The following is a 72,089-nucleotide window of genomic DNA, read 5'->3' on the forward strand; positions in this document are numbered from 1 at the left end:
AGAATTTCATTTTTTAAATGTTTGCAAATGTCACAGTTTAGGGTAATGCATTTTTTCCCCTTCTTTTTACAGCCACACTGTGGCATATGGAAGTTCCCAGGCTAGGGGTTGAATCGGAGCTGCAGGTGAGGCCTAAGCCATGGCAATGCAGGATCCAAGCTGCATCTGTGACCTAAGCAGCAGCTTGCGGCAACACTGGACCTCTGAGCGAGGCCCGGGATTGAACCCATTTCCTCGTGGACACTGTGTTGGGTTCTTAACCCACAGAGCCACAATAGGAACTCCAGTTTAGGGTAACGTCTTAGATGGTATATCTTTTTTCTAACCAAGCTAGACTTCCATTTGTACTTGCTCTATTTGTCCCTCTGGCCCAAATCCACTGCATTTGTTATACCCCTTTAGACTCTACTCCATGGACACAGTCACAGAAAGAGGAAGCAGGTCATCATGAAATTTACCAAGAAAATTTTTATTTCAAGCTAGCTTTCCTGGTACATTGCCGTGAAAGTCCTTAGACAGCCTCTTCTACACTCCTGATGTTTTTCTTCTTCAGCAACTTTACCTCTGCTACTGGACTTAACATTCATAGCAGGCAGATATTTGTGCTGTAGAAAAGAAAGTTTCGTGAAGTTTTAAGTTTGAATTTTAAACTAAAATGAATACACCCTTTAAGGAAAAATAAAAAGTTTATCTAAATCTTAAGAACTTCCTTAAAATTATTACCATTGCTTTTACAAGAAAAAGTTTACTTACTAAATTGATAGCAACATCATGGTCACTCTGCTACGTGGACATAAGACCTGAAGACCCAGCCAAGTTTAGCTTTATAGTATTTGTAACACAAATTCTAGCTTCTCAAAGGAAAAGTATAAATGGGAAATTTATTTCTTGTACAGCACCCCCAAATCTCTTTTATTAAGAATGAAAATGAAAGATTATAGAAATAAGAGTAATAATCACTATAACTGTGTTATTACTAATATTAGTATTAATATGGTGTTGTAGGTAAAAATTATATGAATTTTTGGCTTTGTGAGAAATGCAGTCCTTATATTCAGAGAGGACCCCACAGACAAATTATCCACAGACTCCAGAGCAGCACAGCATATTTTAATTAGTGTATGATATATATGTTCCATATTTTTCCTGATTTTATCTTTAAAAAAAAATTCTTTTTAGGGCTACACCTGCAGCATATGGTAGTTCTCAGGCTAGGGGTTGAATTGGAGCTGCAGCTGCAGTGACCCTAGAGCTGAGCTATGTCTGCGACCTACACAGAAGCTCACAGCAACGCCAGATTCTTAACCCACTGAGCAGGGCCAGGGATTGAACCCACATCCTCATGGATACTAGTTGGGTTTGTTACCACTGAGCCACAATAGGAACTCAATTTTTCCTGATTTTAAAAGTAATTTAAACTTTACAGTAACCTCAGTAGAAACAGAAATGTACAAGAAGAAAATAAACCCTACTCATAATTTCACTGCCTAGCAAGAGTCACTAATAACATTTCAGTAAATTTTTGTTTTGTGTGTGTGTGTGTGTGTGTGTGTGTGAAATCTAGATTATATTTCAAATACTCTTTTGCAGACTGCTCTTTATCACTTATTATTGTACTATAAGCATTTTTCCATTAAAATTTTAGGGCATGATTTTTAAAGTTGGCTAATACTTTAGATGATAAATGTAGCAAAACTTGTAGACCATTTCCTTGTTTTCAGTTTTCCACTAGCACAGAACAACATGGTGATAAATATTTTTCAGCATTGTTGGTAATTTTCTGTGATCAACTGTCAGGTAAAATTACCGAGTCAAAATATTAGAATCATTCTGTCACAAAATCAAAAGATAATAACTTCATGAATAGTCTAAGTAACTAAGGAACTGAAGAATATCTCTCATAGTGAAATTGTTAATACACTGTTTTGGAGAAAGAGGAGATTGGAATGAGAAGAAATAAAAAGTCACTTGAATGTGAAAATCAAATTAGTAGAATTGTTATTTCATTTCTTTCTAGAATTGTGGGAACAGTTTATAGTTCCACCAAATTAAGTGCCATGCACTATCTTGCCACATTGTTATTGACACAATCATTGAAAAAATAAATGTTTGCCAAATTGATGGCTTCCTCATTCAAAAAGTGTCTTTTTTTATTTTTTATTTTTATTTTACAGCCACACCCATGGCATATGGAAGTTCTTGGGCCAGGGATTGAATCTGAGCCACAGCTGTGACCTACGCCACATCGGATCCTTTAACCCACTTCACCGGGGTAGGGATCAAACCTGCATCTTCATGGTGACCCAAGCCCAGCCGCTGCAGTCGGGATTCTTATCCCACTGCTCCATAGCAGGAACTCCAAACTGAATTTTTAAGTGATTTGATTATGATCAAGTTTAGATATCTTTACGGATTCAATGTCATTTATATTTCATGTTCTATGAATTATCTGTTTAAATCCTTATGCATATAGTATGTGAATCTAGAAATCACATTTGACTCTAGAGTATCTTTTATCAGATCAGATGCTATTACCTATATTTGAAAAAGAAAATAAAACTAGAATATCTTGGTCATATCAATACAGTAATTTCTGAATGAATAAGTGGTGTGTCACATCATGTAGATGTCCAGTGGATCAGATATCCTTATATAAACACTGAATTTATTTAAATACCATCACTTCTAATTAATTTGCCTTACCTTTTTACTCAATTACAGTGTAAGTGCTTTCCATTCCAGCTGTAATGTGTACATTGACATGGCAATGAAATAACCAGGTTCCAACATCTCTTGGATACATTTTCACAGTTTTATAGACCCCAGGAGGAAGATCGTAAACATCAGAGTGATACAGTCCCACATCCTCAACGAAAAGACAAAAGGCAAACAAATAGCTTATGAAATGAATCCGTCATTTATGCACCTCACCATTTGCTAGAATTCCTCATTTCTACATACTTTGCCAGATGACGATTAGAAAGCATTCACTACCATGGCACTTCTTTGAGTGCAACTGAGAGTTTAGAGGAGGAGCAAGCCCCAGAACATTTTGGTGAGACAGGCCACATGAAAACATCTCATTCTAGGAGTTCCCTTTGTGGCGCAGTGATTAACGAATCTGACTAGCAACCATGAGGTTGCGGATTCGATCCCTGCCCTTGCTCAGTGGGTTAAGGATCTGGCGTTGCCGTGAGCTGTGGTGTAGGTCACAGACGCGGCTCAGATCCCACATTGCTGTGGCTGTTGTGTAGGCTGGTGGCTGCAGCTCCGATTCAATCCCTAGCCTGGGACCCTCCATATGCCGCGGAAGCGGCCCTAGAAAAGGCAAAAAGACAAAAAAAAAAAAAAAAAAAAAAAAAAAAAGAAAAGAAAAGAAAAGAAAAAAGAAAACATCTCACTTTAAAAGGATGCCTGTGTCGGTAACCGTGTTCGATACCTTGTCAGGGTCTCATATAGAGCTCTCTAGATTTCAGAGAAAGTCGGTTTCACAAATCCCAATAGTTTTAACTGAAATATTTCCAACTGGGTATGTTGGTGATGTGAAGATGATCATTTCTCGAGATGTAGCTAATCAGGAAAACTCATGGTTACTGGAAGGAGAGGGGCCACGTCTGCCTTCTGGTGTTGGGCCTGAGGGCTGGGGGCTTAATGGCTAATCTCTCTCCTAAGCAGTGAACCTGATGTTTAGGAGATCACCTTGTCTGTAAGCTACTTTGCTTTTGATAAATTAAGCCTGGGACCTGGCTCAGGTGGATTAGGAAGAGAGTAAGAGGGAGATGAATTTCTCTGCATACTAAAATGGGAGGTATTTGGAGGATGAGGGATGTGTTGGAGAGTGCAGCGCAGGAGGGGGCCAGGATAATTTGAAGAGAGAAGAGAAGTCAAGAGAGTCTGGAGAGGAAGAAAGCAGAGAAAGAAGTCTTGAGGGTGAGAGTAAAAAGTAGGAGTGCCAGAGGTTCTCAGCAGTGCATAACGGAGAGATAACTGAAGACAGGAGCATTTAATGTCAAATGGTAACAATGAATGGTAATGTTTTCAAGGTGCAATATAGGAAAAAAAAACCCTCTCATTTACCCCCAAAATTTCACTTGAAGTCTATGACCCACAGGGGCCTTGATTTTGTGCTCACTTAGGTGAATCATAGGAAAAGGGGGTGTGTTCCAATTTGGAGCTGCACAGAGAGCTGAGAAAACACCAGCCATGGGAGGTGAGAGGCAAGAAAGCTGAGCGGCAGCAGGAAATAAGAATTGGAGATGGCTAGAAGAAGTTTAGGCTAAGACTTCCCAGAGACATTGGAAAGTGGAGAGGTGGAAGGCTGAGCTGTCTCCCATTGGAGCCAGAGAGGGGGCTTGAGTCATTGCTGTTTGGGGAAATTAATTTTGCCTCTAATACGGATGACACAGATGCATTTCTAACGTGTCAGAAAATTTAGAGAACAATATGCAACAATTCTGAGCATTGACAATGTCCAAGGAACCAGTAAATGTACCTAGAGCTCTAGCACTGAGGGAAACCATAACTTTGGGGAATAGGAGGTGACTGGCTGGCTTGTCCCAAGATCCAGTTAGTGCCCCCAGAGGGCTGTTCTGCAGTCCCTAGATGTTCCAGAGGGTAAAGCCCAGTGTCTACATCATTACTGGAGTGATTAAATTCCACCTCAAGGGAAGGTGTGCCCATTTGTGATGGGTTTATAGTGAGTGGCTAGAGTTGACAGCTGGTGGTACTAGGCTCTGTGATATGAATAGGATCATCCTTAAGGGAGGCCATGTTGTGAAGAGGTTAAGAGTGAGGGGCCCTGGAGTGAGAGCCAGGGGTTCAAATCCTATGTTTAACACTTTTCTGATTGAAGGAATTTTTTTTTTTTTTGTCTTTTTATGGCCGCACCTTTGGCATATGGAGGTTCCCAGAATAGGGATTGAATCGGAGCTGTAGCCTCTAGCCTACACCATAGCCACAATAACGAGGGATCTGAGCCATGTCTGTAACCTACACCACAGGTCATGGCAATACCCGATCCTTAACCCAATGAGGAAGACCAGGGATTGAACCCACGAACCCGCGTCCTCAGGGATGCTATTCGGGTTTGCTCACCACTGAGCCACGATGGAAACTCCCTCTGGAGGAAAGTTCTTTATCTTGTTAATCCTTCATTTCATTTCCCTATACAATGGTGAAAAAAGAGTACCTATTTCGTAAGAAAGTTGTAAGAGTTTAATGAGAAATCCATGCAAAGCACTAAGCATAGCATCTGGCACATAAGGACTTCAAGATGAGCTATAATGATCACTAGAGCAATGTTGCCATAAATCCCACTTAATCTGACACCTCATGATATGATTATTTATGTAGATGTAGCCCCTGAAAGATAACTCTGATTTCCTTTCATTTCCACACAATACTTGGCATGGTTCTAGAAATATCACAGGCATTTGCTGAACTGAGCTGTCTGAACTGAATAAATACACTGTAGAAAATTATAATCAGATTGAATGTCTTTCACTCTAATTTTTAAAGTTTAATATAAATAGTTATGAACTTAATAACAATCTTATTATCTCAGCTTTCCTTAAAAAAAAATATTGGGGGCATAGATGGAAGCATAGAAAAGTCATGACTGTTGGAACTGGGCAATGGGTAAAGGGGTTCATTATATTATTCTGTTTAGTTTATTATAGAAAATTCCCTGAATAAAAATAGTTTTTAAGCAAAAAAAAAAAAAATAGGTCTAGGAATAGATTTGTTTATTCAAGGGAGAAAGCAACACACGAATAAAGCTTTGTATAAATCACCATGCACACTCATCTAATTTATTTCTATGATAGATCCGGAGCATTAAGGAAACTATGAACTGAATACATCTAGAATTCAGGAAAGCTTTATGTAAAGCTATCGCTGTGTGTAAAAGATAGACGTATCATGCCAAATGGTTGGATTAAAAGATTACGACGTCAAATGCATAAAATATAGTTGGTCCTTAATTGTACATGAATGTTTATATAAGGGATTATAATCAGAAAATAAAGAGAAAGGTCTTTAAGTAAATGATAGTAACTTGGAAATAGAAAGAGGAGGGATAAAATTAAAAATATTTATAACAAATTAGAGAAAGAGTCATCAAAAGTGGTCAGTAAAAAAACAATTGTAAAGACATATGACTGGTTAAGTAACAGAAAGCAATTCAGACAGAAAATATAAAAAGACTAAGAGCTCATAAAATACAAACAGTTGGTAGTAATAATAGTCATAATAATAATGGTACCATAAAACTGGTTCCATATTTTAATTTTATAACAAATGTTAAAGAAATGATAGAATTGGAGAGCCAACATTTGTAACCCGTTATGAAACTGGAGTCAAGTAAGGATACTCTTGTAACCACAAGATGAAAAGTTGTTGTAGAATAAAATACATAAAAATGTCACTTCAGAAATTGCTTATTAATTACCATAGGAAGATGATACTTTTCTTTTCTTGACTGAGCCTGCAGCATATAGAAATTCTCAGGCCATGGATCAAACGTGTGCCACAGTAGTAACAATGCTATATCATTAACCACTAGGCCACCAGGGAACTCCCAGGAAGATCATATTCTTTAAAATAGGAGAATGGTATGCATCGCCTTTGCAAAGTTATCAGACTTAGCCTTAATAATATTAGGGCTTATTGACATCGTGTGCCTCTTCAAGTGATGTATTTGGAGTACACTGTGTTACTATGCAGTGTTCTTGTCAAAGGTAATTGACACGGATCCATTCATGAGAAAACTATCAGAATAATACAGAATATGGAACATTCTACAAAATTGGCCTGGATCCTTCAAACATGAAATATGAGAGATCAAGAAAAAAAGGCAGAGGGTCTCCTGATTTTAGGAGAGATAGGACAATGACAACCAAATGCTAAGCATAAATGATTAGATCTTGGATTTAAAAAAAAAAAAAAAAAAAAAACAGCTACAAAGCGTGTTTGGGGACAACTGGTGATATTTGAATGGATTGTGTGTTAGATTATATTACTGAATTAATGAGGGGTGTGATAATATTGTTACTGAGGCAGAGATCGTCTTTATTCTTAGGATGTACATGCTTTAGTATTTAGGGGTGAAGAGTCATAATATTTGCAATTTACTTTTAAATGGGTGAAAAAAAACAGAGAAAGCAAATGTAGCAAAATGTATGAGCACTAAAGTATTTTTCTTTTATGTTACTGAGAATTTAAAAGTTAAAAAATAAGTTGGAATAGAAAGAGTGAAACTGAAGAAATTATGGATGTCTTATTCACTTCTTGAGTAACATCGGACTAGAGTAAGAAACTCGATTTATGTATTCACAAGCATTTATAAAATGTCTGTTGGATACAAAGAGGTAAATGTATAACTATTAGCTTGCATCAGATATTTTGCAAATTGTGTTCAATCTCAGTTCTGGCTTGGCCATGTCCTTTCCTGTCCTGTTATCTTGCCATGCTGCCTCAATAACTGGATTGCAAGGTATCATAATGATTCAGTGGAGCAGCCCCAGGGCTCTTACCGTGAATTCAAAGCTGTGGCCGTGAAAGTGAACTGTATGGAGGTCAAACTCACCCCCCATGCCAATCAGATACCAATTCACTTCATCCCCAACATGAAATGTTAGGCCTTGGTTAGTTCCAAACATTCTTCCATTAATTGCTGTGGGGGGGAAGTGGACACAGTTTATTATTTTCAACAAGGATTTGAAATAGTAAGTATTTTTAAAACGTCTTATTAGAAAGCCTCATGGGTATTTCCAGAGGCTATGTGGATTTTAAAGCCAGCCTAAGAAGCTCTTAAATATGACCAAGCCATTCATTCATGGCTATGTCTACTGCTAGAGCATTTTCCCTGCCCAAGGAAAAGAGGCCCTGACTTTGCTTTAACATAATTGGGTTGTTATGGAATATTTTATGACCAAGGATATTTAAATATGTCTATATATTTAAAGTATCTTAACAGTATCATAAGAGGCTTAGACTATCAGGAGTGTGTTCCCATTTAACCACCTTAAGTCAGACCTTCATGATCTATAACGAGTATGACTGGAATGGCCATTCGCCTGAAGTCCCCACCTCTAATTCCCTCCAGCTGTGGCTTCCCACAGGTAAGAGCAAGAAAATATTAAAAAAATGTTCATATGTTCTACTTTTGACTTTTCTATTTCGTGTGCATCTTTGGAAATAGATAAAATATGTTATACAGTGGCAAAAATATATAATTAATAACCATATAGCTATGGAGGTTGGGCTCTAACACTTTTAGCTGATGGAGGGGTATAATGGGACAAAACTAGGAGACTCTGCTTTAGATGAGTGCTTCTCAAACTTTAATGTGCACGTGGCCGGGAATCTTGTTAAAATGCGGATTGTGATTCACTAGGTCTCTAAAGCGGAAACTGCATTTCCAAAAAGCTCCCAAGTGATGATGCTCCTGCTGGACCATGGACCACACTTGGAGCACAACTACCAGAGTTGTTCCTAATACACATAACCATTCCTATAATCCCTAGCTCAGTGCTCTTGAAGCCTTTAGTACAGTGATTCTCTTAATAGGATTTTGTCCTCCAGGGGACATCTGGTAATGCCTGAAGACATTTTTTAGTTGTCACAACTTGGGGGGAGGTGCTACTGGCATCTAAGGGGTTAAGGGTATGGATGCTGTTAAATATCCTATAACATACAGGCCAGCCCCTACTGCAAAGAGTTATCAGATCCAAAATGTCAGTAGGGCAAACTTGAGAATCTTTGGTTTAGATCAAGTCCAAATTCTTAAAAATGTATTCAAGGTCTTCCCCACTCTGTTGATTTTTTCTTTCCAGGTGCTGTGTGACTTAGCTCACATTCCATCTCTCTGGAATGTCATTCCCTTCCTTCTCCACAAGACAGACTCCTAGATGTCCTTAAATACTCAACTCAGAGGTCTCCTTCCCTTTGTGAAAACTTTCCTGGTGTCCTAAGTAAGACTCTAAAACACAGCACTATGGGAGTTCCTGTCATGGCTCAGCACTAACAAACCTGACTACCATCTATGAGGATGGGGGTTCTATCACTGGTCTCAATCTGTGGGTTGGGGATCCAGCGTTGCTGTGAGCTGTGGTGTAGGTTGTAGACACAGCTCACATCCTGCATTGCTGTGGCTGTGGTGTAGACAGGCAGCTGTAGCTCTGATTCAACCCCTAGCTTGGGAACTTCCATATGCTACAGGTGCGGCCCTAAAAATACAAAAACAAACAAACAAACAAAAAAAAACACAGCACTGTGTTTATATTTCTGTCACAACATCCCCCCCTAGTTAGCCTTGTATTGTAGCAACATACTGAACAACTTGAAGGAACTGGCCTCATATTACTGCTGTGTTTCTTCTTAGGGCCCATATTGTATATATATATAACCTTCTTCTTTGTCTCACTGAGTAAGATTTGGGATCCAGAAAATAAAGTATGGGGTTCTTAAATTCCATGATTAATAAGAAGTAAATATATACATAGTATATATCTTTTAAAAACCTTCATCTGCTCCCTTTGGGCAGAATAACCTGTAGAATAAAGTTGGTGAGTCAATGAATGAACATTACCGTGCATTTGGTTGCTGAGGTCAAAAACAGGATCATTCCTGTCTACTTGGTTTGGTTCCCGAGAATAGGTATTGATGTTTTCTTCAAAGTACCAGGATAAGTTCTCATTAAAAATCATGAAGTGGAGAACACGGTGTACTATGCTGGGTTTGGTGCCTTTTCGACATATGATCAAAGGACCTACCAGTCCGCTGTTAAGATCCTAAAGAGGCAAAGCAAGTTTATGAACTAGACCCACAACTAAAAATGTTCTCCAGTCAAGGAAAAGAGTGGAAACAAGTTTTAGTTTGAATAAGGTCAGATCCTGAGTGTTTAATAATTAGAATTCTAAGTCTGAGCCTAAGGAGCAAAATGTTTGACATGCTAAATTCTTTGATTTTTTTTTTCTTTGCTTTTCATGGCTGCACTTTTAGCATATCGAAGTTCCCAGGCTAGGGGTCAAATTGGAGCTGTAGCAGTCCACAGCCACAGCAATGTGGGATCCGAGCCACATCTGTGACTTACACTACAGCTCACGGCAACGCCAGATCCTTAACCCACTGAGCAAGGCCAGGGATAGAACCCAAATCCTCATGGATCATAGTCCACTGAGCCACAACAGGAATTTCAACATGCTAAATTCTTGATTGAAGAAAAACTCTCACCTCATAGAAAGCAAACTTACAGTTATTAAAGGGGAAAGATGGGGGAGGGATAAATTAGGATCTGGGGATTAACATACACACATACTACTATATGTTAAATAGGTAAACAACAAGGACCTACTGTATAGCTCAAAGAACTATACTCAATATTTTGTAACAACCTATAAAGGAAAAGAATCTGAAAAAGGATATGTATCTATGTATAACTGATTCACTCTGCTGTGTACCCAAAACTAACACAGTTTAGTAAATCAACAATACTTCAATTAAAAATAAAATAAATGAAAGCAAAACAAAGCAAAGTAAAAAATTGTCATCTTGGTCATGAGCATTGAAGTCTAAAGAAAATAAGAAACTCCTGAAAAGGATTTTAGACACATTCCTCAGCGGATTTAGCTCTATTTTTGAAATTTCAATTACAAAGCAGAACTTCGGTTTAATTACAATTCCCTGGCATTGGAGTTGGTTGACAGACATGTCTAAAGGCCTCAGATTCTCTCCCCTGCAATGCCTCTGCCCCTGCAGGCTCTTTCAGCTGGGAGCCTTGATTTGTTTATATTCATTTTGTTTTTGGGTTGAATGTCTGTGTCTGTTCTTGTTTTTGGCAGAGAGTAGGCCAAAAATAACTAAAAGGCCAAAGAGGGAACTGGTTTTTTTTTTTTTTTGTTGTTGTTGTTGTTTTTTGGTAATGAAAATAAACTGAAACTCCAGAGTTGAGAGTTTTTAAAAGATATATACTATGTACTGGAGTTCCCGTCATGGTGCAGTGGTTAACAAATCCAACTAGGAACCATGAGGTTGCCGGTTCAATCCCTGGCCTTGCTCAGTGGGTTAAGGATCCGGTGTTGCTGTGAGGTGTGGTGTAGGTCGCAGAAGTGGCTCGAATCCCGCATTGCTGTGGCTGTGGTGTAGGCCGGTGGCTACAGCTCCAATTAGACCCCTAGCCTCAGCTCCAATTAGACCCCCAGCTGGGAACCTCCATATGCCATGAGAGCAGCCCAAGAAATCGCAAAAAGACAAAAAAAAAAAAAAAAAAGATATATACTATGTACATATTTATTTCTTATTAATCATAGAATTTAAGAACCCCATACTTTATTTTCTGGATCCCAAATCTTACTCAGTGAGACAAAGAAGAAGAATATATATATTCTATATATACATATATATATAAAATCATTTTGGAAGATATCCTAAATCTAAGTAATCATAATGTAATAGTTCACTTTGCTCTTGAAAAATGCAAACCTGTATAGGATTAAAAGCTAAACAGTATTTAGAAGTTTACATGAAACTAAGATTTTTTTAAAGAAAAATAAACTCCTTTCTTTCATTATTATTTCTAAGAGGAGACAGGATAAAAACAGTGATTTAAAGTTTACCTTAACCACATCCACAGTTGAATAATAAAACCAAGGTATGCACTCAAAGTCCTTTGAAGTGGGACCACTTCTTTCAGGAATCTGCCAAACATATGTTTGGATCTCTCCTAAATTAGGCAAATACAGTGTATTAAAATAGAGTCTTTTAAATCACGCTTCTTTATGGAGAACCAGATAAAGACCAAATACTAAAGCCATACATATATTAGGCAGCACAGTCCTCATTTTCATTTCTGGCTCTACTGCTCCTTGCTTTGTGATCTTAGTCAATGTGTTTACAGTTTCTGGGCTTCTGTTTCTTCATGTGCATAAAACAGGGATTTAGGGATTAGATAACATGGTGCAAAGGAAGCCCCTGATGTTGCATGACCCGGCTCATGGGGCAAGGTTGATGTCATTATCAATGTTGGCTATTATATTCTCAGAATTATTGGATCAAAATTTTAGAGTGATTCTGCCATTGAAAAAATGTCAATCGTTACGTAACTCACTCACTTGCTCAACAAATATGTATCATAGCGAAGAGAAGTCAGGCTTTGAAATGTGGCAGAATTGCCTTGAATCACAACTCTGAACCTTCCAATTTGTGGATCACATATGCCTCCTCCCTGGCCCCAAAATTGTTTGCATTAACCCTACTTAATTTGAACCCTCTTGACTTTTGCAGGAAAGTTCTTTTGATCCCACCCTCACCCCCTCACTGTATCATACTACCTCTCCCCCTCCCAGAGGCTGAAGTTAATTTCCCCAGGCACCGGTCACATAGTATTCCTTCTCCACTAAGCACCCCCATCCTCAGCCTCCCCACTTCTAAATCTTTAACAATCATCTTAGTACTAACCACCTGACTTCTGGCATACCACACAGTGCCAGAGGCACAGCAGGTACTCAGAAATGTTTGTGAAGTGCCCTTAATGTGATCCTTTCCTGACTAATCAGAACAGAATGCTGACTAGCAAACTCGCTGGATAGAAACTCCCCCCATAGGACTGCCTTTTTTAAAATCAAAAGGGAGTATTCCTCATACCATTAAAGTCTATCTTTAGTCTCTCTGCTGCACAAATATTTCCTTTCTGAATTTGGCTCTTTCCTTGATACCCTTAGTCTCCAGACCTACTTATTTTGGTGAGCAACTATGGAGGACATTCTATATGTTCTTTTCAGGTCCCCTTTGACAAACGTTCACCAGGTGTCAACCCTCTCACCGACAGCCGCGGCTGAAGAGAACCACTGACCCCAATCCTCCATCCAAAGACTGAAGCAGAGACAAAAAGGTACATCTCTTTTACCCCAACTCAGGACAGCTAAGGGCCACTCAAGCTTCAGAAGTTCTCAAAGGGCTGGCTGTGACTTCTATTGAGGCTGCATCTCTGTTAAAGCTTTCCCCTACCCATTTCTGCTTCTTTCTTTTGTCCCCCCCATAGCTGTTGATCCCAAGAGCGCTCACTACCTGCACACAAACTACCATATGATCCAGCAAATACAATCCTGGATATATATCCAAAAAATAAAAGACTAATTCAAAAAGATACATGGACCTCAATGTTTTCACAGCAGCATTATTTACAATAGCCAAGATATGGAAGCAACCTCAGTGTCCTTTTACAGATGAATGGATAAAGAAGATGTGTTATAGGAGTTCTTGCTGTGGTGCAACAGGATTGGTGGTGACTTGGGAGCTCAGGGATTCAGGTTCAATCTAGCCTGGCTCAGTGGGTTAATGATCTGGTATTCCTGCAGCTGCAGCTTAGGTCTTGCCTGCAGTTCAGATCTGATCCCTGGCCTGGGAACCCCATATGCCACGAGGCAGTCGAAAATAAAAATAAATAAAAAATAAAAATAAAAAAAGATGGGGAAAGCTTTAAAAAATAAAAAAGTAAAAAAGATGTCTTTTATGTATATACACACACATATATATACACACACATATATGTTGAATATATAATTTCACTATGTATATAATGAGATACTACTCAGCCATAACAAAGAATGAAATTTTGCCATTTGTGACTACATGGATGGACCAGGAGGGTAGTTCACTTAGTGAAATAAGTCAGACAGAGAAAGAAATACTGTATGATATCACATATGTGGAATCTAAAAAATAAAACACACTAGTGAGTATAACAGAAAAGAAACCAACTTATAGATACAGAGAACAAACCAGTGGTTATCAGTGGGGAGGGGTAAGTGGGAAGGGAAAAGACAGGGGTAAGGAATTAAGAGATACAAACTACTATATATAAAATAAGCTATAAGGATATACTGTACAGCACAGGGAATAAAGCTAGCATTTTATAATAACTACAAATGGGGTATAATCTATAAAAATTTTGAATCACTATGTTGTATACTTGAAACAAATATAAGATTGTAAATCAATAATATCTTAGTAAAAAAAAAAACATAGAATAGCATATAGTAGGTATTCCACAAAATAAAACAAAACAAAAAGAGAGCAAAGATTAGCCCTATGGTCTTGCATAAAAGCTTTGGGACTTTTCTTTCTCCCAAGGCAGTTACCTGGCTGTGTTGAAACAACAGTGGAATAGTTAGTTTTTACTCCATGAGCATGAATAGAATATGGTCTTGAGGCGTTATTTTTAAAGACAATATGGAGTTTCTGACCTGGGCTGAGAAATATTAAAGGACCTAGAAAATAGAAAATGTGTGGTTAGTTGCTATTTATTTTTAATTATGAGTCACCTGTCCTCTTTAAGTATTTACACAGTGACTTATTCTTTTCCTTAACATGTAGCCAAAAGAAAGACAAGCACATTTAACGAATGGACCTTTGCTTGTTTGTGAAACTTATTTTTTTTTTTGAGAATTTAAATCATCTAGAATTTTTATAAGCTCCAGCTCTAGAAAATTTACTTCGATGAGCATCAGTTAATGCCTATGAAAACACGTTATTTAGAAATGCTATTTTTAGTTTCAAAACTTTATTTTCTAACTTTATTTTCTTTCTTGGCCAGCCTCATCATTTAAGCCTCTCATTCTTTTTGGAGGATCTGTAAGGCCATTTTACTGACCCAGAGCGATTATTTCTCTCCCAAACTGAAGACCTTTCATTTCGTTCTCTCTCCCTTCCATCCCGGGCTAAGAACGCTGGGAGGGATAGAATACGTTATAAATCTGCTTTCTATTTGGAAGCATAATGAATCTGTGGCTCTAAAAATTCTGAAACAGAGAACATTCTGAGATGAACTAAGCAGTGAGAACTCTCCTTAAGCCTGTGCTATAATTACTAAAATCGGAGCCTGAAAACACCTGGTGGACGCTAGATGCTAGTGAAGGACAGCACCTCTGCCTCCTGCGGCAATTCTACCTTCTCAAACACGGTCCTTGTTTTTCCTTTTCTCCGAAGTGGGGCTTTTTGTATAAATAACAATGGAGTCTAGAGGGTCATATTGTGTTATTTGTCTTAGAACATTTGACCAGAATCCTAGAGAAAACAAATATCCTGCTGCTATTGAAAACGAAGGCCTGTCCCAAAGCAGCAGGGATTAGGGAGTACAGCTCTCCCTCCAGGGCTTGCAAAGCCGGAGAGACCAATGAGAAGCCAAGAAAAGTTCCTCCTCATCCGCTTGTTAATCCATCTTTTTAGGGCATCATGCCAGAAAATGGCCTGCAGTAGACCCAGATATTGGGACTGAAATAAGATTTGGGCTTATGGAAATGCCACGTAACTTCTGGAAATACTAACCAAGGTGTGGAAATGCCATTTGATGTGCGAAAATACCGTGTGACCTACAGAGGTACCTTGTGACTTATGGATATGTTACATGTGGGTGCTTGGGAGTAACTTGTGGCTTTCCTGGCTGATGTGTCCAGAGTGGAGGAAAGGGCTGTCATTTTCTTCACTCCTGGACCGAGGACGAAATTAAATCTTAACACTCAAGTGTTTAAATTAAAGTAGATTTAAACAAAGGTCCCATCTCAATCTACTAGGGTTTCTGGGATTTGTTTTAATTTCAAAGAAATTAACTAAATGCTCTTTCTAGGGTCCCTCCCAGATCCAGAATTTTGGGATTCTGAGTGCAAGAAGCCAGGTAATCTGAAACTGATCATATTAATCGTCCACGGTCTTCTTATGTTCCATTAAACAATATTTGAGTCACTTTTCCTTTCCCAGTAAAAGTGCCTATCAGCAAACAAATTAAAGGTAGAATTATAGGCACCTTCCTCTGTCAACGTGGAAGTTGAAAATATCCTTAATATAGGCAATTATCTCTAGCGGCTGAAGACAAGATGATAAACCCCAAAATCAATCGGTTATTGCATCAATACCTAGTATATCCAGATGTTTTTCATCTTCATTTCTTTCTGTTTGATGCGTGAATGTGATATCATCATATTGACGGTAGACAACTTTCTTGTATTTGGACCCAAGAAATGTCCCAATTCTATCCAAATATATGTCTGTTTCACTTTGAGAAAATGGAATCAAAAGCAAAACAAACAAATAAACAAATAACCCACAAAGTTAGTTAATTTAACAATTAAATTAGACAGATTTTTATATGGAAGGACTTCTCATTGGAATAATGCAATTTATTATTAGAGGTTATTTTAGAGGTTAGTTTACCTTGAAAAATAATTCCACTTTTAAAAATATGTTCATTTTGCTAGGATTTTTGGATATTCATTCTGTACTTTAAAACATGGTTTTGGGGTGAAATTTTAGTTTTGATAGACAAATAAATCATAAGAGTAAATCAGAGAAAGAGATCAAATTTTATACAAGGAGAAAAATCAGTGTCTTCAATGTGAGGTTCTCAGAAGAGTAGCAATAGACAGAAACAAATGAAGATGAAAAAATTCTGACTAATCCCAAATGTTAAATGTAGCTGAACTTAGGTTAATTATACATCAAAGTGATGAGACTAGATGGTAAAACACATGAGAAAGATAAGATACAAGAAGTAAAAAAAAGACACAGGAGGAAACAGCACAGAAGAAGTAAGTTATATAGATATTTGGAAAGAACTGCAGTCATTTGTCACTGAAGACAACACACACACACATTTTGAAATTATTTGTAATTGAATGTATCCTAAATACATGTCACACACATCACATATGCAAGCCCATCACACACAGGCATACCACATACACATACCATACTATGCACAAATAAATACCATCCCCCAAAACACACACACACACACACACACACACACACACACACACACACACACACACGAGACAGAGATGAAAACAGGAGAGACAGAGACAGGGAGACAGAGACAGAGAGGAGGGGGAGGGAGGAAAGCATTGAGGACTACAGAATAAAGCCTGCCCAAGTAGAGACTCAAGTCACCGCCATACTTCTTTCTTTGAAGGCTCTTCAGTTCTTTCTCCCACTTTCTGCTTGGAGAATAATCCCACACAATTTCCTCAGCTGCAATATAAATAATCTTCTCCTCCTGGTACTGAGTTTGATCCGGGTTCGACTTTGAACACTGCCTCACTCGGTATTTATGTTTCATGCCTCCTTGGTAATGCTCTGAGGTTATACAAACCACATCAAAAACTCCTAGAAGTGAGTAAGAAAAAAATGTTTAAGGCTTTGAGTCAAATGTCTTCTTTCTGTGAAGTCATCTATAAGATATAATTCCCCCCAAAGAAACGTTGTAAAATAGTTGATTCATTCTTTCACTAATTTGAGAAATATTTATTGAGTATCTTCTTTATGCCAGGCATATTTCTAGGGATTTCTGGGAAACATCAATGAACAAAATAGTCAAAAATTCTTGCCCTTAGAGTTTGTATTGCAAGGTATTGTGGACCAATAACAATAAACATAGTAAGTACATGACATCTCTCTCATATGATTGTGTCTATTTCCTTTTATGGATTGCAAATAATTACAACCCCTATTTACAAATGAGGATATTAGGTTCAGAGGGAAGGGGAGGTGCCTCTGATCCCTATAACAATTCCCTGATACAAGGTACCTTTACTTATTTGTTTGCTTATTCTTTTTGTGGCTGCATCTAAGCATATGGAAGTTTCCAGGCTAGGAGTCCAATCTGATCTGCAGTTGTAGGCTTACACCACAGCCACAGCAATGCCAGATCTGAGCTGCATCTGTGACCTATGCTGCAGTTTATGGCCACGTTGGATCCTTAATCCAACAAGCGAGGCCAGGGATAGAACCTGCATTCTCATGGATACTAGTTGGATTCTTAACCTGCTGATTTACAATGGGAACTCCACAAAGTACCTTTAAAAACTTTTTTCTTGTCAGCAATAATCAGTCTTCTTGAAGTCAAAACATTTCCCTAGAGAGCAAAGCTAACAAGGAGAGGCATAGAGAGAAGCAGACAGAAGAGACTGCGGTAGGGTAGAACAGGAGGAAGACCTGGGAAATGAATGGGCAGAAGAGAAATAAAGGCAGCACATAATAAATAAAAACAAGTTAAAATGCTTCAAAGCATCTTCACTGCTTTTGAAAAGTATGGGTTGATTCAGAGCCTAGAGGCTGTTAAGAGAAAACTGGGAAAGGCCGAGGGGATTTTTGTGTACAGCAAAATGATATACTAATGTTCCAATAAATTAAATGGAGCTGGGCAAAGGTTTTTAAAATGCTATTTGGATAACCCCCTTTAAAAAAAAAAAAAAAAAAAAAAAGCAGGAGTTCCCATCATGGCACAGTGGTTAAAGAATCCAACTAGGAACCATGAGGTTGTGGGTTGGATCCCTGGCCTTGCTCCGTGGGTTAAGGATCCGGCGTTGCCATGAGCTGTGGTGTAGGTCACAGACGCAGCTCGGATCCCCCATTGCTGTGGCTCTGATGTAGGCCAGTGGCTACAGCTCTGATTAGACCCCTAGCCTGGGAACTTCCATACTTCACAAGAGCAGCCCAAGAAATGGCAAAAAGACAAACAAACAAACAAACAAAAACAAACCCTGTACAAACAGAATATTCAGAGCATATGAAGACATTGTTTTTTCATATTCTGGACGTGTTCAGGCTAATAGAGAAGATCCACAACTTACCTAGGGAATCGGGTGTCATCAAAAGTGTTTGAGAGATGTGGGGAAACAGAGCTATTGTGTCGCCCCTTGCTCCTAAGGAAGTGAAGGTATTTCCTGAAAAATATATCCCGTGTAAGTCCTGGTCTGATCCCACACTAAGAACGTGCCACGAAACGTTGTCTCCTAAGCACATATCCAGTCCAGGCAGATTTCCATACATGTATCCATTTATGGCTGCAAGACATTTGTGACAAAGAAGACTATTTAACTTATTGGTACTTGACATCTCTTGAAACTGAACAAAGGATAAATCATGAAGCAGTTCGTCCATGTAAGATCTTAAGATTATCCAAGTCAGCCCCGTCCTTTTAGATTTCAGGAAATTAAGGCCAGAGAGACTTGTTCAGTGTCATTAAGCTCAGAATGGAACTTCTAGAGCAGAGTTCAAGTTTCCAGATTCTAGACCAATCCTTTTCCCATCACACTTTACAATCTTCAAAAACCAACCAACCAATCAACCAACCAACCCAACAAACATCTCACCCATCCACCCCAATAATTTAGAAATAGAGAAATATATGACTTTTATAGATCACATTTATCAGTCACTAAAATGATGTATGGCACCAAAAAGGCACTGGTAAATAGTTAGTAAATTTAATGTAACATAATCAGCCTCCTAGGCAATATTTTTCATTGTGAAATCATATTTAAAGAAAACATGAAAACCATTGAGGGGAAAATGTAATTCTCTCTTAAACAAGCTGTAATTCTTTAGGCATAATGAAATTAAACAACTGCTTAATACACTCATCTGGTAAACTAAATGTTCTCTTACAGAACATGTAGTTAGAGTCTTGGAAGTCTGGATCCTCTTTATCCACATTTTCAGGCTCTGTGGTAAATGTCCTGATATTTTCATCCAAGAGGTAACTTTTTTTTCATCAAATATAGTGGCAAGCAGGTAAAATTCTTTGTCTATTCCTTTCTATGGATGAGAACAGAAAAAGAAGTAGACATAAAGTACATATAGATGGTCTGCATTTAAAGTTTAGTCAGATGGTTGACTTGCATACCGGATTTCCCAGACAAGGGGTTTGTAGACTGCTGGAAAAATCTGATCAGTTGACTTCCCTGCTTATGAACATTATACACACACGTGTGTGTGTGTGTGTGTGTGTGTGTGTGTATATATATATATATATATATATGTTTTATATAAAGGCAAGAATCCCAGTGAGTGGATTTATCACACAACTAAGAAGTTAGCAGAAACTTCTACAACTGTTTTCATATAAAGCTCTTACTTTAAGGACTTTACATCTTAACGCTGTAAAACTAAACTGTAAAATCATAGAAGTTAATACTGTCTTTTCATAGGATGCTTTGTAACAAGTGAAATAAAATGTTTTCAATTATAAAAAAGTCTGCATTTTTAGAATTTATGAATAAATTAAATATGTATGTATATTTATATTTTTGGATAACATGAAAATTATGAGACTATTTACATGACTTTCATTATATAGATGAATATAAATATATAACCACATTTGAAAATAAAATATACATTCAATTATATATATTTATAGTGGAGAGGTTATAATGTTTTACTACACATGCATTGCAAATGCATAAAAGAACTTGGATATTCACTGAGTAAATTATTGAACACCTATTACATGACAGAGAGGAGGCTGTGGTAACTACAAAAATTAATAAAACCTAGAATATGGTCTCAAGGAACATATAGTCTAGTAACAGGCCACTGAAAATAACTGCATGGATAAGTGCTCTTACAGAAATATTCTCAAGGAACTACGGTAACCTGCAGGAATTTCAACTAACTTTGCTTAGGGAATATTTGAAGCTAAAGAAAGAATCTTCAGATTGAGTTCTTAAAAGTCTCTCTTTTTAGCCAGTAACACAGTGAGGAAGGGCCATTCCAAACTGAGAGAAAAGAAAGTCAAAGTCAAAGAGATGTAAATTAGCTGTCCTTACTCAGGGACTAACAAGCTAATTCAATAAGCCCAGAATGGCCTGTGCAGGATGAAGAGGAAGGGAACATACATCTGCAGGCATCCACAGGACCCAATGTGTTGCCTTCTAAGCCAACAACTTGTGGGATGACTTTTAGGGTGGAGAGTGCTCTAACCATAATTGAAAGGGAGGGGTGTGGAGCTACAGTGAAGCCAGATGAAAGTGGAGACAGCAGTCAGGAGGTGAAAGAAATTTAGAAAGAGATGATGGAACCTAAAATAAAGCAGTGGCATTGGAGAGTTGATGACTAATGTTGGAGGTAAGAAAGGAGGAGTTGTTTTTGGAGTCCCAGGCTTGGTGGTGTCTTTATCTAAGACACAGAATAGAGAAAAGGGGGCTGACTTAGAGAAGTGGACAGGTGGTGCTGTCCAGAGGGAGATGAAGAGTTAAAATAGTGCAGTGGAATTAGATGTGTGGATGGAATGTGCCAGGGTGGATGCTCAAGGGGCAGAGGGAGACACAGTTACAGAGCAAAGGAGAGAATGGAATTGGAAGACACCACATACAAAAGGTGAAGCTGCCTTTTGCCACTTGCCCTTCCCCCACAGCTCTGTCTCAAGCCACCTCTCAGCAAGGCGTAATGGCACGTAGGTCCCCCGACTCACCTGTTTGCCATCCTCACCCAGACTTCCATTTCTGCAGACGAGGAGGGGTCCCACAAGGCCACTGTTGGTGTCCTTTGGAGGGTTCACTGAGGAGTAGTAGAACCAGGTCAGGCAGTTGGGGTCTGTGGCTGTGGGACCCACATCTCTAGGAATGTCCCAGGTATAGACAAATGTTGCGCCAGGATTTATATGTGAGGAGGATGAAGGGAGACCTAGAAGGAAATAAACATTTGTAAAATAGGACTTGGGACCCAAAGTACCCTTGTCTAGACCATGAGATCTCTGAGAGCAAGGACAGTGTCTTGCTCACCTTATAGCTCCCTGGGTGACAGTTGAAAGGGACTGAAGGAGTCTGTCACAGTAAGTACACAGAGCTGTGAGGATGTAGAAGTGGGCTTCACAGCGATTTTAGGGGGAGTCTGACTTTCCTGCTGACATTATATTGCAGTCTGGCTTGCACCCCCCCCTCCCCCGGCTCAGCTCTGGTACTTACTCCCCATGGGTGTTTTGTAGAAGGAGCCCTCGTTGCTCTTGTTGTAACGCAGTCCGTGGGGGTGAATGCTGAGTGGCAGGGAGGCATTGTTATAGAAAGTGACCTGGATGGTCTGTCCTACCTCTGCCCTAAGAACAGGACCTAGAAACGAACAGAGTTAGGAGTTGTCCTTGGTTTTTATAAATGTCATTGTCAGGTGGTATTGCTTGCTTGGGTAAGATTCTTTTAGGAGCAAATTAAAAGGATGATATCGTGAACCAGAAATGTGTCCAGCTACAAGAGGTCTAGATGATTCAGGGTCTTGGAAAGTTCCTTTGAAGAACATGGGTATATTCATCTTATTGGATTTATAAGAACAAAAAATGTAGTTTAAAATCAGGTGTGGAGTTCTCTTGTGGCACAGTAGGTTAAGGATCAGGTGCTCTCACTGCTGCAGCTTGGGTTGCTACTGTGGTGCAGGTTTGCTCCCTCGCCCTGGGAACATTCATGTGCCACAGGCACAGACAAAAGTAAAATTGTGTGAATAGGCATGTACTATGTTCATAAGGCTACCAAATGACAGCTAAAATCTCTAAAACTATGAGTTGGTGAATACTCTTGATTTCATAGACTATGTATAAATGGTGTTTATAATCCTACAAGCCATGAACTAATCTTACCAAGGATTCCAAGGTGCACTGCTCTTGCCTTCTGTGTTTGGAAAGAAGCATCTGTGTATTCACGGTAAACAAGTTTTTTATAAGTTCCTCCAATTCTGGTTGGGCTTTGTTCAAAATAGAGCCGGGATTCACTGTGTGGAGAAAGATACACAAAGAGCTTTTCAATTTACAGTGATCATGTGTCAAGAAAGCAAGAACCTATATGCATCTTTCTTTTAAAGTCCTTGTAATTTTTTTTTTGTCTTTTTTGTCTTTTTGCCATTTCTTGGGCTGCTCCCGCAGCATATGGAGGTTCCCAGGGTAGGGGTCTAATTGGAGCTGTAGCTGCCAGCCTATGTCAGAGCCATAGCAACGCGGGATCCAAGCTGCGTCTGCGGCCTACGCCACAGCTCACTGCAACGTTAACCCACTGAGCAAGGTCAGGGATCGAACTTGCAACCTCATGGTTCCTAGTCGGATTCGTTAACCACTGCGCCACGACGGGAATTCCCTGTAATTTTTATTTATAAAAACAATCCATGCTTATTGCAGAAAATTTGAAAAATAAAGTATAACAAAGAAAATTAAAGTATTAATAATCCCACAATCAATATATAAAACCACTGTCAACATTTTCCACAGATACCTTTTCAGTCTTTTGTCTATCTATGTGTACCTGTCTGTCCACTTAGTAGTTAACCTACATGTTTTCTTTTGGAATAAATATTTTTAAAGTGTTATGTCTGATTTTTTTTCCTTAGGCAGGTAGTAACAAGCATTGCTTTTAAAACAACTGTGCAGAGACGCTAGAATATAGACCTGAGAGGTATCATTCTTAACTTTTTAATTCTATTTTAACAAGATAAAATGCAGTGCCCTGAGAAAAAGTGTTCCTTAGAGGAAGCAATGACTTGCAATGCTGAGACATCACCCAATTTCACAGCCAGGAGAACCATGCAAGCTGAAAGAATCTCTTATTTCATACTTACTTTTAGTCAATAGAAAATGAGAGTTGAGGAGTTCCCATAGTGGCTCAGTGGTTAACGAATCCAACTAGGAACCATGAGGTTGCGGGTTCAGTCCCTGGCCTTGCTCAGTGGGTTGACGATCTGGCGTTGCCGTGGGTTGTGGTGCGGCTCGGATCCTGAGTTGCTATGGCTCTGGCATAGGCCGGTGGCTACAGCTCCGATTAGACACCCAGCCTAGGAACCTCCATATGCCACATGAGCAGCCCAAGAAATGGCAAAAAAGACAAATAAAATAAAATGAGAGTTGAATCTAATTTTTGCTCTAAGCTTAGATAGCCATTACACAATTAATACAAAACTTCCACTACACAGATTGAAGAATTTGTTGATAAGCTTGAAATGTAAGTACAGAAAATCACGATATAACATCCTTAGCTTTCTTAAATTTTCTGTGAGTGAATTGGAAAATAATAAATACTATGGAAAACATTATTTTTGGTGTTTATAAACTTGATATTTTCTGACATAAAATTTTTCATTCAATAGACCAAATGAATTAAAACTCCTGTAATCTGCAAATTGGTAAATATACTTAGCAGTTAGACTATCAGAAACACTTTGTGTGTACTTTTAAATGCTGATGCCACAATAATGTATTTTAGTCAATGTTTTTTGTTATTGAAGAAGCAATTGGTAATATATTATTAAGGGGTTATTGAGTAAAAAATATTTATATGATTTAAGGATGTCACAAGAAATGATTAATTATACGCCCAGATCTTAGTAGGAAAGTATAAATTACTAATGAGGACTAATTCTGGATTTTTGTAAAATGCTTTTGATAACACTATCCACTGTGTTGTTAAATGTTTCATAATTATAAAATAAATCCATTTTAAAATTTTGTGCTAGGAAAAAGATGAGCAATATGTTTTCCTTTGCATTGGCTGCCAAGGCATTTAGAGAAAAATTTCATGTAGCAATGGTCCTTAGGCCAATGGCTCAGTATTTTCCCATTATTTTCCTACCTTTATTTTAATCAGTATATTCTTTATAATAAGATGATTAAATTCTTTTTAGGAGTAGCTAGGTTTCAAATAAGTTCAATTATCTTTATTTAGCCATAAATATTTTAATCTTTATTAAAATCATTACCTTCCAGCTGCTGTTAAATTTTTTTTAGAGAAGAAATCTATACCAGAGGGAGCATAATTCCAAGAAATTTCTTCAGCAGCAATATAATAGTGTACAACTTGTGTCCCATTAGCATCTGTTGAAGGTTTTTGGCAATTCCTTACATTGAAGAAGGCCTCCATACCCTCTGAAAAACAGTAAACCCAAGTAGAGAATGTTATTAAAACATTAAAATATTTTCTTAGTCCATACACATTTTTAAAATTTTAGCCAACAACATTGCAACTTTCCTTTTCTTTGAGAAACATGAGGCATTTTATTTATAGAATCTATGTAAAAAGTTGAAATGTAGAAAGTGAGTACAAAACTCAGGATGCAAAGACGAATGTTAGAGGAATATATATTACTGGAGAATAATAACCAGCATTGGTCCAACTCCTACATGAATATGGCACCTGCCTACCAAAAGAAATTTGAGAGTTTGCTTTTCCCTTACATGTATGTTACTAATAATTACTAATGAGTTAGTTGGTTTATTAGTTTAACTACTTGGCAGGAAGAAAATCAAGGCAGGTACATTTCCACGAAGGCATCAGTCCTGTGTTTTAATTTCAGAGCGCTGTTGGTGAAAGTATAAATTAATACAGATTTTTTGGAAGCCAATTTGGCAGCGTTTGTTAAAATTAAAAACACTTCCATTAAAATTTTCACTTCAGGGGTTCCCACGGTGGCGCAGTAGAAATGAATCTGACTGGGAACCATGGGGTTGCAGGTTCGATCTCTGGCCTCGCTCAGTGGGTTAAGGATCGGGGTTGCCATGAGCTATGGTGTAGGTCGCAGTACTCGGATCTGGAGTAGCTGTGGCTGTGGTGTAGGCTGGCGGCTACAGCTCCAATTGGACCTCTAGCCTAGGAACCTCCATATGCCCCAGGTTTGGACCTAAAAAGCAAAAAGCAAAAAGAAAAAAAAAAGTCACTTCATAGTTAGGAAAAACAAACAGTTGAACATACATAAAAAGATACAAATAAAAGGGTATGAGGTATAACACGGTTAGTGAACCAAAAAGGAAGAAGCAATTTAAACATCAGTAGACAAATTGTTAAATAAATTAGGATATATCTTAAATATGAAAAACTACACAACGGTTTAAAAGAGTAAGTTAGAGGTATAGGAAATGTCATGGAAAAGATTTCAAGACATATTGATCAGTGAAGAAAGCAAGCAGCAGAATAAAAACCCAGTATATAAAAATAATAAACAATTATAAAAGTTATATAATTAAATAAACACATATGCAGTGTAATCTACATATGCAGAACAAAAGACAAAACATAGCCATGCAAGGGTTCCCATTGTGGTTTATTGTGTTAAGAACCCCACATAGTGTCTGTGAAGAGGTGAGTTCTATTTCTGATGTGGTGTTGCTGAAAACTGAAGCATAGGTTGCATATGCAGCTTGGATCCAGTGTTGCTGAGGCTGTGGTGCAGACCTACAGCTACAGCTCTTATTTGACCCCTAGCCTGGGAGCTTCCACATGCCACAGGTGTGGTACAAAAAAAAATTTTTTTAAATCAGATTAAAAAACATAGTTGTGCATTTTTATTTCTACATGTTCATATATATTGTGTGAAAATGCTAGTAAACAGAGGTTCATGTATTCACACCAAACTGAATACAGGGATTATTCTCTAGGGAAGGAGCTGGAATGATGGTGGGGTAGGGTAGGACTGAGAGTATATTCTTAAACCTTTTCTCCAAAGACAAACACAAAATCAGATTTGTGTGTATGTGTGTGTGTGAGCATGCACTAATTTTGGTGGTGTCAACATTCCTCCTGTGGCCAAATTTGAAATTACTAACAATTTACCAGCTGGCTTATTTAACTCAGCTCTGGAGAGCTCCTATGAGGTGGCTCTCACACATCATATTAGACTTTCACTTTTGTTGCCTGGTGCTCCCCCCAACTAATTCTCTCTCTCTCTCCTTCACTCCCTTCCAGACCCCTTCCTCTTCCCTCCCCCTTTTTTTTTTTTTTTTTTGCTTTTTAGGGTCACACCTGTGGCATATGGAGGTTCCCAGACGAGAGGTCAAATTGAAGCTATAGCTGCTAGCCTAAGCCACAGCCACAGCAACGCAGGATTGGAGCCACATCTGAGACCTACACCACAGCTCATGGTAACGCCAGATCCTTAACGCACTGTGCGAGGCCAGGGATCGAAACTGCAACCTCATGATTCCTAGTCGGATGCATTTCTGCTGTGCGACAATGGGAACTCCCTTTTTTCCCCCTCCTTTCCTTTCTTTTTAGCAATTCTGTTCATGTATTCTCGTAATTGCTGGAAAAAAAAGAAAAAAAAAGACTGGAAGTGCATTTTTAAAAAATGGGGTTCATTGGCCAAAGAACTGGAACTTTCAGAAGCTTTCTTGATTGTGTCTAGCGTTGAACCTATTCTTTCTTCAGAGCTGAGGAGGAAAGACCTGGCTTAAAGGCACCATCTGCAAACAAGGTAAATAGAGGAAGTATGGCTGAGTGTACATTTTAATCTGAGAACAATACTTCTTGCCAAGTGAGAACCTTTTTATTTTTTATTTTTTTAAATTTAATTTTATTAATTTTATTTTTTTATTTTATTTTATTTTATTTTTGTCTTTTTGTCATTTCTTGGGCTGCTCCCTTGGCATATGGAGGTTTCCAGGCTAGGGGTCGAGTCGGAGCTGTAGTCACCGGCCTACACCAGAGCCACAGCAATGCAGGATCTGAGCCGAGTCTGCAACCTACACCACAGCTCATGGCAACTCCTGATCCTTAACCCACTGAGCAAGGCCAGGGATCGAACCTGCAACCTCATGGTTCCTAGTCGGATTCGCTAACCACTGAGCCATGACGGGAACTCTGTGAGAACCTTTTTATCATTAATTCTGTCCTTGAGTTACAGTAGCAGTGTGCGGTTCTCTGTGTGGGGACAGCCATGGGAGGGACACAGCACATAGGAAATCTCAATAGATATTTGTTGTTTAGTTGTTTAAATAATTAATTGAAGCATGATGCTAACCAAAGTATGGGACTTAAAAAAATAAGTTTGATCAGAGAGGTAAATCCCATTTTTGTATAAAAAAACTTAAATTCTTCAGTTCTAATAACAGTCACAATTTCTTATTGAAAAATAAAACATTTTTATGATTATATGTAGAGTTTAGTCATATTTAGGAATGGAAGAGCTCAATAACTTCATAACAGGCCTTCCTATTATTAATGAGAAGTGTGATTGAAGAGGGAAATAAACTAAAACAAGGAGGTTTACTGGGTACTAGCTTAGAATTATTTCATCCTACATAATTCCTGCCTTTCCTTTTATACAGTTTTGAGCAAGTGTTTTAACCTCTTGGAACTTGTTTTCTCAATTTAAAAAAATGTAATAGATAAGTGATGAGGTCCTACCATATAGCACAGGGAACTATATCTAGTCTCTTCAGATAGAACATGATGGAAGACAATATAAGAAAGGGAATGCATAGGTATATACGACTAGGTCACTTTGCTGTATAGCATAAATTTGCACAACATTGTAAATCAACTATACTTTAATAAAAAAAAAGGAAAAAGTATAATAATTATGTCCTCATTCTGACACTCTTACAAGACTCACTGGATAACAAGTATAAATTTTTTTTTAAATAAAAACAACACCAACAGAAAACTTCCTACATACTTAAAACGGTTTATTATTACACAGAATCAGAGACCGAGGGTCTATCCCTGACCTTGTCACTGACTTTCCAAAAGGCAATCCTATCACCTCCCTGATGGGCAGTTTTCCCATTTGGAGAATGAGGGATTTGTAATGGGTTGTAACCTTGGAAGTCATTTGACCCTAAATAATGTGAAAGAAATAAATCCTTACCATGTATCTGACAGTTCAGCATCCACTCCCCAGCACCCTGGGCCACCATGAAGGCATCTTCCATTGAGGCAGGGAAGACAGTAATGGTGTCTTTTCTATGATTCCGAGAGATCAGAGTTTGTCCGTGGAGATAGATGGGGTGTGTGTCCACCACACCACCCATGCCGATAAAATGCCACTTGACCCTGTCCTGTGCACACATGGTGAGATTGGGCAGATTTCCATACATGTATCCATTTATTGCTGAAAACAAATGTGTATTAATATTAACCTATCAAGCATGTTAGATCAGGCCATATGGTATAAATCCCATGCATTTCCTCATTACATAAACTTGGCCGTGGGAGTTCCCATCATGGCTCAGCAGTAATGAACCTGACTAGTATTCATGAGGATGTGGGTTCCACCCCTGGCCTTGCTCAGTGGGTTAAGGATCCGGCGTCGCCATGACCTGTGGTGTAGGTCGCAGACGCGGCTCGGATTTGGCGTTGCTGTGGCTGTGGCATAGGCCGGCAGCTGCAGCTCCGATTGGACCCCTAGCCTGGGAACTTCCATATGCCGCAGATGCAGCCCTAAAACGAAAACAAAAACAAAAACTTGGCTGTGTCAACATTGTTCTCATGCATAATCTACAACAGGATTGATTTGTTTTTTCCCCCCAAAAGAAAGTCATAAGCATTGTTTATGATTAAAAGTGAGGAGCATAGAAATTTAGAGGCAAGTAGAGGAAAAGTAGGCTGAAAGACAGAAAGTAGTGAAGAAGGGGAAAAGAATAGAAAGAAGTTAAGTCTGTGGAAGAAGAGAGCAAGGAGAAAGGTGACTGAGATAACAAGAGCATCTTTTCTGAAAAGTCCTATGTAGAAACACATTTTCATAAAAGATATACAGTCAGTTATGCTTTTGTTATTCCATAATATTTTATTACATTCAAATTAAATCTTCGCTATGTTGTTGCCATCTACCTTTGATCAATATCAGACCAGAAAACAAATGCAGTTACCTAACTCTACTTGCTATGAAACTTTGGAAACCAGCAGGATTTATTAGATGACTTGCATATAAACCAGCATCTCTGAGTGAAAAACTGGGACACAGAAACTCATCTAAACAAACTTGAGCAAATGGAAATAACTAAACAGAATCACAGAACTTAGAATTATAGGATATAATGAATGAGGAAGTTCTTTACGATCTTACAGCGCATGCGATTGCTTTCCTGGAAGCCAGGGTCGCTAGCATTAACTTGGCCAGGTTCAGTATATGTATTGATATTCTCATTGATATACCAGCTCTTGTTTTCATCAGTTGTAGAGAACAGCAAAACATAAGACTCATTGATATTTTTTTCCATGTCTCCATCAAGGGTTCCTGAAACAAAATGAACAGTAAAACTTCCTCTTTGCAATAATTCACTTTGCTATAAAATGAACTGATGATTCTGATTTCACTCAAAATACACAAGTAAAATCTTGCAGTGTCACAGACAAAACCCTAAGGAATTGATTATGCAAGGAAGGGAAATAGCCTCTTGTCTTCCTATTTCCTCCCAGCATGCAGATTCAACACTTCCATTGTAGGATAGAGAAAAGGTGGCAGAATTTGAGGTAAAAAAGGCTAAAGCGAAGATTATTATATTGGACTACCATCTAGTGTCCAACCTGCATTATTAGATTTGAAGGGAGGCATTTGACTCAAGATCGCCATCTAGAGCTCAGAGTTCAAGTGGCAGCATTACTTTCTTAACTGGTTGAATCAAGGTCAAGGCAGAAAAAAGCACTCACTCATTTAAGAGTAGAATTCCATTGGCGGTGGGGGTGAGAGAGACTCCACCTATCCTGGATGGCTCTATTGCTACAATGAGATTTTTAAAGTGTTACCTCTTTTACAAGTGATAATCGGTCCAATAAGTCCCGAAGTTACATCTTTTGGAGTGTCTACGTGGGAGTGGTACATCCTTGTCACGCAGTTACTGTCATTGGGACCAGGCCCCTGTTTTTCTTCCACAAACCATTTGTAAGTATACACTGCCCCTGGCTCCAAGTGGTCATCTTCTTTTTGCAGGCCTGTAGTATTATCAGGGTATAGAGCACCTAGAAAACATAACCTGCACTGTGGTTACAGTAACTACTGGACAACACTACTTTGGCTGGGATTCATGTTTTTTCCATTAAGCAATGAATGTTTTTTAATCTGTATTTTTAGAATAAAATGTGCATTTTTCCTCTCCTCTCTCTTGCCTCCTGTTTCCCTAGATTCCCCCTTAATTGGTTTCCACCTAAGTGCCCAGCTTGGCCAGCTTCTAGACTAAATTGGAATAAGGCAGTAGATTAACAGATCATCACCTTTATAAATGGATTCCACAAATATTTATTGTGCACCTACTATGTGCCTGAATCTTAAACACAAGAGATCCAGGCTCCTGATTTGCCCTCCATATTTTCTTTTTTTCTGGCTACACCTACAGCATATAGAAGTTACCAAGCTAGGGGTCAAATTGAAGCCGCAGCTGTAGGTTTATGACACGTTCATCCTCATGGATACTATGTTGGGTTCTTAACCTGCTGAGACACAGTGGGAACTCCTCCTCCATGTTTCTTAACTGCAAATTCAGACTTGGAACCCAGGGCACCATGAGGTATCCGAGTTACCTACGAGCCATCCACTGAAGTCCGAAAGTGACCTTCTGCCTAGCTGTCATTACCCTGAGCTACCACCTTAGTTCTGAATCTGGGGTTTTGCTCTCCTTTTTTTCTTCTTCTCCTGGAATTTCACCTCAGATCTCCATCTCTTGGGGCTGGAGTCTGATAACTATGGATAAATTCCTTCATTCAACAGAAGGCTTTAAAACATGACCATGTTGAACACAAAATCTTATTTATTAGTTTTCTCTTCTCTTCTTTTTTCCAACCACCCTCAGGCAGCTGTGAGTGTAGATGTTTAGGAAAGAAGATACTGTATGGAAGGTATGGCTTCACCTGGACACTGATGTTTTCCAAGGGGCTAGTCCTCATCCACTAGGAAACTGAAAATGAGATGAAGGCTGAACAATATTTCTGCCAACCTAACATTTCACTCATGAGTTTCTCCTACCAAAAAACCTACATTCATTCATTCATTCATTATTTATTTATTTGTGTGAGAGAAAAGTGCGTTTTCTTTTCCCAAAATTGCACAAAGGTGGTCACTCATTTCAGATGAGAAATTGAAAAAGAACTATCTTGGATAAAAAAATTAAAGACACGTACATAAGAGTCTGCATGCACTCCAAACTACCCCTAGTTCATAATGACGAGTTCACAATTACCTTGCTTTTCCTAAGGTTTGGGGCTTCAAGTCTTCATAAGCAAAAGTGCAGGAATATAAGAAAAGGGGGAGTTCCCTTTGTGGCGCAGTGGTTAACGAATCCGACTAGGAACCCTGAGGTTTCGGGTTCGGTCCCTGCCCTTGCTCAGTGGGTTAACGATCCAGCGTTGCCGTGAGCTGTGGTATAGGTTGCAGACGCGGCTCGGATCCCGCGTTGCTGTGGCTCTGGCGTAGGCCGGTGGCTACAGCTCCGATTCGACCCCTAGCCTGGGAACCTCCATAAGCCACAGGAGCGGCCCAAAGAAATAGCAAAAAGACCAAAAAAAAAAAAAAAAAAAGAAGGGAACCCACTTACCTTCATTTTCCTTAGTGTATGTGAGTCCATGAGGATGGAAACTGTACCTTCTTGAAGCAAAATTTTTCACATGTACATAAATGAAGTCTCCAGTTTCTGCTTTAATGATCGGACCTAAAAATCCCAACCAGGATGGTTTTTCAATGATTGTTTGAAATGTATCATCCGTATAGGCAAAATACATAGCCTTTTTATAAATAGATCCTATCCTATCTTGGCTTTGTTGTAGGTATGTTTGGGACTCAAACTCTCTGTGAAAAAACAAACAAACAAGAACTTTAGCACATTTTGACTGGAGAGAAAACAATGTTAAATCCAATGAAACTGGAAGTAAGAAGCTTTACAACATAACTTTATAGAGAAAACTCAGACACTGGAGAAAATCTGAAAGGGGTCAAAAATCATGTAGGAGGTAAGGAGAAAGTTGGAGGGTCTGGTGAAGAAATCAAATGCCAACGTAGCAAGTAATAGATGTGGCATTTGGGTTTAAAAGACTTCCCAACTTCCTTGTACTGAAGCATGAAAAGTTTTTAACTCTGCATTGAGGTTACTTTAGTTCTCAACCATTAGATCAATTCCTACAAATTAGAACTGTTTACACATTTAAATGATTCGTGGATTTGTTGGTGGAATTGGGGGCACATTGGAGGACAAACATAGTAAATCAGAATCCCACTCGTATGGGAGGTTGGAATGAGCAGATGTAAGCTATTACACATGGAGAGGGTAAACAACAGGTCCTATTGCATAGCACAGGGAATTATATTTAATTCCCTATGATAAACCACAATGGAAAAAATATAATAAAATATAAAAATATAATAAAATATAATAAATATATATAACATACATACATACAGTGTAAGTCAACTGTCTTCAATAAAAAGAAAAGAACACAACTCATAACCTTTAGATTTCCTGGTCACAAATATCCGAACAAAGAAATTAAGAAGAGACCTGCAATTTTAGAGTCTCTGCCGTAGACTCCATACCAGAAGGAAAAGTCTTGTTTTACGTCTTGAGTACCACTCAAACAAAATTGATGAATTAAGAGATGATTCCTCAAATATATGTCATGAGGGCAAGAGAGGCAATAATCCCAGGGAGAAGCAATTTCTATTCTTTCTTTTTTCTTTTTTTTAAAGGGCTGCACCTGTGGCATATGGAGGTTCCCAGGCCAGGGGTTGAATTGGAGCCGTAGCCGCCGGCCTATGCCACAGCCATAGCCAGGCCAGATCCAAGCCATGTCTGCGACCTTTACCACAGCTCATGGCAATGCCGGATCCTTAACCCACTGAGCAAGGCCAGGGATCGAACCCTCATCTTCATGGATACCAGTCAAGTTCATTACCATTGAGCCACAATGGGAACTTTTTCAATGCAAAGGTGTTACTTACTGATCTTCTGAAATGGGCTTTCCGTTGAGCATATTTTTACCAGTAGGAGCATAGTTCCAAGTAGTTTCTTTAATGCCTAAGTTATAGTGCCTATCTCTTGTCCAACCTGGAGAACTAATAAAAACCAGAAAGGTCACTGGTAAAAGGATCTTCATTTTCCAACCATGAGCCTGGAGAGGGTGACTGAATGATGTTTGCCTTTCTTTTATAATCCAGACTTTCTTCCTTTATATGTATCTATTTATGTAAATCTGATTTGCATAAGAATTTATCAAATGCTTCATCTACATACATGTCACTTCCATTCCTTATGCATTTAATTTTCATTAGTCAGGCCAGGTGAAATATTGCATAATCCACAGAGAATACTGGTTCTTGACTCAGTGTACACTTCCAATTAAGAGCGTGCTTAAGTTACTAGGTAGATGACCTACCCAGATTTTGCAACATCTTCTAACGATTATTATCTATTTCTAGGTTATAGGAATCATCTCCAGTCTAGTCTACAGACATCCTGTTCTTTCTCAAATCACTGTTAACGAATCAGGTTTGTTTGCCCGATGGCAGGAAGTCAAAAGCTGACACCAAGGCTTGCAGCAGAGTTTTATTCAAAAAGCAACTGAGAGAGAGAGAGAAAACAAGTCTCAAATTTGCCTCCCTGAAAGTGAGGGGCTTGGGATATTTATGAGATAAACAAGCAGGGTTGTCTAAGAGGTGGGGGAAGGTAATTGGAGGTAAGATAAAGATCAAGCAATTGTCATTTTGTTCTCTTGCAGGCGCAAATGAGCAACATGCCTCTTTGTGGGACACATGTTCAGAAAACGGTGCATTGGCATGTCCTTAAGGTGGAGTTTTTGGCCTTCTGTTGTCTAAGATGACTTATCAGACCCTTGAGCAGGCCCAGTTGAGGGGTCCATGGTCTCAGTCCATTTGGACTTGATGAGAGCTGACTCTGAGTTCCTGAAAAAACAGGTCAAGCACACATCTTAACATCTTAAGGCTTGTGTATGTCAGAGATACTATCCACGGCGGGGGGGGGGGGGGGGGGGGGGCAGTGAAGAGAGTCATGTGATACATTGTCTAAACTATGTGAAGCTTGAAGGGTATGCAATTTTGTAAGAACAAAGTGAAGGCAGATTACAATTTTCTAACAACTAGACAAGCTAGTTTTTATCTAATGGGTCTAACTAATAACTATCCTCAGTTTCAATCAGCTGTATCAAAGCCTGGCAATTAACCATACACTATTTTGCATTTTAAAATTTCTATATAGTATGTTCTCTGCCTCTCCTAGATTATAGCTGCAATAAATTAGGGACTACTTATTTTTGTTCTATGTATCTCTCAGAAATATCAAGAAATAATGTTAATTTTTTTCTTTTTTGGAACAAATAAATAGAATGCCTTGGGCAGGGTTGCAAAAGTGAGGAAAGGAGTAGAAGTCTTTATTTGCCAATGATTCCTGTACCGTCATATATTGAGGTTTCTATTGTTAGATATTATTTGAGAGTTTACAGTTTGAAAGCCACAGTGGTTTCAACAGTCAGGGTGACACTCTGATTTAGTTTGAGAAACCCACCGTTAAAAACATTAAGGCAGCGCAAATATGACATGTAATGTTCTTTAGCTTGACTTTTACTCCTCAACTACACATCTTAGAGAACTTTATATATCACTACCTAAAAGGCTACGTCTTTAATTTTAATTGTAGCATTTTTTTTCCTGTTATAAGTGTACTTCATCTATTTTGTAGAACACAAAATAAAAGTATATTTTTTTCTGGCTGTTCATACAGATAAATATGCATATTTAAGGAATGCCCCAAAGGGCACATAACAAAGTACATACAGCTCTGAGGAGAAAGGATCATTATATTTAAAAAAAAAAAAATTATAAGGAAAATGCACTTCCATATTACTTGATTTAAAAAAAATCAACACTGCATTTTTTTCTTTTTTGCATTAAAAATAATGATATAAATCTTTCTTATAAGCAACAGTTGCTAAATTCTACACAGGTCAAAACATTCAGGCTGTCATATCACAAAGTTTATCACATTTGTGAATCCTTGGGTGAGTTTTAAGAGGATGTTGGGAAAACAGCCCTCTGCTTTGGCAGATTGTTATGTCACCAGAAGATGTTAGAAGAAATTCAGAAAAGCTAGACCTGGAGGGACAATAGTGGGTGGAGAAATTGTCCCTAGGCGAGTCCTGAGGAAGGGATTTACATAACAGCAAACAGTGGGAAACTGTTCAAAGGGGTGGAGTAAAGACCCCAGGTCAGACACGATGGGTCTCTTGATAGAGCAGTTAGGGATGGGCTCTTTGGCTTCAGGGAGGACCGCCAGTTGGATTGGAGCCAGTTGAATGCTACAGGCTCACAGAGTTCACTCCGTGTATGCAAGAACTTTATAAACTTCCCTGTCACTGGCTTAGACCAGCTGCTGTAGAAAGATCCAAATAAGAGATGGAGGGGAAGAATGGAGGCTTGTGGGGGGAATAGCAGGGGGAGGGGTGTCTTAAATGGGCTTTTCAAATGTCTCTTTATCCCCAAATTCTGTGACTTCCTTCATCCTCCTGTTAGGAACATTCATTTTACCCTGGAATGTAGATAATAGAAGAGCCATTCAACGGGCATTTTTTTCCCCTCAGTAAGTACCGTAATACATTCAAAGTCTAATGTACTCACATCAAAGAGATCTATCTCCCGTGCCCACTCCACCATTTATTAGCTGTTATTTGGGGTGAGTGGCATAATCACATTGAATTCCAGTCCCTTCCTGTCTGTAACATGAAGGTAATAGTAACTAAACCTCAGAGCTTCTGTGAGGACCACTTCCAGCCTGGCACAGTGTAGGCATTCAAAGAAGGTTAGCATCCTACCCCTCAGACAACAAAAACAGTGTTAGTAAATATTCATTGTTCATTTGTTTTCTTCTCAACAAACGACTAAGATGGGTTTCTATTTGGCTTCTACTTTTTCTAAAGTAATGTTATATTTTATGACTATTGATGAGTAATTCTGACTGAGTCTTCCAATAAGGCAGTCCAATGGGATATAAATGATATGGGGGCAAGAAGGGGTATTAAAGAGGAGGGAATATATCAGCAACTTTCACACCCATTTCTACTCTTTCTATTACTTCTACCAGTAACTGCCATTCATTGAAAGTCAGTCTTCCTTAGCCACTTTCTACACATTAGCTCTAATGATGTCAGCAGATCCTGAAAGGGAAGTTTAGTAAGCTCTTTTTTCTAGATGAGGAAACTGGAACACGGGGGCTTTAAACAACTCACCACAGCAAGGAGGCATCATTGCTAGAATTTAAATGCATACCTTAAGGGCTGGTGGATACTCTTTCTACTAAACGCTCTGCCTTATAATCTAGGTTACTCTGTGGAAAACTATCAACCAGGTTAGAAGAGTTTAAATAAATAGAGCAGCTAGTGGCTGGGACAGAGGGATACACTTGGCATAAAGCCCTGTGTCCCTTTCAGGTTAAGACTATGTCAGTTGCAATTCTTCACAATATGGGTAGACTTCATTGAAGAACCACAAAATAAGGCATAGGAAGGCAAGGAGGGAAGATAGTGGGGACTGATAAGAAAGAGAAAAGCAAGCCCTGACATCCAGAGCTGGCCTGTTGGACATAAACGATGTCAAGAACACCAACATCAGACAACACAACTGTGACCAGGATGGATCAAGACAAAAACAGGACCGCTTCATACTAATGTCTGAACATGCATGAGGAACATGGACATTGTCTAAACCTTTAAAATAACCAAACATTCCCTTCTCCTGGTCATAACTGACTTCTGCTTCTTTACCAATTAAACCTTTAGCTTTAACCTTCCTGCATCATAGACAAGATTTTTGATGACACCCAATCATAGAGTTATCCCTACTTCCTCTCTGAATTCCATCCAAAGCAAAGTGCTCCTTCCTTACACATGCCCTTAAATCACTTTAAGTAAGCCCTGGCCCTATAACAAATCCTTTCTAGCACCTTTTCTTCTTAGATATCCATGATTCTCCTCGATATGGGTTCTCTCACATTGCAACAAGCAATAAACACAATTTATTCAATGACAGGTGTGCTGACAGTTATTTTCCCTAGAAAAAGTCCCACCATGGCTCAGGAAACCTATTGTATGGCTTAAAATACTAATAAAATGACAAAAATTCAAAACTGTATGGTCTCTATCCTGGACCCCTCTGCCTAACTTGAGACTCCAGTGTATATGGTGATCTACTCAACGTCTCCACTTCACTGTTTAACACAGTGCTTCTCAAATATTTATGTGCGGGTGAGTTCTCTGAAAGATCTGCAGATATTTCAAAAATCAGATTCTGACTTTGCAAATTCTGGGGTGGAGACTGAAATTCTGCATCTCTGCAGTGGCTCTTGATAATGACAATTCTTCAGGTTCATGAACCATGCCTGAAGTAGCAAGAATCTAACAGATCCCTCAAACTCAACACACCCAAAGAAGAACTGCTAAGAATTTTAGTTTTAACTCCAGCTTATGAAGAGTTTAGAGGTCATCACTGCCATACTTATAACAAGAAATGCTAGACAAATTGGAAATTAACAACTTATTCTGAACCTCTTGGAGAATGGATTTTGTAGAGTCATCTGATTCTAGAAGATGCCTGCTTACCTGGAGGGGAAGTTCCTGTATAAATGGTTAGCCCTTGAAAGGTAAATTTTAAAGACTTGATGGAGGCTGAGTACAGACTAGTATGAGAGTGGGAAACTCCAGGAGGCCACAGCCTCAGTGGGGAGCCTGCCACCCTTTCATGGGCTTTATCTCCAGGAACCCCACCAGGTTCTCAAGGTGAAAATCTCAGAAAGATCCCTACATGGCTTTGACAGGGGAAAGAGAAAAATAAACCCTGTGAAATAGGCCCAGATACTTCTCTATAACAAAGGCTTGTTCTCCAGAAAGAAAACTTGATCAGAGGCTTGTTCCAGAGGTGTAAGAGAAGGGTTTGGCCCTCATTCTAGACCCTATAGCATTCCTATTCATCTAAGGGATGAGGACTGCTATCACAGAAGAAATACTTGTGAAGGTCAGAGGCCAAAAACAGAGGCTGATTAAAAGACTGAGATTTATTGGGAGATTATAGAATGTTCTTCCTCTTCCACACTTTATCACTGTACTAACAGGGCTCCAGTATTAAAAATAAATGGAGTTCTTGTTATGGTGCAGTGGAAATGAATCCAACTTGTGTCTATGAGGATGCAGTTCAATCCCTTGCCTTGATCCCTGGGTCAGGCATCTTGTGTTGCCATGAGCTGCAGTGCAGGTCACAGAAGTGGCTCCTGTGTTGCTGTGGCTGTGGTGTAGCCCGGCAGCTGCAGCTCTGATTCAACCCCTTGCGTGGAAACCCCCATATGCCTCCGGTGCCGCCCTTAAAAAAAAAAAAAAAAAAAGGATTACAACTGAAAGAACTACAAGACATAGCCTGCTCCCCAGAAGGTATACTTAAGGCAGCTCAAAGTCAAGAGGGCAGACAAAAAAAAAAAAAAAAGAGAAAAAGAAAAAGAAAAAAAAGGAGGACACTAGGAAAGTTCAAAAGCCTCTGGCCCCTAGAACTATAGCAAACATTAAATAAAGCCCAACACCTAACTGGATTATCATAAATCTTTATACAGAAGGCTTATTTATCTCAATACCACCCTCTTTAAACAAAAAATGGCAAGGCATGCCAAAAAACAAGGAAAAAGAGTCTGAAGATATAGAGCAGGCTAGAAAATGACACAAGTGTTGGAATTGTTAGGGAATTTAAGATAACGATGATTAATGTGTCAAGGCTATAATGAAAAAGACAACATGCAAAAGCAGATTAGTAAAGTAAAGAGAGAAAAATTCTAAGAAAAGAGTTCCAGCTGTGGCATAATGGATTGGCAGCATCTCTGGAGTGCTGGGATGCAGGTTTGATCCCACCCAGCCCTGCACAGTGGGTAAAGAGTCCAGGATTGCTGCAGGCAGGTTACAACTGCAGCTAGGATCTGATCCCTGGCCTGGGAACTCCACATGCGGCAAAAATAAATAAATAAATAAATAAATAAAATAAAAAATCTAAAAATCAAAAGAAAATGCTAGAAATCAAAAATATTGTAGCAGAAATGAAGAATGCTTTTGATGCTGCATTAGACTGGACACAGCCAAGGACAGAATAAGCTTAAAGATTAGTCAGTAGGAACTTCCAAAACTGAAATGCTAAGAGAAAAAAAGAGTGAAAATAACCAACTAAACAAACAAACAAAAATGTTGTATACCTAGAATAAGATATATTTTTTAATGGAACAAAAACTAAAAAAAATCGAGAACCAGGAGTTCTCGTCGTGGCTCAGTGGTTAACGAATCCAACTAGGAACCATGAGGTTGCAAGTTCGATCCCTGACCTTGCTCAGTGGGCTGAGGATCCGGTGTTGCCATGAGCTGTGGTGTAGGTCACAGACGTGGCTCAGATCCTGCATTGCTGTGGCTGTGGTGTAGGCTGGCAGCTACAGCTCTGATCAGACCCCTAGCCTGGGAACCTCCATATGCCGTGGGAGCGGCCCTAGAAAAGGCAAAAAGACAAAAAAAAAAAAAAAAAAAAAGAAAAGAAAAGAAAATAGAGAACCAGTCAGTCTGAGAAGTCTAATACTAAGTAATAGGAATTTCTAGAAAAGAGAACAGAGAAAATGGAAGGCAGAAATCTTTACAGTTCAAGAAAATTTCTTGAAACTGAAGAGCGTGAATAGCCAGACAGAAAGAATATACCAAATGAAAATTTAAAACCCCCTACTGAAAAAGGATATTTTATATGCTTCTGGAAATAAAAAAGAATAGGTCACACAGAAAATATAAGGAATCATACTGGCTTTAAGCTTCTGAACAGCTAAAATGGACAAAAACTGTGGAGCAACGCCTTTTAAATTTTGAAAGAAATTATTTCCACGATATAGAAGACTGTCCTGTGAGTCAGTTCTAAAAAAAATCCCTCTTTCAAGAAGCTGCTGGAGAATGCACTCCAGCAAAACTCAAGAATTCTTCCTCCAAGAAGAGGAAGAACTAGGATTCAGCAAACAGGAGATAGAACACAGGAGAGAGGTTGGGGAACCCCCAGAAAGAAGGGACACTGTTCCAGAGTAACACCTGTTTGCCAGGTGCAGAGCAGCCAACAGGGTGACCTGAGGGTGATCATCAGGAACTCTGCTGCCAATGTACTATCCTCTTAAGGTCAGGATAGCAAGCCTGGTGGAGATTTTTATCTGTATTTGGTCTGGCTTAACTGGGTGCTGATTTCCTTTCTGCTATCCCTCTATTCTCCACTGTTTGGATCTGTTTCTGGCACTCACTTTGCTCCTGAGAACTGGGCCATGGGAGCCAAACACTTTCAGGTAATCTTCTCCCAGGAATGTTCATCCAGTAGCGGCATAGTGTCTGATTGATAGCTTGACTTCATTTTCCAAATCTTCTACTGAATTTATTGTTTATGCAATCTTATTTTTAATTCCCAAGAGTTCTTTTTTTGTTCTATGAATGTTCCTTTTTTAAAAAATAATAGCATTCTCGTCTTTTTTCATGAACATACATCATTCTTTTATATTTCTAAAAATGAGTGATTTAGATACGAACGATTTTTTTAAGGTATACTTTCTCCAAGTTGTTGTCCTCTAAATTGGTCTTTATTTAAATTTGTCTTGGAGTTCCCGTCATGGCTCAGTGGTTAACGAATCCGACTAGGAATCATGAGGTTTTGGGTTCGATCCCTGGCCTTGCTCAGTGGGTTAAGGATCCGGCATTGCCGTGAGCTGTGACGTAGGTTGCAGATGTGGCTCGGATCCTGCATTGCTGTGGCTCTGGTGTAGGCTGGTGGCTACAGCTCCGATTCAACCCCTAGCCTGGGAACCTCCATTTGCCTCAGAAGCAGCCCAAGAAATGGCAAAAAAGAAGAAAAAAAAAATTTGTCTTGGTCTCTATATTTCACAGAGGAGGCTTTCGTCAGATGTCTGGGGATCTTTGTTTACCTGCTGATTGCAAATGGAAGAAAGAGCTGATCAGAATTAGAACTGAGTGTGTGTGTGTGTACGCGCACACACACACGTGCAGGGCTTATTGGCTCTGAACTTCACTGCTGGGTGAACAGTGAACAGTGAGCCATTTATTGAGGAACTTGAAATATCACAGTAATAGTTTCCTATTGCTACTATGATAAATAAATACAAACTTAGTGACATAAAGCACACATTTATTATCTTACAGTTAGTTCTGGAGAGCGAAAGTCGTGAAATCAGTTTCACTGGACTAAAATCAAGATTTTGACAGGCCTGGGTTCTTTCTGGAAGCTCTGGGCAAGAATCCATTTCCTTGACTTCTCCAGCTTCTATAGGCTGCCTGCATCCTTGATTGATCCCTTTCCTCCATCCTCAAGGCCAGCACTGTACCTGCTTCTCTCCTTTCTGATTCCCATTTCTATTCTTACATCGTCCTTCTGAATCTGATACCCTTGCCTCCCTTGTAATGACATTGGACTCTCCTGCATAGCCAGGATAATCTCCCCATTTTAAGATCCTTAATTTAGGAGTTCCCGTTGTGGCTCAGTGGTTAACGAATCCGACTAGGAACCATGCAGTTGCAGGTGTGATCCCTGGCCTTGCTCAGTGGGTTAAGGATTCGGCATTGCTGTGAGCTGTGGTGTAGGTTGCAGACTCGGCCCAGATCTGGAGTTGCTGTGGCTCTGGTGTAGGCCGGTGGCGATAGCTCCGATTCGACCCCTAGCCTGGGAACCTCCATATGCCGTGGGAGCAGCCCAAGAAATGGCAAAATGACCCAAAAAAAAAAAAAAACAAAACCCTTAATTTAATCACACCTGCAAAGTCTATTTCGGGGTAACATGGGGGTATCAGGGATTCGGACATGAGCATTGGAGGGGGGGGTTATTATTCAGCTTACCATAGTAAGTGTCTATGTTTTTCCTCTAGAACTGGCCATACTCCCTAGAAAGAGGCTTCAGCTTGGAAAGTAAGATTCTGGCTGCCAGCATTCTGAGATCTGAGTAGGTTAGGAGGGCTTGGGAGTGGGCATACCTTGGCGTTCATCATTCAGGATGTATTGGTCATTTAATCTCTCAGGTTTTGGTGCAGGAGCCTTATCTTTGGTAAACCTGGTTCTTTCCATTTCAGAGACTCTCTCTTTTACCCTTTCCAGAGATTAAACTATCAGATGTCTGGCTCTTCCCAGTGGTATGGAGAGGAGAAGGGATATAGGGACATAACCAATCCTTCTTGTCTTAGACCGCTTCCTTTACCCCCAGTTTGTGAGGTATCTGGTGCTATCTACTTGGGAGTATTTTGAGGATTCTGAAGGGTAAATCTGGTTTTCTCTCTTCCCCCAGTGACAGCTTGGGATTTTCATGTTTCTTGGGTTGTTTTTGTCAGTTACCTCTCATCAGTATGCTTTGTAGCTTCCAAAATTTTATTGCTATTGTCTCCTCCTCTAATTTCCTATTATTTGTTGGTTTATGCCCTTTCAAAAACACTTTATTGAAAATTTAATGTGATTTTAGGCAGGTGTGGAAATTAGATATGTGTGCACTTGTATGCATGTGTATGTTTTCATATTAATCCAGAAAAACCATTTAATTTGAATTGCTTATGTTACTTGGGTCAGGCATGGATTGGCTCTGACCTGGTTATGGCTTGCATAACCACCCCACTTGTCCAATTACACATCCTCACTTAGAAGCTTCACTCATTGCTCTGGTTCCAGGATTGGAATCTTGTCCCTAATTCCCAGCTCATCTCACAAAGCAGGAAGCGGAACTGGCAGGATTCTTTTTTTTTTAAATAAGCAGTGTTTTTCATAATAGTAACCTTGAATTGCCCTTATTCCTTGTAGTTTTCATGGGGTGGAAGTGTTTCGGCCAGAGGCTGAGGTTTTAGAATCTGAGTATAATGACTGAAATGCTCAGTCTCCTAGCATGCGATGAAAGGAGGTGCTGGCCTCTCCTGTACTCTATCCCAGCAATGTCTACCTCTTTCCTTTGCCTGTGTTCTCTCCCCAGATTCCTGACCCCAGCTGTCCCTGTGACTCTGTGACTTTCTCCCATCCATATCCTCTTCTGCTGTATTTGTGGCACTTTCCAAGTCCAGCCATTTCAAATATGCTTTTATTGCACCTGGATTTATATTTAAGTTGCCATTGTTCTAAGAGCTTTAAATGTAGTAACTCAATTTCCACAATAACTCTGTTATTCCTGTTTTACAGATTCAGAAACTGAGGCATAAGGGTTCTTTTGTGGCTCAGCAGGTTAAGAATCTGGCATTGTCACTGCAGCATCTCTGGTCACTGCTGCGGTGCTGGTTCCAGCCCTGGCCCAGGGAGTTCCAAGTGCCATGGATGCGGCCAAAAAAGAAAAAAGAAAGAAAGAGAGAGAGAAACTAAGACACAGATAGATTAAGTAAACTTGACCAGGGTTACTCAGCTAATAGGGCAGAGTTCAGATTTGTATCTGAACCATCTGACTCTAGAGTACATATTTAAACCATGTTTGGGTCACTTTTAAATCTCATCCATGTGCCAAGCAGTGTTTTATATATATAATATAAATTTATATATAAATATATAATCTATAACACAAACTTGCATTTATAATAGACAGATATAAGTTAGTGTACAGATATACAATCATTTAATCCTCATGAAAACTCTAGATCAAGCAAGCAACCAAGAAGGAAAGATATTAAAGATCTGAACAACAAAATTAACAGTTTGACCTAATGGACACATATAGAATCCTACACCCAATATTTGTCAATCATAAGTCTGTTCTCCATGCCCATGAGTTCTTTCTCTTTTCTGCAGATAGGTTCATTTTGTGCCATATATTACATCCCAGATATCAGTGATATCATATGGTAGTTGTCTTTCTCTTTCTGACTTCATTTAGTATGAGACTCTCTAGTTCTATCCATGTTGCTGAAAATGGCATTATTTTGTTCTTTTTTTATGGCTAAGCAGTATTCCATTGTGTATATGTACCACATCTTCTTAATCCATTCATCTTTTGTTGGACATTTAAGAGGTTTCCATGTCTTGGCTATTGTGAATAGTGCTGCAATGAACATAGGGGTGATGTATCTTTTTCAGTGAAAGTTTTGTCCGTATATATGCCCAGGAGTGCGATTGCTAGATCATATGGTATCAATTACATAAATTTTAAATTGAACACCTTCTGAGCACTGTGATGAAATATACACCATCCTGCCCAAGATCCCCAACCACTGACATCATCCGCTCTTGACATACAGTCATCATGGATATTGTCATGGCTCAAAGAGTCAAGATAACTGGAAGTAGATGATCCTACTTCTGATTTATGATAAGAAAGTCAATATTAGTCTAACTCTTTGTCACAATTCCTTCATTATTCACCTCCTGGCATGATGTGGACATTTTATTATTTCATATTATCACAAGCAGCAGAATAAGCAGCCATAAGATACTTTGAGAGAAAGATCACATTGACATAGCTTTTATTACAATATATTGTTGTAATTGTTCTATTTTATTATTAGGTATTGTTGTTAATCTCTTAGTGTGCCTAATTTATAAATTAAGCTTTATCATAGGTTTATGTGTTTGGAAAAAAAACATAGCATGTATAGGGTTCAGTACAACCATGGTTTCAAGCATCCAGTGGGAGTCTTGGATGCAGTCTATCTCCTGCAGACAAAAGGGGACCACTATATTTAAATGCTTATTTTAAGAAAAGAAGAAAAGTTGAAAATTAATAAGCTAAGTATTCAATTTAAGAAGTCGGGAAAGGTACATTGAGAAAGAAGCAAGGAAAATAAGAGAGTAATAATGAATATAAGAGCATGAATGAAAAAATAGAAATCCGCAACTGGATTAGTTGGCAAATTTAATTCTCAATTTCTCTGAGAATTAAAAAATGGGAAGAGTACCTCCTAAAAAGGGTGAGAAAAGGGGTTTTCACACACATAGTTTCATGTCTAGTTCTTTCCTATTTTAAGCTCCTTATATGGATTTTATAGAAAGTGTGGGAGGATACTTGCTTTTTAAATGATACTTATTTTTTCTAATTCTTCAAGTAATACATTTTCAAAAGAAAATTTGGAAATATAGAACAATGTAAAGAAAAGAGATGTAACTCAAGTATTCATCATTAGATGGTAATTATTAACTATTAACATTTAGCTATTTTCCAGGCTTTTTTCTATGTATCTAAACGTTCGTACTCATCTACATGTAATTATATGTTATTTTAAAAACTTGGGTTCAAAGTGCACACAAAGATTTGTATACAGCTATTTTACTTAAAATTGCCTCATCAGCATATACTCTTTAAATACAAATATTTGTGTGGCAGTGTTAATATTTGATTTACTGATAGATATTGTACTGAATTTGACTGTGCCCCTGTTGTCAGACAATGTTTCTATAGTGCAGTCATTCAGCTGACATCTATTCATGGTCCACTCAATGTACAAAACTATACTGAATTTAGAATGGATAAGCAGTGAAGTCCTACTGTACAGAACAAAGAACTATATCGTCTCTTGGGATAGAACGTGATGGCAAAATAGTATGAGAAAAAGAATGTATGTCTATTCATGACTGAATCACTTTGCTGTACAGCAGAAGTTGGCACAACATTTTAAATCAACTATACTTTAATAAAAAATTTAAAAATAAAATTAAAAAAATATTGAATCTCAAGATGATTGAGGCAGTCTTAATGACAAATGGATGGGACTGGACTGTAAGTTCATTTACAAGAGGACTGTGGAGTCTTTGGGAGAACTGAAGAAAAGAGGATGCTGGATATAGCCAGCTTTTGGGCTTGCTAGAGTAATCTGATACTCTTTTTTGTCTTTTTAGGGCTGCACCCATGGCATATGGAGGTTCCCAGGCCAGGGGTAGAATTGGAGTTGCAGCTGCGGGCCTGCATTATAGCCACAGCAATGCCAGATCTGAGCCATATCTGCAACCTACACCACAGTCCACGGCAACACTGATCCTTCACACACTGAGCAAGGCCAGGGATCAAACCTGTGTCCTCATGGATACTAATCAGATTAGTTTTCTGTTGAGCCACGATGGGGACTCCCAGATACTCTTTTTATATTAGCATCCTTCCTCATAATTATTTTCCTGACAGCAATGTCTGAATTGCTTTATTTTTGGCTTTATAATTCAAATTTTCAAGTAAGAAAGGCCACCAATCTCATTTGGACAGTGTTTCCCTTTAGGCTTGTCAGCTAAAGTTCTGTCAGCTGGGTACCAGGCACAGGGGTCATGTGGTACCCAACATGGCTTCCTTTCAAGATGCTAGATTCAGCAAAGGCTGTGTATTGGGCAGCGTCCCTTAAAGGAGGCTATAGGTTGACCAGGCATCAAGGAGAGAGGCATTCTCCAGACTACTGGCTACCACTTCCCAGCTTTGGCACAGCACAGGCATTGGTAGGTAGAGCATTGTTGACAGTGTCCATGGAGGAGGGCAATGGGAAGTGGCAGAAGTGTTAGGGCCCAGTGGGCCCATGATGGAGACAGGTGCTTGGCAAGTAGCCACGGAGAGTAGAAGGGCCTGGCACTAATGTCCAACATTGAAGATCTCCCATGCCCACTTTGTGCTAGGCCCTATGGATGATGGGAAAATATAAGACAAGGATGCTCTACTCCAGGGGGTCATGCTAAGAATAGGTAGAAAGTTTATAAATGTTTTACTTGTTTTTTTTAATAAATAAGGTGGTGGTAACTTCCCATGACACAAGTATCAACTGTTTAATGGTCATGCCCTCCACAGCTCATTTATTTCAAGTTTACCTCTTGTAGCCCACTGCAGTGAGAAAATAATGTCAAGAACTTGTTAAATTATATAAGTTTATATAGAACTTTTTGGCTTATCTATCTCACTATTTTCCTCATTGAACATTGGTTGAAGCGTTATTGTGTAATGTATATAGATAGTCAAGGTTGGGAAACATTTGGAAAAATCATGTGCCTTTTAAGATTGCAAAAACAGGATAATTTTTAATAGTAAAAATATGTGTTCTTTTTTAAAAAGTATTTTAATAGTAAAACATAATAAAGAAAATATACAAGGGAGTTCCCGTCATGGCGCAGTGGTTAACGAATCTGACTAGGAACCATGAGGTTGCGGGTTCGGTCCCTGCCCTTGCTCAGTGGGTTAACGATCCGGCGTTGCTGTGAGCTGTGGTGTAGGTTGCAGACGCGGCTCGGATCCCGTGTTGCTGTGGCTCTGGCGTAGGCCGGTGGCTACAGCTCCGATTCAACCCCTAGCCTGGGAACCTCCATATGCTGAGGGAGCGGCCCAAGAAATAGCAACAACAACAACAACAACAACAACAACAACAACAAAAAGACAAAAAAAAAAAATATATATATATATATATACAAAAGTAGGAAGGGTAATTTATCATCCAAATCAACCACAGCAAACATTTTTGTGTAAATCCATCAAGATTTAGATATTATCCTATATTTTAATTTATTAACTTTTGTTTTAGTTTTTCTTATACTATAAACATAAATTTGTAATCTGCTTTTTTACATAGTACTACTCATAATCTTTAAAATATCATTTTACATAATATTACAACTAATGTACCACTCTTTATTGAATCCTTCCCATAAACAGTTAGGCTTCGGGGGTACTTCTAATTTTCTGGAATATTAAATAATGTTCAAGTATATGTTTGCATAAAGTTTGACCTTGCGTTCTTATTTATTTTCATACCATAGATTACTAAAATTGAATTTATTTGATCAAAGGGAATTAACATTTCTGAAGACCTTGAAATATATATCTTAGGAAAAATTCTAAATGGAAGGACAGCATAATTGGCACTTCCAGTGAGGACAATAAACACCAACTGGAGAAAATACTGTCATTTGAATATTGCCCTCAAGTTTATTGCTCTCAAGTAGATGTAGGTAGATGGCCATATCTTGATAAAGAAAAACAGTCTTGTCCTTATTCAAATGATTCCAGGCTATAAAAAAAAAACAAAACTCAAAGTGAGTAAACTTGACATGATCAATGACCCATAATCTAGGTAGCAACTCAGACTTATAGTTCATCTTCAAAACATGGTAGAATAGGAAAATATCTATTTGAAGCTGCTAGGAAAGGTATTATACACTATATGTTGCCAAGCAGGACACAAAATGTCTCATTCATGATTTCTCTTCATCTGGACTTGCTGGATAAGGTTAGCAGTTTCAACCATAATTAAATTAACATTAATATTTTAATAAATGAAGCAGAGGTAGTTTCAATAGGATGGAGACATATTTCTCTTCTTCAAAACCACTCAGTATAAAGAAGATTATTAATTGAATGTAGCAACATTCAAAATAGAAATTGTTTCAGTGGGATTGGGTTGTGAGCCTTCAACTAATTTATGAACAGGGAAGTTTTCAATAAATAGTAAGACTTCTTTGAGCTTTGCATTATTTCTGTAGAGAAATGTTGAAATATTGCTTATTCAAAACACTTATGTTTTCTTTTTTCTTTCTTTTTTTTTTTTTTTGTCTTTTTAGGGCCTCACTCGCAGCATATAGAGTTTCCCAGGCTAGGGATCTAATCAGAGCTATAGCTGCTGGCCTACGCCACAGCCACAGCAATGCGGGATTCGAGCCATGTCTGCAACCCACACCACAGCTCACGGCAACGCCAGATCCTTAACCCACTGAGTGAGGCCAGGGATCAAACCTGCAACCTCATGGTTCCTAGTCAGATTCGTTTCTGCTGCGCCAACATGGGAACGCCCAAAACACTTACATTTTCATCATACAACATGGAATGTGATTTTACAGTTATTCCATTGATTCAACCCATAGAGACAAGCCAATAGACACATTGGATATTAGGAAAATTGAGATATTCAAGGCTAAGTAAAGATAAGGACACTAAGAATGGAAAGTAAATGATGGAACTCTAAGGATCTTCCAAGGAGACTCACTGAATCCTGGATAGTGGGGGTAAAATGGAGGAGGTACAGGTGCTAGTGGGAGTCTGTTTACCTGGATGATGACTGAATAGGTCCCACACAGTATCTTGAATAACTGAATGACTACTCTGATGAGGCAGACAATCACCTGAAGCCCACTGAGAGCTATGAGAATGGAAAATAAAATGATGTTCCACTCTACTACATGTGCAGGTTCTAGGCACTGACTCCATGTGCTGGAATCTGTAAGGAAACTGAAAGGGAAGAAATGGTCAACATGATGCATCGCCAAGCCTGCAGACTCAATCCAAGGAAGAAGGCTACATACAAGTCTTCATACATTTGGGAAATTAATATATATATGGTTAAAATACATGATATTATTAAACATGAACACATGAAATTATTCAGATGCATATACTGAACATAGGGTATGTAATAGCACTGGGCTAAGCTTATTATGAACACAGTGGCTGCCTCAAATGATTCTAATTCACTTAGGAAGCAAGATGCATATTGAAGAGTTTAATAGGCAAGGCAGCACATGTCAATATCCATAGAGGCAGAGGCTGCCTATTTCCTAAGAGTCCAGAGGTTAGTCTGGGTTGTCAGGAACAAGGCTAAGCTAGCTTTGTATATAAAATCACACAGGTGGTAAATTAACAAAGAGAAATGATGTTAGTTATTCTCAGGTTCTGCCCCGAAGCCCTTTAGAAAAGTTCTCAAATTTGAGCATACATCAAGATTTTCCAGAAGGCTTGTGAAAATGCAAAGTGCTGGGCCCCAACCCGGGGTTTCAGATTTAGAATGTTTGGATGGAGCTGGAGACTTTGCATTTTTAAGTTCCCACGTGATGCTGATGGTCCAGAGTCCACAGTGTGAGGAGTACTGCTTTAGACAACTGCTGTTCTACAGCTCTTAAGATTTAGATTAAGAGCTAGAAACACAAAAGGCCAAAAGTTTTGATTAGTTTAGTTTATTACAGGATTGTGAGAATTAAACCACTTCCAAGATAATTTTAAAACCACACTGCATTGGACTTCCCATGTGGCTTACAACATAAAACCACACTGAATCAACCTAATGACTTTCACTCACTTCTGGATCTGCATGGCCATTAGCATTTCCCTAAGGGTGATATTCTCTGTTCAACTAAGTTAAAATGAAAATCTAGTCTCCTCAACACAGCATTATTTACAATTGCCAAGATATGGAATCAATCTAAGTGTCCATCAACAGATGAATGAATAAAGAAGATGTGGTATATATGTACACACACACACACACACACACACACACACACACACAGAGGAATACTACTTAGGCATAAAAAAGAATGAACATGCATTCTTGCCATCTGCAACACCATGGATGGACTGGGAAGGTATTATGCTAAGTGAAATAAGTCTGACAGAGAAAGACAAGTACTATGACATAATTTATATGTGGAATCTAAAAAATATAACAAACAAGTGACTATAACAAAAAAGAAGCAGACTCACAGACATAGAGAACAAACTAGTGGTTACCGGCAGAGGAGGGGGCAACATATGATTAGGGGATTAAGAGGTACAAGCTATTAATGTATAAAATAAGATACAAGGATATATTGTACAACACTGGGAATACAGACAATATTTTATAATAACTGTAAATGGAGTATAACCTTTAAAATTGTGAATCATTCTATTGTACACAATAAAATAATGTACATCAACTCTAATGAAAAAAAGAAACCCAAACAAAAACAATCAAACCTATTTACAAGATAAAGTTGTTTATAAATATCTTGTCATGGGAGTTCCTGTGGTGGCTCAGAGGTTAACGAATCCAACTAGGAACCATGAGGTTTCGGGTTCAATTCTTGGTCTTGCTCAGTGAGTCAAGGATCCGGCATTGCCATGAGTTGTGGTATAGGTCGCAGATTCGGCTTGGGTCCCGAGTTGCAGTGGCTGTGGCGTAGGCCAGCAGCTATAGCTCCGATTAGATCCCTAGCCTGGGAACTGCCATATGCCATGGGTGTGGCCCTAGAAAAGACCAAAAAAAAAAAAAAGTATATATATATATATATATATATATATATATATATATATATATCTTGTCATTAGCCAGATGCTTTTTCTCAAAACAACAATTAGGCAAATTTGATACTGGCCGAGTGGCCCTGGGCATTGGTGCTTGTAGCGCAAAGGGGTGAACTCTGCATTTTGGTGACCATCACCACCACCACCACCACCACCACCATGACTGCTTTCTTCTCTTTTATTTCTTTCTCCTCCCTCTATTTCTCTCCTCTTCTCTTACTTTAAATCTCTTTCCTCTCTTTTTAAATTTCCTACTCTCTATGCTCTGGGACATTCAGAGACACTTAGGATTTCTTGATATTGCTAATATCTCAAGTGGTAATGAGGGCTGAATATGGAGACAGAACCCCTGGATCTGTAAGGGATTTTACCTCTCTAATTTCTAGAGTCTTATCTGAATGATGGCTTAAAATATCTAATCCTAGGGTCATCATGAATATTCAACGGGAGGCATATAAAAATGCTTTGGAACCTATAAGACACGATGCAGATGTAATTTCTTGCTATCATTTCCCTGGACCCACCCCAGACCCCCTCTCACTCTTAACTCAGTCGTAGCCTCCAAGGAAACTAATCCCTTCCAGATTCATAGCCTAGACTGTTCCCAGAATATGCTTTGCACAGATCATCCAACAATTTAAAGCAAGATGACTTGCAGGATTTCTATTTTTCTCCCAGGCTATGGTATTATTTATTCTTCTTATATAAATAGAATGAATCACAAGTACACTAGCAGAGTCTGGAAAGAACAGAGATGTTTACCCTGATATTCATTTTCTCTGCAACTCTGTGCAAGTTCTATCACAGCATTTTCTTCATTGCGTTATAATTCTAAGCATAGCCATAGCTATGCATCTATTTCCTCACTCAGCTGCGTTCTCTGAGGGCACTACTACTGTGACTTATCCTTTTCTGAAGGGCCACATCTAAGGCCCAAGGCAGTGCCTGGCACATTGCAAAGATCAGCAAATGCTTGTTGAAGGAAACTCACTGGATCCTCACTGGTCACTATGCCAACGACTGGACTTACTGACCACTGGCAGATGGAAGACATCATGTGCTATAGAAAGTCATACAAGGTAATAATGTTAATAAGAAAATTTGGCATGTCAGGAATCCATTAAGTCTAATTTGTGCTTTATTTCTGTTTAACATTCAGTTCTGTGAGGTAGAAGTGATGTTTATTTCCAGTTTACAGAGACTCAGAGATATCCAGATATTCGTCTAAGGCCATAGAGTTTGTAAGCAGGAGATGGGAAACTTGAACCTAGAATTTTTATTTTATGGCAGTACCTGCAGCATATGGAAGTTCTCAGGCCAGGGGTCAAATAGGAGCTGCAGCTGCTGGCCTACACCACAGCCATAGCAACACCAGATTCGAGTCACATCTGCAGCCTACCCTACGGCTTGTGGCAAAGCCAGATCTTTAACTGAAAGAGGCCAGGGATGGAATCCTCATCCTTGTTGGGACTAGTCAGGTACTTAACCTGCTCAACCACAACAGGAACTCCTTGAAACCAGATTTTTAAGCATTGAAGCCCTGTGCTCTGAGGGCCATGCTCATTCTAAGGCTTCCATCTTAGCAGAATGTTCTGTCAGGTCTGGGTGAGTTCCCAGAGGGAAGTGGACCTGTGTAATTTACCTTTGATTCTCTAGCACTTAGGCCACGGCCTGAACTTAGTAGGTGCTTAAAAACTATTTTCTGACTAACTGTAAATATGAATAGCTCAGCTTATTTGCTCAACATGACTTCCTGGAACTACTTGAGCCCCGAGAGCTGGCCATTGCCTGACCACAATAACCAGGAAGCCCTGCCCTGCAGTACAGGAGAAACATGCTCTCATTTGGATATCTCCGTGACAGCCTCAAAATAGTGAATGCGTGTGGCATTAAAAGACTGGAGAAAAAGCATCTAAACAAAAGTCTGTGTGGGAAAAAACTGGTCTGGATATTAGTCAACTGTTAGAAAAATCTGGCAGTAAGGTAGCCACATAGAACCCCAAAATGATTATGGAAAATGAGTATGAGCCTGAAGCCAGCTCATACTCAGCCAGTTTCTGATATCTGCCCTCCTCCCAAATCAGGGAATTATTCCTTACCGTCCTGCTGTGCCTTCAAAGGCGTACTCCCAACCATCGAGGGTACGGCAGTATGGGCCCTGAAGAAGGCCCAAAGCAGATATGACCAGGCAGTATCCAGAGAAAGCAATTCCAAGGGCCGAAAAGATCATCGACATCAGTATCTAAATTAAACATAGAAGGAAGTTAGGGCTGTAGAATGAGACAAGGGGATACTGTGGATAAATGATCAGATAGGTACCTTCACCAATTCATCCAAGCCTGCTGCAGTCTATGTAATATCATGTCCACATCAACATGGAAGCATTTAATCCCAACTCATCTGATTTTAAAAATCAGTTTTTAAATGATTTTTTTCCTTTGACATTCCATAGAGGAAATTAGTGAATTTACAAAATTTCTTCCCCTTTTTTTCTGCAGTTTTGATATCAAAAAACTGACTAACTCATATAAATGCAATGACGGGATGTGGTCAATAATCTATACTTATTTATTAAAGAGATACTATTTTTTGGGTAAGGTAAGTTTTCTAAGAATCATAAGCTATGGTCCTTGCCTTTCTTTTATGAAATGATATATGAATATCTTCACATACAGGACTATGCTTGAAAATATCAGGTGTTTGTTCAGATGGTCATATTTATACTCTAGTGAGGATGGGATTGATGAGGGGAGGGTGTTTTCATTTGAGTAGAGAGAATGAGCAACATTCACAGACAGATTGGCACAAATTGAGTAGTGAGAGAAGGTAGATTATTTTGATCTAAGAGGGGTGTCCTACAGAGGAGTAAAGGGGAGAAACTGACGACAGCCAGATTGGCATGGTGCTAATACTGGGAAGACAGGGTGAACAGAACACAATCCAAACCTTAAATCACATATAAAGTGAGTGTAGCTTGAAAGATCTGGGCAAGAGATGGCCTTAGAACAAGGAGGCTGGACTTCATCCTTCAGGGCAAGTGCCCCCCGAGCCGCCACAACCTTTTATTAAAATTTTTTCAAATCTACAAAATTTGAAAGTGTAGTAATCTTAAACTCAGCCTCACTTTTGTGGCTGTTTTACCATATTTGCTTGCTCTCTCTCTCCCCCTCTTTCTGTATGTTTATATACATCAACACACATGTATTTTTATTTACATTTTTGTTGCTTAACTGTTTGAAAATAGGTTGCAGACATTGTGATATCTCAACCTGTTAACACACCAATACGTATCTCCCAAGAAGAAAGATATTCTATTATTCTGCAATTTTTACTTTTTTCTACGGGATTCAATGAAGGTTTATGCACAAGGTTATATCTCTTTAGTTACTTTTACTATACTAGTCTTGCTGCTTATTTTTTTTTTTCAGAATATTACATTGTTTTTGAAGAATCCCAGCCAGTTGTCCTATAAATGTCCTATATTCAGAGCTTTTCTGATTGTTTCCTTAAAATTGGACTTGGGTAAAACATTTTGGCAAGAATACATGATTGGCGTTGGGCACATTATGGGTCTCTCCTGGCTACTGATGATGCTAAATTTGCTCTCTTGGTTATGGTGGTGCCCTTCAGCTCTATAAATGTAAATTTTCCATATTGCAATTAGAAAATAACTTGTGAGGTAATACTTTGAGACTGTCATATCTTGTTCCCTAAAGACATCTCAACTGATGGATTTAGCATCTATTGAACCTCATATTTATAACCACCAGTTATCACTGTGAGTGGTTGTAATGTGCAGCTTTTCTAATTCTATCATTTCTCCTGCAACTTGTAAGTTATCACTTCCCTGCGTAGAACTTCTATTTCCTGTTTCTCTCCTCTGCCTCTCTTTTTCTGTATCATAGTGGACTCAGGGATTTTCTAATTCAATGTGCTACAACTCATTATGGTTATTCTTCTTTTAGATGCTCAAATGGTCCAGCTGTGGCCAGTGGGAATATTCCTTCAAGTTAATTCCTGTGCCCTCTGATACAGCCTTATCATTCTTTGAACACTTCCTTGCTTCCTAGCAAAAGATGTCCTAAGCTCAGTTTACATTTATGCTGCCCTAGACCTGGATTAGCTCTTTTTCCAACAAGCCATGTAATTAGTTTTTGAGCAAGGAAGTGACATGATTTTGGAAAACTGCTCTGGCAGCAGTGGCACATCAAGCAGAAATTAGCCCCAAAATAAGAATTCCAAATGGAATACTACTCAGCCGTTAAACAAAGAACGAAATAATTGCAGCAACATAGATGCAACTAGAGATTCTCATACTAAGCGAAGTAAGTCAGAAAGAGAAAGACAGGGAGTTCCCATCGTTGTGGCGCAGCGGAAACGAATCCGACTAGGAACCATGAGGTTGGGGGTTGGATCCCTGGCCTTGCTCAGTGGGTTAAGGATCTGGCATTGCCATGAGCTGTGGTGTAGGTCACAGATGTGGCTCGGATCTGGCGTTGCTGTGGCTCTGTCGTAGGCTGGCAGCTGTAGCTCTGATTTGACCCCTAGCCTGGGAACCTCCATATGCCACAGGTGCGGCCCTAAAAAGACAAAAAACAAACAAACAAACAAAAAACAAAGAGAAAGACAAATACTATATGATATCACTTATATGTTGACTCTAAAATATGGCATCGATGAACCTTCTACAAAACAGAAACAGACTCACAGACATAGAGAACAGAATTGTGGTTGCCTACAGGGAGGAGAAGGGAGTGGAGTGGACTGGGAGTTTAGGGTTAGTAGATGTAAACTATTACATTTAGAATGGGTAAGCAATGAGGTCCTACTGTATAGCACAGGGAACTATATCTTGGGATAGAACATGATGGAAGATAGTATGAGAAAAAAAATATATAGGGTCACTATGCTGTAAAGCAGAAGTTGACACATTTAAAATCAGCTATACTTTAATAAAAATACATTTTAAAAAAGAATATGGAAAAAATGCAAGTTATGACAACAAAGACATGTATTGGATGAAAAGACATCGAGGAGGAAATGAGTAGCTGGAGATGGACTAAAAAAAAATCCAGAGTTTGTAATTTGAATAAAAAACAGATACAAATAGAGATGCCAAAAAAGGCAGTCTGGCTTCAGAGACAATTTAATTTAGTTTTAGAAATGTTAGTTTCTGGAATGGATTAGCAATGAGATTCTACTGTGTAGCACTGGGAACTATGTCTAGTCATTTATGATGGAGCATGATATTGTGAGAAAATAGAATGTGTACATGTATGAGTAACTGGGTCACTGTGCTGTACAGTATAAAAAATTGTGTTTGGGAAATAACTATTAAAAATAATAATAATAATAAAAAGAGATTGAAAGAAGAAGAAGAAAAAAAAAAAGAAATGTTAATTGCAAGTGAGAGTGGGATGGCCAAAGAGAAACATGCAATAGCCAGATGATGATAAATTCAAAAGCTGAGACCAGAAAAAGTGAGGACAAAACACCTGTGATTTTTGGAACAAACATTGTATTATAGTTCTTTGTTTAGAATCACTTTATGAATGTAATATTAATATGTCATCTTTATAGAAAATCAGAAAAAAAGTGTTTTAAAAACACAAAGAAGGAAAGAACACTTGTGCCTTTTCCTATTTGATATTGGTGACCTCATTGGCAACTTCACATATGATTAAAAGTTCTTTCAAATTATATTTCTCATAGTGCTTGTAATAGAGTTTTGCCTCATCATATAATAACCAGAGCTATTTTTTTACTATAAATTTGTTTGTTATACTTTGTAAGAAATATTTACCTATTCACCAATGTCATCTTTAGAAAAGGAAGAAGGATGTTTTCAAAAGATTGAGTCCCTTGTTTACCAAATGTACTCCAAAGCAGTTTGCTGAGAAGATTAGTGAAGAAAGTCTTCATTTGGGGAAGTTGCCAACCATGGCATACTATGTATGTATGTACGTTCACACAAACAAATTACAACATAAAGAGTAGATACAATTGCACAATCAAGGTATGCCTCAAAATTAAATGGGAATAAGAATCTCTGTGAGTCACAGTTTCAATTTCTATAAAATGTTGATGCTGCAGATGGTGACAGCACCTACAAAATAGGGCTGTTTCAAAAATTAAAGGGCACAATGGATTTATAAATTATTTGCAAAGTGGAAAGTATAATCAAAATCTCCATTTTTTCAGGAGTTCCCATCGTGGCGCAATGGAAACGAATCTGACTGGGAACCATGAGGTTGCGGGTTTGATCCCTGGCCTTGCTCAGTGGGTTAAGGATTCGGTGTTGCCATGAGCTGTGGTATAGATCGCAGACGCAGCTCGGATGCTGTGTTGCTATGGCTCTGGCGAAGGCCGGCAGCTACAGCTCTGATTAGACCCCCAGCCTGGGAATCTCCATATGCCGCGAGAGCGGCCCAAGAAATGGCAAAAAGACAAAAAAAAAAAAAACAACAAAAAAAACCAAAACCCTCCATTATTTCAAGTGCCCTTTTTTGGCCAATGTTTGTATTCCAGGGATAGCAACCCATAAGACATTGGTAAAAGATGAGACTCCACTGAGGAATGGACAGCAACCAAGAAACTCACGGGGTTTAGGTCATGCTGTTCCAAAATATGGCACCTTGGCATATTAATGTCTTAGGCTGAAAGAGTTTGAGGAAACGACAGAAGTAGGAAAGCCATTCTGATTTCCCCCACCCCCTCATCCTTCTACCCTGAAGCAGGGATCATAAAATTTCCATGTGAAAGGTGCTGTCCCTGTATCAAGAGGAAGGAAGACACTCTAGTCACCAGAGACTGGGAATTTGGGGCCAAGAAATCTATGTAAACAAACCTTGTTAAGCTAAACTTTACCTTCCTGGTTACTTCTTCACCATTTAGTACTTGAAGCCCAAACCCCTCTTACCTGATGATTTTTTATAAATGTATTGTTGTTTCTTTGTCTGAAAGGTATAGATCTGCTCTGATCACAACTTTGGGACTTTGTTCTTTTGTGAAGGCTCTCAGGTACATGGAAAAATTCAATAAAATTTGTATGCTTTTCTCTTGTTAATCTGTCTCTGTCAGTTTCATTTTCAGACAGGGATCCTAAAAAGTTGAGGAAATTTTTCTCCCCTACAGTTTCTGGCACCCATCGTGGGGCACCATCACTTTTGTTCAATCCAGAAACTGCAGTCAGAGATCCTAGACCTCTGACTAAAGTTGCCAAAAGCATTCTTGCCCAGTTAGTTTCTTAGATCTCTGCTTGGGGAGACCAGTTGGGCAAAGGTGGTAAGGTCCTTTCCTTGTCAGATTCAGATTGGCAGGAGAAAAACATTTGTGAGTATTAGTTCTTGGATTGTGACTCTTATTAAAATTTGGTCTGGGGGTACCCACTGGTTATTGATCCTGTTGCTTTCCTGTTCATCTCCTATTTCATGTCCTGAGAACGTGGCTTGGCTTTCTGCCTATCAGGGCATGCAAATGTCAGTTCTTACTTTTGCAGGAAGTCAAATGTCAGATTTCAAGCCCCCCAAATATGGCTATACATAAATGTGGTGGTGCCCAATTTGTAGCTATTATCTTCCCTACATTACCAGCTCTCCCAAGGGGTTGTCTAAGTCCTCTTTCTTTTGGCTACCTTTGGAAGTGGTTTGGGGGCTGCATCTCTTGAACTCTCCTTGGGGGCACCTCTTGTGTCCATGGTTAAGTATTGATTTTGAGATACTCAATAGGTATACCTTTGGTTTAAATATTTGGAACAATTTTTTTTTTTTTTTAAAGAGCTCTATGGAAATTCCCACTGTGGCTCAATGGGTTAAGAAACCAACTAGTATCCATGAGGATAGGGGTTCAATCCCTGGCCTTGTTCAGGATGAGCCACGATGGGAACTCTCTGGTTTTGCATGTTCTTTAAACAAAGAAAAAGAAAAGAAAAAAAAAAAAAAAGAACTCTATGGTCAGAAGTTGGCCAAATTGGAGGTTGACATTCAGAGCTTAATAGGAATTTTTAGGTTAAGGCCTTCTCTCCTTAGGAGCTCTGCATTCACAGGAAAATAAAATATGCTGAAGGCTTTGTGGAATGATTTAAGAAAACATTCCAAAGGCACACAGCTCTAAATCTAGAATGGAGAAATCTTTCAATTTCCATCTTAGTTGGAAATCTCCCTGAAATAAGGAAGCATCTTGAAGATAATGTAGTCAGATGGGCAGACCAGCCCCTTGGTATCATTCAGGCTGCAACCCAATTCTTCGAAGACTTAAAAAAGCAACTGTCCTTGTCTTACAAACCAAGTCTTTACAAACCCAAAAATGCAGTTATAAAAGCAATTCTAAGTCCACCTATCCTTACCAATCCCCAAACCACTTCTATTAATCTCAAAATGTTGGCAGGTATTGTAAAAGATCAGGACACTGAAAACAAAACTGCATTTAAGAAAGAGGACAAGGAGTTCCCATCATGGCACAGCAGAAACTAAATCTGACTAGGAACCATGAAATTGTGGGTTCGATCCCTGGCTTTGCTTGGTGGGTTAAGGATCCAGCATTGCCATGAGCTGTGGTGTAGACTGCAGGTGCAGCCCTAAAAGGACAAAAGACCAAAAAAAAAAGGACAAAATTTTAGTAGTAATTAACCTAGACCTCTGATAATAGACAACCATGTCCTAAACTCCTATAAGAAAACCTATATCCTTTCTCCATCTCTCAGAAATATAACTCTTACCATGTCCTTGAAATGTAAATATCCCAGGAAATAACTAAAACTCTGTTCACAATCTCCTGAGAGAGAGGGGAAAAAAAGAAAAGAAGCTTTTTTTTTTCCTTTAAACATTCACATATCTGGGATAATCTTTGGTAAATAAAGCTAATTTTTAAATTGAGTAAAAAAGGCATATCTTTAGAGTTGTCAGCCTTAAATATAATGCAGATGTATAGATTTTTTTCTACCTAGGTTTACTAGAGAAACAAACATATTATCTCTACTACATGTTTAAAATGATGAAACTATAAATTCAACCTAAAAACGAAACATACAATAAAAATTGCTTAATGTCCACCAAGCACTATTGTTAAAGAAGGAGAGGAGTTCCCGTCGTGGCGCAGTGGTTAACGAATCTGACTAGGAACCATGAGGTTGCGGGTTCGGTCCCTGCCCTTGCTCAGTGGGTTAACGATCCGGCGTTGCTGTGAGCTGTGGTGTAGGTTGCAGACGCGGCTCGGATCCCGCGTTGCTGTGGCTCTGGTGTAGGCCGGCGGCTACAGCTCCGATTAGACCCCTAGCCTGGGAACCTCCATATGCCGCGGGAGCGGCCCAAGAAATAGCAACAACAACAACAACAACAAAAAAAAAAAAAAAAAAAAGAAAAAAAGAAAAGAGAAAGAAAAAAAAAAGAAAGAGAGAAGCTGCATGTTTAACTTTTTTTAGGTGCTTGTTTCTATGATGTTTGATGGTTGCTTTATATATATGTGTGTATAAAAAAATTGTTAACCAGAAAAATAACAAGATGAAAGCTAACTTTGTTTAATGTCTTAATGTCTCATAGAATTTTTTTTTTGTGTGTTTTTTTCCTTTTAGGGCTGCACCCGAGGCATATGGAAGTTCCCAGGCTACGGGTCTAATCGGAGCTGTAACTGCTGGCCTACGCCACAGCCACAGCAATGCCAGATTCGAGCTGTATCTGCAACCTACACCACAGATCACAGCAAAGCCAGATCCTTAACCCACTGAGTGTGGTCAGGGATCGAATCTGCAACCTCATGGTTCCTAGTAGGATTTGTTTCTACTGTACCACATCGGGTACTCCTCATAGAATTTTTTTTTTTTTTTTTTGGCTTTTCCAGTGGCATGTGGAAATTCCTGGGCCAGAGATTGAACCCCAGCCACAGCAGCGACCTGAGCCACAGCAATGACAATGCCAGATTCTTAATCTGCTGCACTACAAGGGAATACCTCATAAAATTTTCATGAGTAATCTAAACATAATTAAGAGCAAGTAAATTATGTGATAAAATATTATAAATAAACCTTTCAACACTAATTATGTTTTATAATACTTTACTACTTTAATTTCCTCACCAAATAGGTGTGGGAGATGAAGAGGTACAAATTTTCAGTTGAATAATAAATGAGTCACAGGTGGGAAATATAGTAAAAGAAAAAAAAACTTCCAAAATCTTTTTGCTAACTTGAAACCTAAAAGTTATAACAAGTGATAGAAATTCAGTGGATATCTAGATCATTTCTGAGTAAGATGAAATACTGAAACAGTAATTACATCATAGGTTTATCTACTTTTTTCTTCCTATTACAGAAGAATTAAAGGTATTTTGGTTTTTTAGTAAAACACATCTTGTGACACATTGGAAAACTGTACTATGAGGAAAAGTATACTTCCACAAATTATGAAATAATATATTTATAAAATTTTCCAATCAGTAGAATGTCAAAATGTAATAGTTCACAGTTGCTTACTTTGTAGGTTTCACTAGAAATTAAAATTTCCAAGAGTTAGGGATTCCAATTAATATATGTAATTAAACTTACTAGAAGTAATAAGGGAATGACTTTGTATGCAAGAAAAGTAGAATTATCTTTTGGTTAAATAAAAGTATGAGTTATGGAGATGGCTTTTTGTTAAGGAACAAGAATAATTTGTCCTGATGTAAAATAATCGGCTGTTTAAGAATGAGAAAGAGGAGAAAAAGAGGACAAACCGAGCAAAAACAAAAGTTGAGAAAAGACAGAAAGAGATAAGGAGTTGGCCTTAATATCACCTTGGCCTTAATATCAAAGGTACACTGATGCAAAGCTAGAATTAGGTCTTATCTCCCCTAAAAGGACAAATTTTATTTGACCATCGGTCTCCTCTTGATTAAAAAATCATGAAAGGTTTTTAACCTTTTCAGTAATCTACCCAGAAAGCAAAGACTTTGTGTTTTATCAGAATAATTTCCTATGCTTCATGATTTTACTACATCTCTGATTATTTAAGACAAGTGAGTCTTCTCTACTTATAGAGTCAAGGGTACTTTGTTTTGTTTTGTTTAATGATGTAACTTTCTGTATTTACCTTTGAAATCACTGTCATTTCAGTTAAATGGATCACTAAGTATTGTTTCATATGACTTATGATTCTATTTGATGTTTTTGACAAACTTCCCCCAAAATGAAATTCTAAATGTAGTCTTGTTGACCTGGAACAAACTTTGGGATTTTCCAGAGGTCCCCTGGAAGATCTCAATAATTTGTTCTCTTTCCTTGAGAGAGAGAGAGAGCGAGAAAGGGAGAAAACTAATTAGGTTTACTTGATATGTTAAATTATGTGGAAAATATTGCCATATAAGAAGTGGTTTTTAACCTTTAGGTTTTATTTGTAAGGGTACATGTTATTAATATGTGCTCCAGAAATTATATAAAATTTCTGGAAATCTGTGTCCTGGTATAATGTAGTCATAATTCCAGTTATTATCTTAAAATATTGTATGCCTCCGAAATAACCAACTTTTTTCATTTGCATTATGATAAACTCTCATTAGATCCTCAACCATGGCCATTTTAAAGTCTTTTGTCATTTACAGAGAATTATTGTTCTACTCTGATGCTTTTGCCTAAGTACTTGTCTTCGAGGACTCTAACAAGCATAGGTTTCTGTAACTTTAAGGTCATACCATTGAGCTGAGTAAAAATTTCCAAAACTCAGTGGAGAAACTGATGCATTCATAAAGAAAATTAATTACATGGCACTAGATAAACTGAGGAGTTATATAATCAGGCCCAGTTTAAGGAGACTAGATATATTTTGCAGACAAGTTAGTCTTACTTTGATTATCTGGATAGAAATGGGAGTGATTGTAGAGAAAAAAGTTTCATTGGAAAATTATAACACACTTTTGTGGATATCAGATTCTAGTCCTGTTCATTGTCTTTGAGTTTTTATTATCTATCTATACATTGGACTGAATCCTAAATTATTTTAGTTTTCTCCAATATCTGGCTAGCATTCCCCCAAACTGATGTTTCCAACTTCTCTGCCACCCTTATGATTTGGAATCATTGAGAATTAAAACTTCCCTTTTCCCAAAACCGGACAAGCTAAAGCTATAATATAAACTTCAGAGAAAGCATCACAATAATTCATGTTAGACAATCTTTGTACCTGTTGCTGTGTGGGCCTCTCAGAAAGTTCAGCAGAACACCTAATGACGTCCCCAGAGACATTCAAACGGTGAACCAGGAAAGTCTGTCAGATTACCCTCTCCTGCTCTTACTCCATCTGAAGATGCTTGGTGTTCCAACACCTAGAAATATTCTTAACTGCTTGTCCTCTGGACTCAAAAACTAAATTTACAGTTTGTTCTAGCCATTAACTTTGGGGTTTTTTGTTGTTGTTGCTCTTTGTTTGTTCATTACCTTGGAAATGTCCAGGACTGAGAGAATGGCTCAGTGAGTTATGAGACAATCTACTCACTCAGTTTCTGGACTGTGAAACATCTTGAGGGAAGTGTCAGACACAAGAATGACTGAGTTCAGGATATGGCATCTTGGTGTATTATCTTAAGGAGTTTGAGGAAACAGCAGAAGCAGGAAGTTCATTTTGACCTCCTCCACCCTCTCACCCTTCTTCCCTGAAGCAGGTCATAAAACTCCCGTGTGAAAGGTACCCTCTCTGTACCAGGAGGAAGGAAGACATTCTTATCCCCAGAGACTGAAATTTGGGCCTAAGTATCCTGTATACATCAATCTTGATAAACTAAAGCGTATCTTCCTAGCTACCTCTTCACCTTTTCTATCTCTGACCCAAATCTCTCTGTCCTGTCAATTCTTGACAAATTCATTGTTTCTTTGTCTAAGATGTAGAGAAGCTTGCTGCTCTGGTCACATCTTTGGATCTTCATTCTCTTCGTCCCTCCATGTACATGTAAAAATTCAATAAAATGTGTATGCTTTTCTCATGTTAATCTGTCATCAGTTTAATTTTCAGACCCAACCAGGAACCTTAAGGGGGTTGAGGAAAACTTTTTTCTCTTCAGCAAAATGAATCTTGGGTGACCTAAATTTCCATTCCAGAGCTCCAGAAGTTACAAAGGGGAAGCTCAAATTTGTTCTGCAAGATTTACTTTATTTAGCTTATATGATAATTAATTCCCCAAATTTTATAACAGAAAAGTTTTCCTTAAAATTCCATATTTCCATTTCCTATCGTAAACTGAGAATTATTGTACAATTTTGTAGTAGTAGCAATTGGTTGGACTTGAGTAGCAGCTTCCTCTCTTCCTTAAGTAGAACATTTACTCTAATGCTTACAGGCTCACTTATTTCATTGCCATCAGGTATTTGGCATTGGAGGACAAATCAGTTGGGATTCCTTTCTAAAGACTACTTTGAAAGAACCAAGCAAGGAATCCAGTGACTCCTCTCTCCCTTCCTCCTGCTCTTCCCAGCTGAGATGCCAGTCATTTTATCCAATGCTGATTATAAGATCCCATCCAGACCCTATACTATTTCTAGTATGTCTAGAGGGGGGCTGGAGGGGGCTAATAGTGAATTAAGCAAATTGAACAAATTGAGTTTTATTATATACTTAATGGCACATGCATTTGTTTTCTAGAAATTCCCTGAGTAGCATAGGCTAAAATATACCTGAATATATTGCTTAACCTAGACAATTTTGAAAGCTTTTCTGCAGTGTAATACCAGCAATTACTAGAGGATATCTGAGTCAACTGATTAAGAAAACACACACACACACACACACATGCATACGGAGCATATTTTAGTTTTTAAATTCATACCCACCAGGGGCACAGTGCTAAATTAAACAACTAATTTAATCTTCAAAAAAGCAAGAGTCAAAGAAAGTAGGTCATGCCATGCTGGCTGCACAATAAAATCTGCTTGCACCTCGGAATAACTAAGTCAGAGTCTCTGGGGGTGGGATTCTAACACCAAGCTCCCAGATGATTGCAATGTGCAACCAACGTGTGGAACCACTGCTGCAAAGAATGCCTCCCAGACCTCTGGTAAAGCTCCTCTAGTTAATGAATCACACATTCTCTTTGAGTCGCAGGTGACTCATCTATAAAACAGCAGTAACAATGATCGAATTCACTCGATAAATGTGTGAGAACTATGAAGTGCTATGATGATGATCATGAGGAAGAAGAGATGGATAAGGGTGGAAATGTAGGAACCCAGTGCCTACCTGTTGAACATAGGCTCAGAAAAATGTGGTTGTATTTATTCTCTCTTGATTTTATTTTAATTATTTTTAAAGCTCCAATTTAAAAAATATACATCACATATGTCCAACTCAGGGACAAATCTAATGCTGCATGGAAGAAGCCAGATGCAGAAGACAAATATGGTATGATTCTATTTATATAGAATACAAACTAATCTGTAATGACAAAAAGCAGATCAAAGATTAACCTTTTGGGAGGTGACAGAAATATTCTGTTTCTTGATTATGACAGTAGTTTCATGGGTGGAGTTAACTGTCAAAACTCATGGAATTTTACACTTTTAATGAATGACATTTATTGTATGTAAATTAGTTCTTAGTCTCAACAAGGTTGATAAGGGAAAAAATAGACTCACAGAAATTCTGGAAAAGTTTTTTTTTTTTTCCCTAATTTTGCGTATCTTTAAATCTTGAATTTCTGGAAGAATGTCACCAGAACAAAAAGTGAAGGAAAAAATTAACAAAATGAAAGATAATTTTTGGAGTAAACTCTTGGGTTCTGTACTAACAGGATCATGGAAAGGGTACAATAGTGTCAATATCTGTGTGTTTCTAAATGAGAGGAAAGAAAACTGGGACCCAGTCAACCATACTCAAAATACTATTGCTCTTACCATGTACTTTTTGCTGCAGTTTTCGCTCTGGCAACATTTATAGTTGTTATCATTCTCCAGTACAAGAAGAACTGCTGCTACTATAAGCATCTAAAGTAGGGAAGAAAAGAAATAGTATTCAGAATTGGAAAACTAGTTTGTATTCACTTACAGCACAACGCATGTTTTCAGTTTCAGAGCATAGACTCTGGGATCACGCAGATCTGGGCTTCAAATTCCAGCTCTGCCACTTTAACAGCTGTGTGACCTCAAGAGTCCTCTCCTGTCAAATGGTGCTGAGAACCAATTTGGGTTCTCAACCCTTTGGGCTGTTATGAGGTTATTGTATGTAAAATTTTGAATACAGTGCTTGATTCATAATAAGAGACCAATAAATGTTAACTATTATTATCCTGGTTATCGGTTATCAAAAGCTAAGGGTTAAGGAGGGGCAAATGGTTTGGACCTGAGACTACCATCCTCTGCAGCAAACCTGCATTTTTTACTGACTCACTAGTGAAGGACAAAGGAAAACCATCCACCAGACTTTGCTGTTGGCCAGCTCCTCTCCACTTTCTGCCCTCTGGGAATGCAGGTAAAAGGTATGGCTAATCTGATACTACATGTCTTAACCTAAAGTAAAGTAAATTCAATTTTCCCCATGTATTCTAATCATCTCAGATTCAAATTTTGCAGTGTGCTTTGCCTGTTTCAAGCCCACAAACTGGGAGAATTCAATGTATTCTACTTCCCTTTCTTGCTATCTTAGGCAAAGCGCTCAAGTCCTGGAAAGAACAGGGATTTCTTTACTATTATAGTCTCCGGTTTGGGCAGGTATGGACCATGAATTGCTTCTGGCAAATTCTCCACCTATCCCACTGTTCAGAACTGAATCTTGAAGCTGAATTGTTATTTTACTGTTTGAGGTGAACATTTCCAGTTTCCAAATTCCTTCAGCCATTATTTATCTGTCCATTTAATTATTTATCTATATTCCTCTTCTTTCTCCTGAAAAGATTTGCTCTTGAAAGGATATTTTTCTAGAATTCCTAGACAGTGAAAGATAGGGAACAAGTTCCTTTTATAGTTTTAAATTTTACATGGAATATAATAGTCCTATATTCCCCTCCTTTCAACACACAGTTTTAAACAGTTTCTGGTTTAACCTTAGTAATGCCTTGCAATCTGTTTATTACAATTCTATACTGAAGGGAAACAATGACAAGATAAGGCACAGGAATCAGATGCAGTAACCAGCCCCATCACAATACTGTTAAAAATAATTAGAGCTAGACCCTAAAGTTCTGTGTCAAAGGAGAAATGCCTGTCTTGATAGAGAAACTGCTTTCTCTTTTTGGTGTAAAATGTAACTGCAATACAAAGGGCCCAAGAATAATGGAGGGAAATTATCCAAAAATTCTGCTTCCCTCACATGCTTTTAGGCATTGATTCCCAGTGTTTTCCTACATGTGTGTATATTACATAGTTGCAATCATAATGCATTCACATTTTTGTTCTATCTTTTTTCACTTAACACAAACTAACATGCATTTTCCATGTTGTTACATGTTCATAACTACAAATTTCATTAGTTATGAAGAGACCATACCATGATTTATTTGACCATGTCTATGCTAGGATGCTTCTAGTTTTTTGCTATTATAAATAATGCTCCCATAAATATCTATGCACACATTTCTTTCCTTATTTTGGATTATTTCCTCATTTCAAAAGACATAAGCATTTTCATGGATCTTAATATACAAAAGTCTTCTCCAAAAGGCTTGCATTTATGCGTAGTTCCACCACCAACATTCATTGTGTACTTAACACAGAGCACCTTCAATAGCACTGAATATTCATATTTTAGAGGTTACCTATGTATACATAATGTGCAACGTGGCAAAATGAAACTGCTTTCCAACATATTCAAATATTATAATAATTAAACACCCACAAAGATGTAGACATAGATTACAGTGGTTTTCTTTTATATTATTGTTGGTATAGGAAGCTAAAAGTACACAATGTGTTTTTTTTAGAAATGATATGATCAGGAAAAGTGTCTTTTCCTCTGAGTTGCCAGAATGATTTACTATCAGTTTGTTTTTAAAGAGTACAAAGTCATCAGAAAAACATTCATGGATTCTTACTGTGGACACTTTGATTTAGTTTTCAGAAACACCCTCCTTTATTAGGGGTAGAATGTCAGACTATTTAATGATGATATGGCCCACCCTTCTAATAATATTTATACTTATAATAGTCACTGGCTACCTACTGTATGTCACTCTCTGTCCTGGGCACTTCATACATGAGATTTTATTTAATCCCCATATTCTCCCTAAAAAGTAAATGTTATTATTTACATTTTTCAAATGAGGACACTGAGGCCCAATGACATTGAATAATTTGCTTAAAGTCTCATGACACAAATAAGAGAGCTTAGATTGGAATTCAAGTTTATCTGAATCCTCAAGTTTCTGCTTTTTCCACTGTCTCAATACCCCTCTAAGCCAGAGGAGTCATGAGTGCAGACAGAAAATCCATTCTGGAAAAGAGCAATGCCACTGGAGATTAAACAGTATAAGCTGACACACAACGTTTCCTGAGGACATAGTTTTTCTATAGGCCAGTGTCCCAGAGACTTTCATTAGGACAAATTTCCCGCATTACTGGAGCTACATAATTGAGCAGCTTTCTGAAAACAAAGCTATTTTCCAAGTCCTGATGGACTCCCTGCCTTTCTACAACCACCCATCTTCCAAACTGCAAACCCAGGATTAATAGAATGATTTTTCCGTGATTCATCGTTTTTACTAGGAACGAGTTTAATTCTTAGTAAGAACTCCTCCTTCTGCGATCCCAAGTTCCCAAAGCCACACTTACCATGATACCTGAGAAACAGAGCCCTTCAAAATACCACACGTAGTTGGTGAGTTTATTGCTGGATGCATAGGACATTTGTCCATTTGGGAAATACAGTAATATGTTCACAATTATGCTCCAAAGTGCCAGCGGAATCAGCAGACTACTCAGGCAGCATCCACATTTCCGAGACCCCATTTTACCCCACTCAGAACCTGCAGGAGATTTCAAGAGTGTAGAATTACATAAACCCTGGGTGGTTTGGTTTTGTTTTTTCTACCTGTCTCCCTCCCACCCTCAACCCCCACCCTGAGATTACCTACCACTTTCTGGGTCAGAGCCCTTCAGTTCATATTCATGAGGAGCCCAGGACTCGGACAGAACTGCAGCCCACAATCTGTCGGGGTGGAAATAGTAGTTTACTGTTTGGAAAACAATAGACAAAGATCGAGGGCTGAAGAGCTGAGCTGGTCTTCATCCTGTGCCAAAGGAATGCGGTGTTTTTACTGCTTTTTAAAATAAGTCATTTTCCTCTGGATTAGAGCACTCAAGGCTGAACCCCCCCTAGTGTGTTTGAAGAAGGAAGTGGGGGTGGGGAGGGGTTGGAAGTGAGTCTGGCGAATTTCATCCCAAGCGGACAGGGGTTAAAGAGAAATCTGCCAAGGGATCTTACACTAGCATGGGATGTGTGCTTTCCTCAAATATTCTAACTTTTAAGTATTTACCTTTTATTCATTGTTCTTTAGTATATTTTCACTATTCACTGAGCATTGTTCAAACTCCCAGGGGCACAAAAAAGGACAGAAAAAGACAGACTTGGTGGGTGAGAAAAACAAGACATCACTGTTGATGAGTTTAGGGTTATAAGACCAGGACAGCTTTCCTCTTTTTTTTTTTTTTTTTTGTTTATTTATTTATTTATTTATTTTATTTTCCCACTGTACAGCAAGGGGGTCAGGTTATCCTTACATGTATACATTGCAATTACAGTTTTTCCCCCACCCTTTCTTCTGTTGCAACATGAGTATCTAGACAAAGTTCTAAATGCTATTCAGCAGGATCTCCTTGTAAATCTATTCTAGGTTATGTCTGATAAGCCCAAGCTCCCGATCCCTCCCACTCCCTCCCCCTCCCATCAGGCAGCCACAAGTCTCTTCTCCAAGTCCATGATTTTCTTTTCTGAGGAGATGTTCATTTGTGCTGGATATTAGATTCCAGTTATAAGTGATATCATATGGTATTTGCCTTTGTCTTTCTGGCTCATTTCACTCAGTATGAGATTCTCTAGTTCCATCCATGTTGCTGCAAATGGCATTATGTCATCCTTTTTTATGGCTGAGTAGTATTCCATTGTGTATATATACCACATCTTCTGAATCCAATCATCTGTTGATGGACATTTGGATTGTTTCCATGTCCTGGCTATTGTGAATAGTGCTGCAATGAACATGCGGGTGCATGTGTCTCTTTTAAGTAGAGCATCAACATCATGAATATTTTCTCAGGTCAGTCTCCCAAAGCAATAGAAATTAGAGCAAAAATAAACCCATGGGACCTCATCAAACTGAAAAGCTTTTGCACAGCAAAGGAAACCAAAAAGAAAACAAAAAGACAACTTACAGAATGGGAGAAAATAGTTTCAAATGATGCAATGGACAAGGGCTTAATCTCTAGAATATATAAGCAACTTATACAACTCAACAGCAAAAAAACCAATCAATCAATGGAAAAATGGGCAAAAGACCTGAATAGACATTTCTCCAAAGAAGATATACAGATGGCCAACAAACACATGAAAAAATGCTCAACATCGCTGATTATAAGAGAAATGCAAATCAAAACTACCATGAGATACCACCTCACACCAGTCAGAATGGCCATCATTAATAAATCCACAAATAACAAGTGCTGGAGGGGCTGTGGAGAAAAGGGAACCCTCCTGCACTGTTGGTGGGAATGTAAACTGGTACAGCCACTATGGAGAACAGTTTGGAGATACCTTAGAAATCTATACATAGAACTTCCATATGACCCTGCAATCCCACTCTTGGGCATCTATCCGGACACAGCTTTCCTCTTAAGTGTTAACATCTAGTGTCTCTACCTGTCGGAAAAATAACAACAGGAGTAAACTCATATCTCTTAGTGCCTAGGAAAAGAAGGTAAAAGAAGTTGGGTACTTTTATTAAGGCTTTATGAATAATGTTTGAAGTGAATTTAGGAATTCTCCCTTCCAAATTAGCACCATAAATTTAAAAAGCCAAAGACCCCCTTAATTATGATGACATAAGGAAAGGGTTATGGGAAGGAATATCAGCCCTGAGGTTAAAGATAATGTAGGCAGTGGTGGTAAAGAATTCCAGGGTTGCCTGACTTCACTGCCACCCTTTCTACTGGTAACCTCAGAACTCTGCTTGACTTCCCTTAAGTCTCAGCTTCCGAAACTATGAATGGGAACTTAAAAACTAATACCTTCCCCTCAATGTGTGAGTTAAACAAGATTTTGTATGCAAAACACACTCTTAGGTGACAGAGAAGGATCAGGCAATAAAATGGGAGCCATTATTAACAATAAAAAGAGCAATCGTCGAAACATAATTGTTGAAATAGTACAGAAATTAGAAGGAAGTTCTGCTTATTTATTCCTCTTGATACCAAATAGTTTTGTATCATGAACCCTTAAAATCCCAATCCCAGAAACATCTATATTTAATTTGTTATTATCCTCCAGATAGTATTAATACTCTGTAACATACTGGCTTTTAATTCAAGAGAATAAAATCTTATTTTTATATGAATGATTTTAAATTGTATTATAATTAAAAAAAAAAATTTAGCTACCTGGAGCCACATTTGGATTCCAGCATAACAAACC

General features: G+C 38.5%; 2 protein-coding genes across 3 annotated transcripts; both read right to left on the reverse strand.

Annotated features, from left to right (window-relative positions):
- Positions 1-445: 445 nt before the first annotated feature.
- Positions 446-33,602, reverse strand: CPHL1 (ceruloplasmin and hephaestin like 1). Its single transcript, NM_001244603.2, is given in 20 exon segments — positions 446-605; positions 2,704-2,866; positions 7,533-7,672; positions 9,590-9,791; positions 11,616-11,722; positions 14,139-14,267; positions 15,909-16,048; positions 16,950-17,157; positions 18,624-18,836; positions 19,441-19,540; positions 19,543-19,590; positions 21,248-21,459; positions 21,741-21,881; positions 22,400-22,530; positions 24,502-24,667; positions 28,384-28,626; positions 29,581-29,751; positions 30,261-30,473; positions 32,042-32,292; positions 33,439-33,602. Coding segments are annotated over 19 exon segments (3,129 nt in total). The 5' UTR covers positions 33,594-33,602; the 3' UTR covers positions 446-605; positions 2,704-2,707.
- Positions 33,603-44,957: 11,355 nt separating this feature from the next.
- TM4SF18 (transmembrane 4 L six family member 18) lies at positions 44,958-69,663 on the reverse strand. 2 transcript variants are annotated; one of them, XM_084990029.1, is made up of 6 exons: positions 69,538-69,663; positions 69,236-69,429; positions 66,368-66,457; positions 53,619-53,761; positions 49,509-49,678; positions 44,958-48,475 (listed from the first exon to the last, which is right to left on the reverse strand). In XM_084990029.1, exons 2-6 carry the CDS (start codon positions 69,410-69,412, stop codon positions 48,303-48,305), a joined length of 753 nt encoding a protein of 250 aa, XP_084846155.1. In that variant the 5' UTR covers positions 69,413-69,429; positions 69,538-69,663; the 3' UTR covers positions 44,958-48,302. The 2 variants fall into 2 exon arrangements, with proteins under 2 accessions (XP_084846155.1, XP_003132527.1); XM_003132479.5 differs by having other exon boundaries at positions 49,509-49,689.
- Between the last annotated feature and the right edge of the window lie 2,426 nt (positions 69,664-72,089).

The sequence above is a fragment of the Sus scrofa genome, chromosome 13, assembly GCF_054392235.1.
Source record: "Sus scrofa isolate SSC_HxYL_T2T_F1_AM1 chromosome 13, Sscrofa_HxYL_maternal_Yorkshire_Landrace_v2.0, whole genome shotgun sequence".
NCBI lineage: Eukaryota > Metazoa > Chordata > Mammalia > Artiodactyla > Suidae > Sus > Sus scrofa.

What these genes read in the sequence shown, in the direction of transcription:
- TM4SF18 (XM_084990029.1), bottom strand. Translation starts at nt 69,412, where the DNA reads ATGGGGTCTCGGAAATGTGGATGCTGCCTGAGTAGTCTGCTGATTCCG. An exon ending in TCTGTTTCTCAGGTATCATG is followed by an intron (nt 66,458 to 69,235) that starts GTAAGTGTGGCT and finishes TCCCTACTTTAG; the next exon opens with ATGCTTATAGTAGCAGCAGT. An exon ending in CCTATTCAGTCATCATCCAG is followed by an intron (nt 48,476 to 49,508) that starts GTAAACAGACTC and finishes TTTTTTTTATAG; the next exon opens with CCTGGAATCATTTGAATAAG.